A 72,089-nucleotide genomic window follows, 5' to 3' on the forward strand; every position below is an offset into this window, starting at 1 on the left:
TCATGGCAATGGTTGTGCAGTTTTACTGTTGATAGATCGCCTTTTTTTTTTCGCCGCCAAAATTACAACTGTCGTTTAGTCAACTACAGCAACCTTTTACTGTCCATGTTTCAGTTGCTTCTTGTTAAGACAATGAATTCAATGATTTTTTTTTTTAATCGTTTATTTGATTAGTAGCCAATAAATTGAATGTAAATCAATTTACTATTTTTTTCATATATATTTCAATGTATATATTTATTATTGTCTTAAGATAATCAAAATGAAAATTGATGAAAAAATTTGGTAATTTGAAAAGTGTTTAGAAGTTCGTTGAAGAAAATTAAAGTTAGACGAAAATGACGTGTTTATTTGTTTATCTGCTTATGGCAATAGCAATCTTTCCTTTGGAAAGTAGCCATGCTGGTAAGTTTTAGATTACTTTGTATTTATCCTCATGTCTGTTAACAGCGTTTCCTTAGCTTTACATATTTATAATTAATTTAACTTCATGTTAAAAAAAAATTTCAATAAAATAAATTTATTTTACACATTTTAAAATATTTAAAATTTTTAACGGGTTTGTTAAAATTATGTAAGTATATTTAAAATATTTCTTAAATATGCTTACTAAATTGATTTAAAACAAACCTATGTTTTTGATAAAGAGGTTTTGTACAAAAAAAAGTATTGTGAAAAATCTATTGCAAAATTTCCATTAAATAAACACCCTACGTCTACATTTCAAAGGCAAGTGTTGAAACTTATTTTTTTGGGGGGAGGGTGGTTATCTTACCTCCTTTCAAGAAAAAAAATCATTTTGAATTTAAACAACCTTTATCAGAAATATGACTTTTGTCAGCATTTGTTACGATTTTAATATGGAAATTAAAATTATTTTAAAAGTTAATTTAAAAAGTAAAAATCTAAACATTACAATTTTTTGAAGGATGTTTTAAGTTAAAAAAATCTTGCCTTTTTAAAAAAGTTTTAATAACAAGTTTGAATCTTATTTTTTGTTATGAAAAAGTTTAAAAATCCAAATCTAAGTTCAGATTCTTATTTAAATTTTTTTTTTTTAAATCAAAACTTAGTGGATTTTAATCTAAATTTAGTTATTGTAAATTTACCTAAGTTTCCATAAATTTCTCTAGGAAATATTAATTACTACAAAATATCGTGAAAATATATAGAAATTTTGGTTTTAACCTCTTCTAACTCAAATCCCAAGTTTAGAGCTTCAAATTACGTTGGTTGAAAACCAACGCTTAATTGTAGTTTTAATATAATGATATCCAAATAATCAAATCAAATTTTTATTTTCGTTTTTTTTTTTTTAAATATTTATCTTGTGGATTGATGAATATAAATATTTTATATAATGTAATCGTTTAATAATTCTTAAAAATTGAAATTAATGAAGTATCTTGCTAGTTGTCTATCTACAAATTCGTGAAATAGCGTCTTATCAGAATATCGTGTTAATTCATATATAAATTAGCTCATCGATCACGTAGTGATAATAAAACGAAAAGTACGAGAAAGCTGAACAAGACGTAATGAATTTTATTTAAATACCAGCTGGAATACCCGTTGAAATGCGCCGGGTCTTCCAGCTATTAGATATAAAACTTTACTGCATTAATCAGAAATGCAGTCATGTTTTTGGTAACTAAACCACACTGAAGTATAGGTGAGGATTAAACGTCTGCGTATCGTTTCATTTCCATATCGTTATCATTCCGGTATGATAATAGAAAAAAAAATCGGAATGATTACGACAAATTATCGGTAAAAAAATTTTAACCGGTATTAAGTTAGTTTAAATCTCGGTGTATTTCGGAACTCTCGTCGTTCCTATGAAACTTTTTTTCCAGACGCATAGTGAGGATCGGATCAAAGTTGTGGATTTGTATAAAGAACACACCCACATACACATACAAACCTTGGGCCTAATATACTAGATAACTTGCGTTTTTAGTCTTTAAATAAAACCCGAAACTGATGACCGTTAATAACAGTAACTAACCGACAACTCTGTACCAACAAACCAAAAACTTTATAAAACAAAGTTGTGAAAAAACACGAATAAGCATCTCCTTCTAAAACTTCCCAAGATTTTATTAGCTTTAACTTTAAGGCATTTAAGGTGTTTCTTAACTAAGGCCTGTTTTAAATACCATTGTAATTAACTTTATTTGAAGTTTCTGTAATATTCTAAATGTTTCTGAAAAGTTCTCACAATTCTAGAAAAATTAAGAACATTTATTAGCGATGCATGTAAATCACAAACATTGTAGAAAACAGCTAAATTTCAAAATATTTGAAAGACTCAAAAAACCAAAAATTTATTTTCAAATTTTCAAAATTTTTTCAAATTTCAAACTTTTTCAAATAGTAAGCATTTTCTATCTGCTTCTGGTATAAGTAAGTAACAAGGTATAAATGATAAGGAAATAATAATAATTATAATAAGTAAATTATATAGAAAATACTTTTAAACCCGAATAAAAGGTTGTTTTTTTTTTTGACAAAGTGTAAGATTTAATAACAAATTTCATAGTAAACAAATTATATATATATATATATATATATATATATATATATATATATATATATATATATATATATATATATATATATATATAAACTAGTTTTTTAATAATTACAAAAAACTTGGATTAAAACTTGAATAAAAAGTGAGAAAAGGTATGAAAAAAAGTTTAAGAAAAGGCATTTGATAATTAAACAACTAAGATGAGTATAATTAGATGGTTTTTTAATTGTGCATGTGAAAAACTTCTGTATTTTGAACCAGTCTGGTTTTTTGTTTTGGAAGCTCATTTATATTAACTAGCATATTGAAAATCTCTGAAAAAACTAAAATCTATTAATTAGGATAAGGTCAGTCCTGTTCAAAGGTTTCAAGCAAATAATATTTCATGGGAAACTAAAAAACAAAAATAGTAATTGCAACATACTGACCTTTTCTAAGAAAACTAAAAAAAATCTTCCAAAATATTTGAACTTTAGAATTAGTTGTCAAAAACTGTTTTAGTCAGTAATATAAGCTTATCTTGGTGTTGTGATAGATGAGAAACTTTTGTTAACTCACATAATTACTCTCAAATTAAGCTGTTCCATTGGCATGTTAGCAAAAGTTTGACATTAAGTTAACTTTGAATTGTTACTATTTATGTATCATTCATATTTCCAGTATGCATGCAAAGTTTTAAAACAATGCAAAATTGTTTGTCTTTGTAAAGTTGTTTTATAATAGAGCAATATAAATAATTCATTTTTTCCCATGTAATTTGCGACATCTTGTATCTTACATCCAAGTATCTTTGTTTCTATGACTTACTTTAGTACATAAGTTGTTCATTTGTCTGGAATCAGGAGCACACTCTCCTTCCAGTCATATTTTGTAACTACTTTAATAATAGGACAATATGTGGGGATATCCTAAGATCACTCTCTTGTAACAGCTTAATTATCCCAAAAAATAGACAATTAAACACAATTAATTCCATTAAAAACCAGTGTATCCTTTTTTGGAGCACCCTTCCAATTACCATAAAAATAGATTATATTTTTAAGTTGAAGAATCTGTTCTTTAAGTCTTTTCATTATTTCTACCTAAGTAGTTACACTTAACCTCATTCTTCACCTCTATAAATTTTTTCTTTTGTATATGTATTTTTTAAAGTTATTTATATGTGTATATGAGATATAATATATGAACAAATTATCTTATTTCTAATACACACACACACACACACACACATACACACACACACACACACACACACACACACACACACACACACACACACACACACAGACAAATATATATATATATATATATATATATATATATATATATATATATATATATATATATATATATATATATATATATATATATATATATATATATATATACATACATACATACATACATACATATTTGTAATATCTATGTCAAAACAAATATACATACATATTTAAAGTAAAATACTTAAAAGTTGTTACAACTGGTTTTAACTTTTATTTTTTAGCAAAACTTCCAGATGAATACTGTAGTGATATCATTGCTGATATTGGTTTTATCCTTGATTCCTCTGGTAGTTTGCGCAGAGATTACAAAAATGAAAAAGATTTTTTAAAAGCATTAGCTGCTATTTTTGACATAAAGCCTAATGGCTCTAGATTGTCAGTCATTACATTTAGTTATTATTCTGAGCATAGTATTAAACTTAATGATTTTACAGATATGATTTCCTTTAATAATGCAGTAGACAAAATACCATTGATGGGTTCTTTAACAAGAATAGACAAAGCTCTACGTCTTTCAAAAAATGAAATGTTTACAATTAAAAATGGAGGAAGACCAGGAGTAACTAAACTACTCATTTTGTTAACAGATGGGTCACAAACCCCAGGTGCAGGAGTAGAAGACCCTCTAGTTATTAGTGATGAGTTGCGTAAAGATGGTATCACAATTATTGCTGTTGGTATTGGTGCTGGAATTAATCAAACTGAACTGACTAGAATTGCTGGCGGAGAAGCCAATACATTCAGTGCAAATACATTTAACATACTTAAAGATGAAAAATTTCTCAAAAGCATCAAAACAGATGTCTGTAAACTAGGTATGTTATTTGTAATTGTAATTAATGTTGCTGTAAAACCTTGTGTGTGTGTTTGTGTATGTGTGTGTATATGTGTGTGTGTGTGTGTGTGTGTGTGTGTGTGTGTGTGTGTGTGTGTGTGTGTGTGTGTGTGTGTGTGTGTGTGTGTGTGTGTGTGTGTGTGAAGATATTGCTGGGAATTTTTTCAATGTGTATTAGAAAAATTCTTTTTTTAAACGAATTGTTTAGTTTACAGATTTTGTATTTAAAATTTTTTTTTTTTAAGTGTCTGAAAAGTTTCTTTTTTAAATATATTATTCAGTTAACAGATTTTCTACAAAGTTCTATTTAACAAAAAAAATGATGCTGTAAACAAAACAATAAAAGAATTGTAGTTTAAATAATATTGAATCATTCATGAACAAAGAAAAATTGATTGCTTTGCATTGCAGTATAAAATAAACAAACTTCCTAATGTCACAGTGTAAATTATTATATCAAGTTTTAACAATTAAATCCAAGAATTTTACTCATTTTTTTTACATGAAAGGTTCCCTAGTATGTTTTCTAATATCACAATAATTCTAAGATAAAAGATCCTTCTATAAGATGGAAGTTGCAACCACTCTATGTTTTGCATGTCATACTTATTTATTTAAAACAATTTAAATTCTGAATCCACCAAAGATGCTGAGCAAGATCTCTGTTTATTATCCAAAGTTAGTTTCAATATATTCAGTAAATCATACTCACTGCTAAATGTATCACATTCATTCACATCTGGAGGAGCATCAGCTATTTCATTCTTCCCCTGCTTTGGAAAGTCATAAAGAAGGCTGAACAAAATATCTTTTAAATTAATCATTAAGTCCGTTGCAAACTTACTTTATTATAACAACTATGTGAAGTTGTAGTATCAATCACCACAATTACAACAATCATTTTTAGTTTGCATTATTTCAAATATCTGTTACTGCTATATTCTGCCATTCTCCTTTAACCTAACAGAATATTAGTTCCTACATCATCAACAGGTATTCCTCACAGAGTTTTGTTTCCCACAAATATATTGGAATTTACAAAAAGATTTAACATTAAAAAGGACCAATAAAAAAGCCTTCTTTTACTTAATTCAAATATCAACTATCATTAAATGGGAAAAAATTTAAACAGGATGTCTCTTGTTTAAATTTTTCTTTTTACTGTAAGATGGGACATCAGTAATATAAGCAGTTAATAACACAGAATAAACATCGATGTCTGTTCTGAAATAAAATTCTTTATTCATGAATTACATGCTACAATATTAAAAATAAATAATTAAACAATGCCTTTATTTCTCGGAAGCTGACTTATTATATATATATATATATATATATATATATATATATATATATATATATATATATATATATATATATATATATATATATAAATAAATAAATTTCAGAGAGAGGAATGGAGAGATTCAGTGAGCCTTATACATAATTTTAAATGCATCACTATCTTTAAGGCCAAAATATTCTATGTACTCACCATTTGAAATGGTGGAATAGGTGAAACAATACTTCTTCTTTATTTTCCCTAAAATTTGAAAACCTTAGAATCTCAGATTTATTTATTTCTAAGCCATGTGATCTAGTTACTTTCTCAGTATATATATATATATATATATAATAAATACAAAAAATATATATAATATATATATATATACAACATATATATATAATATATTGTATTTATATAAATAAGAAAGAGATATATTTATAAGAAAAAGAGTATATATATACATATATAGATATATATACATAGTAATAAACAGATTAACAAAAATACATACATATATTCGCACATACATACATACATACATACATAAATACATACATACATACATACATACATACATACATACATACATACATACATACGTACATACATACATACATACATAAATACAAACATACATACATACATACATATATACATACATACATACATACATACATACATATATACATACATACATACATACATACATACATACATACTTCATACATACATACATACATACATACATACATACATACATACATACATACATACATACATACATACATACATACAAACAAACATACATACATACATACATACAAACATACATACATATATACATACATACATACATACATACATACATACATACATACATACATACATACATACATACATACATACTTAATACATACATACATACATACATACATACATACATACATACATACATACATACATACATACATACATACATACATACATACATACATACATACATACATACATACATACATACATACATACATACATACACACATACATACATACATACATACATACATACATACATACATACATACAATACATACAATATATACATGCATATATACATAAAAACTAATCTATTTAAACAACTAGGTAGATATCTATATTGAAACACAAAACATATAAACACGCATTCGCATATAGACTTCCGTCTTTCAAATAAATATATTTAACAAAGAAAACCAATACGCTAATTATAATGTAAACCTTTCTTGAAATTCCAAAATTTTATATTCCAGCAACAGAAAAAAATGAATTGAACAGGATAAACAATCCATATAGAGAGCAAAATGAAGTAACAGGTATGAATTTTATAAAGATTACATAATCTTCTAAATTAAAATACGAATTTATCATTTCATTCCGTGATCAATTTAATAGCTATGTGATGATGGCATTCTCTTAAGGAGTCGTAAAGAGAGCCACGTCTTTCTGCTTCACGGGCGCGAATGACGAAAGTCGTGGTTGAGTCTTTGCCGCTCTTGCTTTTCTTCTGACGCGCTCTGTTGACTAGCGATGTGTTTTTTCTTTTTGATTTCAGCGGAAGGCAGATCTTTTGGGCTGGACGTTGTTTTCGCGATGGACTTGTCGTCGTCATCGTCGAAAGAGTCTCTTCAGCAGCAAAAGAGTGTAGTTAAGTCAGTTGCGCAATATCTTTTGCCTTCCCTATCAAACGAGTTGGGACTGGTGACATACTCTAGCAACGGCTTAGTGAAATCGGGCCTGAGTTCGGCGTTCAACAGCGACATTTTAGATGGGATTGACAACGCTGGCGGCACGCAAAGGGTGGACTCAGCTGTTCAAGTGGCCTCAGAAAAGCTCTTCAGACCCAGAAACGAAGACGAAAAGCTTAGGGCTAGGGGTAAAGTGTTCGTACTGTTTGTAACTGGCAAGCAGTCCTCGGCCAACCCGCCATCGCTATCAGCGGAAAGCGCAAAGCTGTTGCGCGACGGTAATGTGCGAACAGTCATCATAGCGCTCGATGAAATCGGTCAAGATTTTGCAAGAAACGCTCCTGGAGCCTACCTCTTGCAATACTCCGTCGACAAAACAGACAAGGCAGTGAAGAGCTATTTGCAGGACATGCATCGAAGCGGTAAGTTTCAGTGTCGCGTTTGGATGCGGCGTTGCGGTTTTGTGACGGCATTTGCTAGGCGTTTTAATAACGGCATTCTCTGAAGGAGTCGTAAAGAGAGCCACGTCTTTCTGCTTCACGGGCGCGAATGACGAAAGTCGTGGTTGAGTCTTTGCCGCTCTTGCTTTTCTTCTGACGCGCTCTGTTGACTAGCGATGTGTTTTTTCTTTTTGATTTCAGCGGAAGGCAGATCTTTTGGGCTGGACGTTGTTTTCGCGATGGACTTGTCGTCGTCATCGTCGAAAGAGTCTCTTCAGCAGCAAAAGAGTGTAGTTAAGTCAGTTGCGCAATATCTTTTGCCTTCCCTATCAAACGAGTTGGGACTGGTGACATACTCTAGCAACGGCTTAGTGAAATCGGGCCTGAGTTCGGCGTTCAACAGCGACATTTTAGATGGGATTGACAACGCTGGCGGCACGCAAAGGGTGGACTCAGCTGTTCAAGTGGCCTCAGAAAAGCTCTTCAGACCCAGAAACGAAGACGAAAAGCTTAGGGCTAGGGGTAAAGTGTTCGTACTGTTTGTAACTGGCAAGCAGTCCTCGGCCAACCCGCCATCGCTATCAGCGGAAAGCGCAAAGCTGTTGCGCGACGGTAATGTGCGAACAGTCATCATAGCGCTCGATGAAATCGGTCAAGATTTTGCAAGAAACGCTCCTGGAGCCTACCTCTTGCAATACTCCGTCGACAAAACAGACAAGGCAGTGAAGAGCTATTTGCAGGACATGCATCGAAGCGGTAAGTTTCAGTGTCGCGTTTGGATGCGGCGTTGCGGTTTTGTGACGGCATTTGCTAGGCGTTTTAATAACGGCATTCTCTGAAGGAGTCGTAAAGAGAGCCACGTCTTTCTGCTTCACGGGCGCGAATGACGAAAGTCGTGGTTGAGTCTTTGCCGCTCTTGCTTTTCTTCTGACGCGCTCTGTTGACTAGCGATGTGTTTTTTCTTTTTGATTTCAGCGGAAGGCAGATCTTTTGGGCTGGACGTTGTTTTCGCGATGGACTTGTCGTCGTCATCGTCGAAAGAGTCTCTTCAGCAGCAAAAGAGTGTAGTTAAGTCAGTTGCGCAATATCTTTTGCCTTCCCTATCAAACGAGTTGGGACTGGTGACATACTCTAGCAACGGCTTAGTGAAATCGGGCCTGAGTTCGGCGTTCAACAGCGACATTTTAGATGGGATTGACAACGCTGGCGGCACGCAAAGGGTGGACTCAGCTGTTCAAGTGGCCTCAGAAAAGCTCTTCAGACCCAGAAACGAAGACGAAAAGCTTAGGGCTAGGGGTAAAGTGTTCGTACTGTTTGTAACTGGCAAGCAGTCCTCGGCCAACCCGCCATCGCTATCAGCGGAAAGCGCAAAGCTGTTGCGCGACGGTAATGTGCGAACAGTCATCATAGCGCTCGATGAAATCGGTCAAGATTTTGCAAGAAACGCTCCTGGAGCCTACCTCTTGCAATACTCCGTCGACAAAACAGACAAGGCAGTGAAGAGCTATTTGCAGGACATGCATCGAAGCGGTAAGTTTCAGTGTCGCGTTTGGATGCGGCGTTGCGGTTTTGTGACGGCATTTGCTAGGCGTTTTAATAACGGCATTCTCTGAAGGAGTCGTAAAGAGAGCCACGTCTTTCTGCTTTACGGGCGCGAATGACGAAAGTCGTGGTTGAGTCTTTGCCGCTCTTGCTTTTCTTCTGACGCGCTCTGTTGACTAGCGATGTGTTTTTTCTTTTTGATTTCAGCGGAAGGCAGATCTTTTGGGCTGGACGTTGTTTTCGCGATGGACTTGTCGTCGTCATCGTCGAAAGAGTCTCTTCAGCAGCAAAAGAGTGTAGTTAAGTCAGTTGCGCAATATCTTTTGCCTTCCCTATCAAACGAGTTGGGACTGGTGACATACTCTAGCAACGGCTTAGTGAAATCGGGCCTGAGTTCGGCGTTCAACAGCGACATTTTAGATGGGATTGACAACGCTGGCGGCACGCAAAGGGTGGACTCAGCTGTTCAAGTGGCCTCAGAAAAGCTCTTCAGACCCAGAAACGAAGACGAAAAGCTTAGGGCTAGGGGTAAAGTGTTCGTACTGTTTGTAACTGGCAAGCAGTCCTCGGCCAACCCGCCATCGCTATCAGCGGAAAGCGCAAAGCTGTTGCGCGACGGTAATGTGCGAACAGTCATCATAGCGCTCGATGAAATCGGTCAAGATTTTGCAAGAAACGCTCCTGGAGCCTACCTCTTGCAATACTCCGTCGACAAAACAGACAAGGCAGTGAAGAGCTATTTGCAGGACATGCATCGAAGCGGTAAGTTTCAGTGTCGCGTTTGGATGCGGCGTTGCGGTTTTGTGACGGCATTTGCTAGGCGTTTTAATAACGGCATTCTCTGAAGGAGTCGTAAAGAGAGCCACGTCTTTCTGCTTTACGGGCGCGAATGACGAAAGTCGTGGTTGAGTCTTTGCCGCTCTTGCTTTTCTTCTGACGCGCTCTGTTGACTAGCGATGTGTTTTTTCTTTTTGATTTCAGCGGAAGGCAGATCTTTTGGGCTGGACGTTGTTTTCGCGATGGACTTGTCGTCGTCATCGTCGAAAGAGTCTCTTCAGCAGCAAAAGAGTGTAGTTAAGTCAGTTGCGCAATATCTTTTGCCTTCCCTATCAAACGAGTTGGGACTGGTGACATACTCTAGCAACGGCTTAGTGAAATCGGGCCTGAGTTCGGCGTTCAACAGCGACATTTTAGATGGGATTGACAACGCTGGCGGCACGCAAAGGGTGGACTCAGCTGTTCAAGTGGCCTCAGAAAAGCTCTTCAGACCCAGAAACGAAGACGAAAAGCTTAGGGCTAGGGGTAAAGTGTTCGTACTGTTTGTAACTGGCAAGCAGTCCTCGGCCAACCCGCCATCGCTATCAGCGGAAAGCGCAAAGCTGTTGCGCGACGGTAATGTGCGAACAGTCATCATAGCGCTCGATGAAATCGGTCAAGATTTTGCAAGAAACGCTCCTGGAGCCTACCTCTTGCAATACTCCGTCGACAAAACAGACAAGGCAGTGAAGAGCTATTTGCAGGACATGCATCGAAGCGGTAAGTTTCAGTGTCGCGTTTGGATGCGGCGTTGCGGTTTTGTGACGGCATTTGCTAGGCGTTTTAATAACGGCATTCTCTGAAGGAGTCGTAAAGAGAGCCACGTCTTTCTGCTTCACGGGCGCGAATGACGAAAGTCGTGGTTGAGTCTTTGCCGCTCTTGCTTTTCTTCTGACGCGCTCTGTTGACTAGCGATGTGTTTTTTCTTTTTGATTTCAGCGGAAGGCAGATCTTTTGGGCTGGACGTTGTTTTCGCGATGGACTTGTCGTCGTCATCGTCGAAAGAGTCTCTTCAGCAGCAAAAGAGTGTAGTTAAGTCAGTTGCGCAATATCTTTTGCCTTCCCTATCAAACGAGTTGGGACTGGTGACATACTCTAGCAACGGCTTAGTGAAATCGGGCCTGAGTTCGGCGTTCAACAGCGACATTTTAGATGGGATTGACAACGCTGGCGGCACGCAAAGGGTGGACTCAGCTGTTCAAGTGGCCTCAGAAAAGCTCTTCAGACCCAGAAACGAAGACGAAAAGCTTAGGGCTAGGGGTAAAGTGTTCGTACTGTTTGTAACTGGCAAGCAGTCCTCGGCCAACCCGCCATCGCTATCAGCGGAAAGCGCAAAGCTGTTGCGCGACGGTAATGTGCGAACAGTCATCATAGCGCTCGATGAAATCGGTCAAGATTTTGCAAGAAACGCTCCTGGAGCCTACCTCTTGCAATACTCCGTCGACAAAACAGACAAGGCAGTGAAGAGCTATTTGCAGGACATGCATCGAAGCGGTAAGTTTCAGTGTCGCGTTTGGATGCGGCGTTGCGGTTTTGTGACGGCATTTGCTAGGCGTTTTAATAACGGCATTCTCTGAAGGAGTCGTAAAGAGAGCCACGTCTTTCTGCTTCACGGGCGCGAATGACGAAAGTCGTGGTTGAGTCTTTGCCGCTCTTGCTTTTCTTCTGACGCGCTCTGTTGACTAGCGATGTGTTTTTTCTTTTTGATTTCAGCGGAAGGCAGATCTTTTGGGCTGGACGTTGTTTTCGCGATGGACTTGTCGTCGTCATCGTCGAAAGAGTCTCTTCAGCAGCAAAAGAGTGTAGTTAAGTCAGTTGCGCAATATCTTTTGCCTTCCCTATCAAACGAGTTGGGACTGGTGACATACTCTAGCAACGGCTTAGTGAAATCGGGCCTGAGTTCGGCGTTCAACAGCGACATTTTAGATGGGATTGACAACGCTGGCGGCACGCAAAGGGTGGACTCAGCTGTTCAAGTGGCCTCAGAAAAGCTCTTCAGACCCAGAAACGAAGACGAAAAGCTTAGGGCTAGGGGTAAAGTGTTCGTACTGTTTGTAACTGGCAAGCAGTCCTCGGCCAACCCGCCATCGCTATCAGCGGAAAGCGCAAAGCTGTTGCGCGACGGTAATGTGCGAACAGTCATCATAGCGCTCGATGAAATCGGTCAAGATTTTGCAAGAAACGCTCCTGGAGCCTACCTCTTGCAATACTCCGTCGACAAAACAGACAAGGCAGTGAAGAGCTATTTGCAGGACATGCATCGAAGCGGTAAGTTTCAGTGTCGCGTTTGGATGCGGCGTTGCGGTTTTGTGACGGCATTTGCTAGGCGTTTTAATAACGGCATTCTCTGAAGGAGTCGTAAAGAGAGCCACGTCTTTCTGCTTCACGGGCGCGAATGACGAAAGTCGTGGTTGAGTCTTTGCCGCTCTTGCTTTTCTTCTGACGCGCTCTGTTGACTAGCGATGTGTTTTTTCTTTTTGATTTCAGCGGAAGGCAGATCTTTTGGGCTGGACGTTGTTTTCGCGATGGACTTGTCGTCGTCATCGTCGAAAGAGTCTCTTCAGCAGCAAAAGAGTGTAGTTAAGTCAGTTGCGCAATATCTTTTGCCTTCCCTATCAAACGAGTTGGGACTGGTGACATACTCTAGCAACGGCTTAGTGAAATCGGGCCTGAGTTCGGCGTTCAACAGCGACATTTTAGATGGGATTGACAACGCTGGCGGCACGCAAAGGGTGGACTCAGCTGTTCAAGTGGCCTCAGAAAAGCTCTTCAGACCCAGAAACGAAGACGAAAAGCTTAGGGCTAGGGGTAAAGTGTTCGTACTGTTTGTAACTGGCAAGCAGTCCTCGGCCAACCCGCCATCGCTATCAGCGGAAAGCGCAAAGCTGTTGCGCGACGGTAATGTGCGAACAGTCATCATAGCGCTCGATGAAATCGGTCAAGATTTTGCAAGAAACGCTCCTGGAGCCTACCTCTTGCAATACTCCGTCGACAAAACAGACAAGGCAGTGAAGAGCTATTTGCAGGACATGCATCGAAGCGGTAAGTTTCAGTGTCGCGTTTGGATGCGGCGTTGCGGTTTTGTGACGGCATTTGCTAGGCGTTTTAATAACGGCATTCTCTGAAGGAGTCGTAAAGAGAGCCACGTCTTTCTGCTTCACGGGCGCGAATGACGAAAGTCGTGGTTGAGTCTTTGCCGCTCTTGCTTTTCTTCTGACGCGCTCTGTTGACTAGCGATGTGTTTTTTCTTTTTGATTTCAGCGGAAGGCAGATCTTTTGGGCTGGACGTTGTTTTCGCGATGGACTTGTCGTCGTCATCGTCGAAAGAGTCTCTTCAGCAGCAAAAGAGTGTAGTTAAGTCAGTTGCGCAATATCTTTTGCCTTCCCTATCAAACGAGTTGGGACTGGTGACATACTCTAGCAACGGCTTAGTGAAATCGGGCCTGAGTTCGGCGTTCAACAGCGACATTTTAGATGGGATTGACAACGCTGGCGGCACGCAAAGGGTGGACTCAGCTGTTCAAGTGGCCTCAGAAAAGCTCTTCAGACCCAGAAACGAAGACGAAAAGCTTAGGGCTAGGGGTAAAGTGTTCGTACTGTTTGTAACTGGCAAGCAGTCCTCGGCCAACCCGCCATCGCTATCAGCGGAAAGCGCAAAGCTGTTGCGCGACGGTAATGTGCGAACAGTCATCATAGCGCTCGATGAAATCGGTCAAGATTTTGTAAGAAACGCTCCTGGAGCCTACCTCTTGCAATACTCCGTCGACAAAACAGACAAGGCAGTGAAGAGCTATTTGCAGGACATGCATCGAAGCGGTAAGTTTCGCAGTCGCGTGTTTTTTGTATCCTGTTATTTAATTAATTGTAGTTGTGTTTTTGGAGTTATTTTGCTGATAATTTACGATATTTTTTCCTAGAAGGTAGGAATTTACCTTTCATCTCTCTAATAAACGTTTTTTTTTTAAGATATTCTAGAAGAATCTCAACTACAAGTTATTGTAATTTTTCTTTCTGCATTAAAATTATATTTCATTATATATGAGATAATAAAAGTACATAAATGTTGCTCATGAATATATAGTTAGTGATTGCAAATTTAAATGATATGAATCACTTTTTCAAAATAAAACATTTTCATGTTATTTAGAATTATTCTATATAAAAAGTAGATTTTCAAATCTTTTTACAATAACAAGAATAAGAAAATATAACCTCATCTATTTTTTAGTATTTGCCACCATATCCAACGTAAGAATGTCTATGCTTGTTGAGGATAAAGTACACAAATCGACCCAACCTCCATCTGTTACCGGTATTATTTTGCGTTTTGTTAGTTGTGCTCAACTCATGCCACTTCAGCTGGTGTTTTTAGTATTTTTTTTTTAAAAGAAAGTAAACAACTGCTATGTCCATTGTAGTCTGCGTTTTTAGCGCAATGATCTTTTTGTTTTATGAGTTCTTTTTCACTAATAGCTTTCACGTATCCCTCGTCTCCATCTTCTACTTCCAAAGCTACGGAATCAACGCATGCACCAAGTAAAATCTTTCCTTTTTGAGTTTTTGTTGTTGTTGTTGTTGTTGTTTTTGTTGTTGCTGTTGTTGTTGTTGTTCATGTACCGGAAGGCTCATATGCACGTGTACAAAACGGGCAGATGAACTTGAGATGTAACGATAGTGCTTTTTTAAGCAATTGCATAGAACGGCTTCAACCAAGTTAAATCTATCTTCGTTAAACTCTTGTAAAATTTCTCATTTAGCCACTGCTCAACCTAGTTGCGAAGCTATAGTTGATGTGGCATACATCCTGGACTCTTCTGGCAGTTTGCGAACTGAATACCAAAAGGAGAAGAACTTCTTAAAGACTTTGGCTGCCGTGTTTGGAATCAGCGAAAACGGTTCAAGAGCAGGAGTCATTACGTTCAGTTATCATGCAGTGCACAGCATCAAGCTCAACAACTTTACTGACTTAAATAGCTTTAACCAAGCTGTTGACAACATCCCACTGATGGGTTCCACAACAAGAATTGACAAAGCGCTTCGTCTTGCACAAAGGGAAATGTTCAGTACTAGGAATGGAGGTAGGCTCGGAGTTACAAAGTTAATCATCTTGTTGACGGACGGCTCCCAAACTCCCGGCGTCGATGTCGAAGAGCCAGGCGACATAGGAGAGGAGCTACGTAAGCAGGGCATTTCTATCATTGGTATCGGCATTGGCCCAGGCGTAAATGAAACTGAATTGGCCCACATTTCTGGGGGTGTAGCCAACACGTACAGTGCTGCTACATTCGACAAACTAATAGACAGCGATTTCCTACATCGAATCAAAAGCGGCTCCTGTGAGATAGGTAGTTAAATTTATTTTAATTGGCCGCTTAGTTTGCTGTAAAGAGGTTTGTGTCTCTTTTTTGTGCCGTTGTTTCTGGTGTTGTGTAGGCCGTTTTGCCGTCTCGACTCTATCATTGGCTTGGAATCGGTATTGTTCTGAGAACAAGATTTGATTTTTCACATTTTTGCAAGTGTTTGTTTTCCGTTTAGCAAAGTCTCAGCCGAGCTGTCAAGCCGTTGTTGATATTGGCTTTGTACTAGATTCCTCGGGTAGCTTGAGAAAAGACTACCACAAAGAGAAAAACTTCCTGAAGACTTTGGCTGCTGTCTTTGGAATCGCTGAGAACGGGTCAAGAGCGGGAGTGATTACATTCAGTTATTTTGCAGAGCACAGCATCAAGCTACACAACTTTACTGACTTAAACAGCTTTAGTAAGGCTGTGGACGATATTCCGCTGATGGGTTCCACAACAAGAATCGACAGAGCGCTTCGTCTTGCACAAAAGGAAATGTTCAGTACTAGGAATGGAGGTAGGCGCGGAGTTGCAAAGTTGCTCTTTTTATTGACAGACGGCTCCCAAACTCCAGGTGCTGACGCGGAAGAACCGGGTGAAATCGGAGCAGAGTTGCGCAAGAAGGGCGTTTCCATTATTGGTATAGGTATTGGTGACGGTGTGAATGAAACCGAACTGGCTCACATTGCTGGCGGTGAAAACTTTACCTACAGTGCCAGCACATTCGACAAGCTTAAGGACAGTGCCTTCTTGCATGACATCAAGATGAGTTCATGTGAAATAGGTGGGTTGGTGAGCCTTTCTTTATGTTTCTAAAAGCCTTCTTTCTCACTCCTGGTCTTGTTTTTAGTGTGTTTACGTTTGTCCTCAAAACGCAGTCGGCTTGTTTCTGTTTTGTTTTTCTTTTTGTTTGTTTGTTTTTGTTTTTTTTTTCTCTTAACGATCACTGTTCTGAAGTTACAATCATATTTTACACCTACGGTTTGCGATAGAAAGTGCAATTTTTCCTTGTATATTTAGCATCTGCTGCCACATCAAACGCTAGTGCGGCTCTGTTGGCTGACGACGAAGTACACAGTTCGACCCAACCTCCATCTGTTACCGGTATTATTTTGCGTTTTGTTAGTTGTGCTCAACTCATGCCACTTCAGCTGGTGTTTTTAGTATTTTTTTTTTAAAAGAAAGTAAACAACTGCTATGTCCATTGTAGTCTGCGTTTTTAGCGCAATGATCTTTTTGTTTTATGAGTTCTTTTTCACTAATAGCTTTCACGTATCCCTCGTCTCCATCTTCTACTTCCAAAGCTACGGAATCAACGCATGCACCAAGTAAAATCTTTCCTTTTTGAGTTTTTGTTGTTGTTGTTGTTGTTGTTTTTGTTGTTGCTGTTGTTGTTGTTGTTCATGTACCGGAAGGCTCATATGCACGTGTACAAAACGGGCAGATGAACTTGAGATGTAACGATAGTGCTTTTTTAAGCAATTGCATAGAACGGCTTCAACCAAGTTAAATCTATCTTCGTTAAACTCTTGTAAAATTTCTCATTTAGCCACTGCTCAACCTAGTTGCGAAGCTATAGTTGATGTGGCATACATCCTGGACTCTTCTGGCAGTTTGCGAACTGAATACCAAAAGGAGAAGAACTTCTTAAAGACTTTGGCTGCCGTGTTTGGAATCAGCGAAAACGGTTCAAGAGCAGGAGTCATTACGTTCAGTTATCATGCAGTGCACAGCATCAAGCTCAACAACTTTACTGACTTAAATAGCTTTAACCAAGCTGTTGACAACATCCCACTGATGGGTTCCACAACAAGAATTGACAAAGCGCTTCGTCTTGCACAAAGGGAAATGTTCAGTACTAGGAATGGAGGTAGGCTCGGAGTTACAAAGTTAATCATCTTGTTGACGGACGGCTCCCAAACTCCCGGCGTCGATGTCGAAGAGCCAGGCGACATAGGAGAGGAGCTACGTAAGCAGGGCATTTCTATCATTGGTATCGGCATTGGCCCAGGCGTAAATGAAACTGAATTGGCCCACATTTCTGGGGGTGTAGCCAACACGTACAGTGCTGCTACATTCGACAAACTAATAGACAGCGATTTCCTACATCGAATCAAAAGCGGCTCCTGTGAGATAGGTAGTTAAATTTATTTTAATTGGCCGCTTAGTTTGCTGTAAAGAGGTTTGTGTCTCTTTTTTGTGCCGTTGTTTCTGGTGTTGTGTAGGCCGTTTTGCCGTCTCGACTCTATCATTGGCTTGGAATCGGTATTGTTCTGAGAACAAGATTTGATTTTTCACATTTTTGCAAGTGTTTGTTTTCCGTTTAGCAAAGTCTCAGCCGAGCTGTCAAGCCGTTGTTGATATTGGCTTTGTACTAGATTCCTCGGGTAGCTTGAGAAAAGACTACCACAAAGAGAAAAACTTCCTGAAGACTTTGGCTGCTGTCTTTGGAATCGCTGAGAACGGGTCAAGAGCGGGAGTGATTACATTCAGTTATTTTGCAGAGCACAGCATCAAGCTACACAACTTTACTGACTTAAACAGCTTTAGTAAGGCTGTGGACGATATTCCGCTGATGGGTTCCACAACAAGAATCGACAGAGCGCTTCGTCTTGCACAAAAGGAAATGTTCAGTACTAGGAATGGAGGTAGGCGCGGAGTTGCAAAGTTGCTCTTTTTATTGACAGACGGCTCCCAAACTCCAGGTGCTGACGCGGAAGAACCGGGTGAAATCGGAGCAGAGTTGCGCAAGAAGGGCGTTTCCATTATTGGTATAGGTATTGGTGACGGTGTGAATGAAACCGAACTGGCTCACATTGCTGGCGGTGAAAACTTTACCTACAGTGCCAGCACATTCGACAAGCTTAAGGACAGTGCCTTCTTGCATGACATCAAGATGAGTTCATGTGAAATAGGTGGGTTGGTGAGCCTTTCTTTATGTTTCTAAAAGCCTTCTTTCTCACTCCTGGTCTTGTTTTTAGTGTGTTTACGTTTGTCCTCAAAACGCAGTCGGCTTGTTTCTGTTTTGTTTTTCTTTTTGTTTGTTTGTTTTTGTTTTTTTTTTCTCTTAACGATCACTGTTCTGAAGTTACAATCATATTTTACACCTACGGTTTGCGATAGAAAGTGCAATTTTTCCTTGTATATTTAGCATCTGCTGCCACATCAAACGCTAGTGCGGCTCTGTTGGCTGACGACGAAGTACACAGTTCGACCCAACCTCCATCTGTTACCGGTATTATTTTGCGTTTTGTTAGTTGTGCTCAACTCATGCCACTTCAGCTGGTGTTTTTAGTATTTTTTTTTTAAAAGAAAGTAAACAACTGCTATGTCCATTGTAGTCTGCGTTTTTAGCGCAATGATCTTTTAGTTTTATGAGTTCTTCTTCACTAATAGCTTTCACGTATCCCTCGTCTCCATCTTCTACTTCCAAAGCCATAGAGCCAACTCATGGACAAGGTAAAGTTCTCTTATATGTTTACTTTTTTCCTTTTTTTTTTCAATATTCTTAAGTTGCGTTTTTGCTTTAGCTTCAGGTATTTTTCGTATTGGTTTTTATAAGTTAATTGATTTTTTTTTCTTCCTTTTTTTATTTGATTTTGATTATTAATATGTTGTTAGTTTAAGTGTAATGCTTATAATTGTTTTTTAAGGAGAATGCAATTGTAGCAACTCCTCTTTTAATTATTATTTTTTTTTTTTTTTACTTTACTCCAAGTTTCCTGTTTTTTCTTCTTTGGGCTATGCTAACTATTTGTAGAAAAATGAGCTGTGAGATTATTAAATGTTAATTTTCCTTTTGGGAAAGTTTTTCTTCGAATAGACTTTTTCAAAAAATTCATCATTTAGGTATTTTTCTATTTTTTCGTTGTAAGTAAAATACTAAATCTAAATGATAATTCATGTTAAAAATTTGATTATAGCTTATAATTATAAACTTTTTTTTTTATTTTCTTAAATTAGTGCCTCAATTTTGTTTAATATGGTAATGCAAGTCTATTGAATAGCGTTTTCTAAAACATCTGCTCTGTATATTTTGTGAAAATAACATCTCCTTGAGATTGATATAGAAGTTAGATGTTTTGTTTTGTAAAGTTTGTTAGTTAAAAGCAATTTTTAGTAAAATCTGTGTGAAAAGTAGGTTCTTACGTAAGGTTTACAACTAGATCAGCTCATAAATCTTTTAAATGACATCTTAAACAGTTGTATGGAGAATATGTTGGAGGGGTATTGGGACTGGATAAAATTCCAGAACATTGCATTTGAATGCTGCTATAAACACCTTAATTGTTTTAACGACTGAATGCAAGCAGTCATTTTCTACAGAAAATATTATTTCTGAATATTATCTGTTGGTTGATTGTTTTACATGGTGTATACAAATCTTTACTTAGGGAAAGTGGGGGCATAACAGCCCCTGTAACATTTAGATTAATGGAGTATGAAAATAAAAACGGCATGCGTTTTTTTAACAGTGTATTTGATAAACACATCATTAAGCTTTAAATTGCTGCAATTAAGAAAAAAATAAAGCAGTTTTGAAAATGTTTTAACAAAAAATTTAAACTTAGTGAAAAAAATGGTTGTGCCCCTATAGTGAGGCACAACCGCACCCTAAAATATATATATATATATAATATACTATATATATATACAATATGCATATATATTATACATACATAAATATATATATATATATATATATATATATATATATATATATATATATATATATATAATATAGTTTTTATATATATAATATAATATATATATACATATACATTTGTATATATATACATTTATATATATATATACATATATACATATACATATATAATATAATGTGTGTGTGTATATATATATATATATATATATATATATATATATATATATATATATATATATATATATATATATATATATATATATATATATATATATATATGTAGGTATATATATTCAAATTAGGAAATGCATAATTATATACCTACAATATATGATAATCAACAGATATACATAAATATTACATTTATGTATATCTGGTGATTTTTATATATTGTGTAATGTAATATATGTTATTATATATTGCTAAGAGTTTAAATCGATATCTTGCTATATTTAATATAAAAAGATATTGATTTATACTCTTAGCTTTAAATTTTAATCAAAAACTCATTTATAAAGATTAAATAAAAAAATACAAAATCTTATTTCCGACATTTCAAAATAATACTATTTCTATTTATGTTTTTACATGAAGAATTCAAGTGTGATGATTGTGATTATTGTCATTCATAATTATCTAACGATGATAAATATCAAAAGTAAGCGGTTGTGCCTCCTGTACGTCTATGCGGTTCTGCCCCAGAGGACAGTTTTTAGAAAGAATGCAGTTTCATAGGTTGCTCATTAAGTTATGCCGATGTTAAAAACAGTTTTTACTAGATGAAATAATGCTGATAATAAATATGTTTAACACTAAAATCAAATATTGCTTAATCCTCAAAAAAAAAAGGTCTGGAAAAATATGATGTAAATATAATATTTTATTCAAAATAGACATTATTATGTACAACTTCCCAGAAACGCAACAGGCGTTCTTTTTGACATAATCGAAATGAAGGAAACTGATTTTCCGACGCATGGTATGCTTTTTGCCATATTAGGTGACATTTTTCAGAGGGAAATGTTGAAAAACGGTTATGCCTCCATATGCAGTTATGCCCCCATTTCCCCTACCTATTTTTCTGTATAAGATCGTCTTTCAAATACGTAAATCTAAAGCTATTTAGACAGTTTCTCATCTTTTAATGGCAAAGGGCAAGCTATTTGAAAATGTTTTTATAATTATTTTTTGGGAAAAAATGTAGAGAAGTAAACAAAATAGAAAAAGTATGAGCTAAACAATTAAAAGTTTAGGTTTAAAGAAAATGGTATATTGACAAATAAATAAGCAAAGAACGAGAGCACATGTTATTTCTTCATAATAATTATCTTTTAAAAACATTTTTGCTCAAGTGATCATACTTGAGCGGTATAAAGATATGTTTACCTATTGATTTAGTTTATATATTTTTCCAGCCTCATCTAGCTTTTTTTTTGATTTATGTTTCTTTTGACATTAATTATTTTCAATAGTATTAATCTTATTTTTATCTTTATATGTTCTTTATTTTTCCTACCTATTCCATTTAACAATTCTTCTATATTATCCTTAATCAATTTATCATTATTAGTTTGCATTAAGTAAAGGTACATATATTCATATAGTATTAGAGTATATATATATATATATATACATATATCTGTGTGTTTGTTTTTGAGTGTGTTTGTGTGTGTGTGAGTATATTCTAAGGATAAGCTTTTTTGCATAAGTTGCATTAACATCTTTAAGTGGTGCTTTTAATATGTAAAGACAATGCAAAATAAACAAAACGTAAAGAAAATGTTAAAATACTAAATTTTTTTTTCAGTAAAGTTATTGCAGATCATTTTTTAATTTGGCAATTATTATAGGCATGTTGTATAAGGGTGTTTGAGTTTCTTCATATTTAAGAGTTGAATCGTTCTAAAATGAATATATTCAGCTCCATGTTAATTCTCTCATGAATAGTTTTTTCAAACTTCTAAATATGCATAAAACAAAAATTCAAGAATTGATAAACATAAATCTTGTCATCTTAGTGTGTCTATAGTATGTCATGTTTTGTGCAAAATGTGTCAATTATGTTTGTCAATACTTTAAATGAATTTGTTATCATTATCTTGTCTCAAGATCAGATAAATAAAGTCTGCATAATTTCATAATTTTGCCTAATTATCTTAGCGTCTTCTTCTTGCTGTTTTACCTTTTCAAAACCGATTTTTCTCAATTAGTTCAGTGTCAATGTCTCAATCCAATTCAGTTTTGTTTCAGGTTGAATAACTGATCTGTTAATTTCCAAGAAAAACAATTTGTCTTTTTACATTTATCAGAATATAACTTTTACACATATTTTTGACCTTTTAAAATTTTCATTTCAGTGTTCCAGTCAAGTTCAACTCCAACTCCAACTGGACATTGTGTTAATGTAGTAAGTTAAAAAAAAACATTTTGCAAAAGAAATCTTGAAATCTTGAATATCTTTCTAGAGTTTTAATTTTTCGTAACTTTATATAAAATTTTTTTAGTTGAGATTTTGTTGTTACCCTTAGTTACCCTAGTTCTTTAATTTAGGATATGCATCCACTAGATAAAGATATCAATATTGCTCAGAATTTATTACAAGCTGGAATGGATAAAGATTGGATTGTCAAGTTTTTACAGAATACTGACTCCTTAAAGGTTCAGTGTTTATAATAAAGTTATGTTTAATCGTTTTAGAAATGGGAGTGCGATAGCATAATTTGTATTTTTGCTTATGGCTTTTATCTTTTATTTTTATGCTCTTCTAAGTTTTTGATTTTAGCAAATTTGCTCTACAACTTTGATCAATGTAATATATGATTGTTGTTGTTATAATTTTCATATATATTATTACAATCATAAATATTATTGTCACATTGCGGTAGCAAACAATTTTAATATGATTTTATAAGACTTTTCTCGGATATTTTTTAGATGATTTTAAAATATGACGAAAAACTTCGCTACATTCTTTCTGAGTTTAACCCATCACTTCAGAGATTGTTTCCCGAGTTTAATTGCAAATCTGGTGCCGTAGAAAAAACATTATCTTTTATTATCTCTTCTGATGGTTTGTTTTTTAATCTATTTTGCTTTTTTTTTGTCCATATTTTGTCAGAAACATTTTTCTATTTAGTTTTTTCATTTAAAAAGTCTTCTAATTAACTTAGATCTAATTATATAATATATAATTATATATAATAATCTAACAATAATCTAATAAATCAATTAGGACAAACTTTTTTACTGATTCTTTACAAAGTTCAGAAAAAATATTTTTAGAAAAAATGTTGCACATTTTTTAACTTTTTTTTTTTTTTTCCTCTTAAAGAGCAAACTGATGTTCTTTTGAAAGCAAGAAAAATAGGAGGCGGACAGTTTGTAGATATGTTATGGGCAACTGGTTTGGCTAATGAAATTTTAAGTTCCGACGAGGATGTAACAATAATAGTTCCTTTGTCAATAAAGAACGTTTTAGGTTCCATCCAATCAAAAATCAATGATTCTTGCTCACTTATTGAAATGCTTAAGTATCATATTATCAAAGGAAAGAACTTGTTAACGGGTCTAACAAACAACAACATGTTAAAATCAAAGTATGAAGCAAAGCCAATCTATTTTAACAAGTTTAATGAGGTATTAAGAAATTTAATAAACTTTGTAAAAATATTCTTCTAAAAATATTACATCTGTACTGCAAATGTCTACAGAGTTATTAAGTTATATATTTATTACATTATTTATTCTGTATACTTCTCTTATTAACAATACTTTATTTGCAGCTGAATACATTAAGTGGTTCTGTAGTTAGTAATTGGAATATAGAAGCGCGTGGTGGAATCATACACGTTATTGAAAAATTCATGTTACCTCCAGCCACGGATGCAGTATCTTTACTTGAAGGACTTAAACTCTATTCAATCTTTACAGAGGCTTTAAAAGATTCCAGGTTGCCATCAGAACTAAAAGTTGCTCCCCATACTTATTTTGTAGTCACCGACTCGAACTTGAATAAAACTTTCGTTTCGAACTTTTCCAGCTCTGACAAAAGTCTTAACTATCTAAAGCGCCATATTACTCCGGGACTTCATTTTTTCAGTGCGTTAAGCAAAATGAATACCACTACATTGACTGCGATCGACGGTTCTTCTTTTAGAGTAGTCAATCATGGAAATAAGATTACAGTCAATGGAAGCGTTATATCTACTTTTGACTTGTTTTCGCGCAATGGAGTAATTCACGTGATAGACGCCCCTTTATAGACGATTTCAGAAGAAAACTTTATCTCAATTTAAATAAATAATTTTTTAATAAAGCTAGTTATAGGTTTTATAGATTTTATGAAAATATATAGTTATGTATATGCCTAAATTATTTGAGTTGATTTTCGGTGTTGCAATTTACCCAAAATATTTGCGCAGTTTAAAGCGGCTTATTACACTTTAACAACTGCTCATATTCGGCAGGTAATTCGATATTCGTTGTCATTTATCAAGTCGGTAATAGAGTCATATTCTCATTCCGTCAACTCCTTTACTGAAATTTTGTCTTACAGCTATAAAAGCGCATTTCTTGTACAAGTAACATAAAAAAAAGCATTGTGGGTAATAATAATTATCGTTAATATAAACTAACATTTTATCGGATATTTCCAACTAAAATTTAAAATTTTGTGTGCACAATTGTTAATCAAAAATGTCCACTCCGTAGATGTCCTGTATTTAGGACTATATTGTTATACTCAATAATTTTTTTTCTTTTGTATTAAGGCTAATCGGGGACATAATTGGGTGCTTTAGACATACTAATATATGGTATTTTAATACATGTATTAATTTACACCTTATCCTGTTGTAGCTCTTGTCAAAAACTTGCTGTCCCCACATTTTTTGTCCACTCCGTTATTACATTCTAAAATAGTCACAGGTTTGTAGTTTTTACTTATTTACTAATTAAAATAATGAAAAAAAGTCCAGTTCTATTGAATTTATTAACATTTAAAGTTATATCGTGCCGCAAGCATTATTTATATAAAAATGAGAGCCTAATTACCTCATTTTGAAAATGATATTCTTATTCGAAGTCTACTCCGTTACGCTTTTTTATTCCGTAAAATTACAAATTTTTATATGGCGTGTTTTAGTACTCTTTAAATCTTTTGGACAATGTAGCAATAAAAGATTTTAAAGATGTTTTCCAATGAGTAATAATGAGATATTATTGATTATGTATAATTATGTCTACTCCGTTACTGTCAACTCCGTGATTTCCTCTTAATAACGGAGTTGACAACAACATAACGGAGCTGACATCACGAATATAAAAAAAATCAAGAGCTTTTAACTAAGCTATTTTCTGCATTAAATAAACACGTCAACCATTAGGGACTTACTGCAGCGATAAAATATGATTACCTTGCAGCGTCAAATATGATTTCCATGTATACGCTGCGTTCTTTTACTTTCAAGTTATTGTAGGAGTAATTTGTAAGTATTTTAGTATTAGGATTTCATTTACTGTTTGGTTTTTATTTACATTTGACTCTAATACGTTTGGCTTTTAAAATAAATGTAAATCTTGAAATATATTTTAATAATAATAAATAAATAATAAATAAACTTTTGGTGTATAACAATTACAGTTATTATACTATCTTTCCAAAAGAAATACAACTAGGCATATACAGTGTCCGACAAAAAAAAAGCTTAGATAGACATGCAAGAGAACTCAACTAAATTTCTACAACTGGTATAGAAAAAAATAAACAAAAATTTTTATTTGGTGCATTGATTCTTAGATAGAAAAAAGAACAAGAAAAAAATGACGAAAATTTGAGAATTTTTATTGAAATAACAAAATAGACCAAACTAATACTTTGTGGTGAAGCCACGGTTTTTGATCACTGTCTTGCACCGACGAGGCATACTCTCAACAAGTGATTGTAAGAGTTCCCCAGAAATGTTCTTCCATTGATTTTGAAGAATTTGAAACAACTCTTCTTCATTTTTTGGAGCACTTGTCTTGATTCCATGATCCAATATAGTCCAGAGATTCTCGATAGGGTTCAGATCAGTACTTTGAGCTGGCCAAGAATAAACCACTAATTCTTTGTTCTTCAAATAATTTTTCACATTATTTGCCGTATGTTTCGGTTCATTATCTTGCTGAAAGACCCAACTTTTATCTTTAAAGAGCTCATTTGCACTAGGTATCAGTTGATGAATTAAGGTTTGTTTGTACATTTTACTGTCCATAATACCAGGAATTTTATACAAACGACCAACACCCGATGAAGTAAAACATACCCATACATTCACTTTTTTATCGTGCTTTACTGTTGGCTGTATTACTAATGGATCGTAACGTTCATTATGTATCCGCCAAACACGCGACTGTCCACTGAAGCGCAAAGAAAATGGTGACTCATCACTCCATAAAACATTTTTCAATTGTTCGATTGTCCAATTCTGATATTGCTTTGCTCATTAAAGTCTTTTTTTCCGGTTACTTTCAGAAATAAATGGTTTTTTAACGCTCCAGTAAGATTTAAATTTCCCAATAGAATGGATCCTTCGAAGAACCGTCCGTTCGTCAACATCCAGTTTAAAATTTCTCTTTATTTCAGCCGCTGTTATCTTTCTATTCTTTCGAACCTCTCTTATAACTAATCTGTCCTCTCTGGCAGTTGTTTTACGCCTTCTTCCGCTCCCTTCTTTGCGTTTAAAACTTCTCGTCAAATAATACTTGAACAAAAATCTTCGAATTGTAGTGCACCATCGATTCAACTTTTTTCCAATTTTTTGGTCAGTGTATCCACTTTCATGCCATGCCACAATTTGGCCCTTTTCAAACTCAGTGAGTTGTTTTCTTATCTTTTTTTGAGTTCTCTGGCGCATTGTTCAACTTGGGTGCTTTGATAGAAAAAGTGAGAATTAAAGCAAGAAAAATAATTTAGGATTACGTTTTCGCTCACAATAAATATTTTTTTCACAACTTGCCAAAAATTTGTCCGGAATTCGACATGTCAAGCTCTAATTGACAAATAATAAAATGACGTAAACATGTGGTTGTAGTTTGCCCAAAGATATTTCTAGAATATTAAAGATACACTATTGAAATGAATTATTTCTTCCTGAAATAGTATTAAAAAATATATATATTGTAAAGAATATTTGATTGTCATTCTTTTTTGTTGTAATTTTTGAGAGTTTACCTAAGCTTTTTTTTTGTCGGACACTATAACATGAAAACGTCAAAGAAATCTCGTGCTGAAATTCAGAAAGAGTTTCGGGACAGACAATTAGAAAAAAATGCAGACATATTTCGTGAAAAAGAACGCAAACGTTGGCATATGCGGCATGAGAAGAAGGTTAAAGTGATATCAGAATTATCAGAAAGAAAAAAACGAATTGTTCGTCGTTGTTGGCGCTCCCAGGAAGCAAAATTTAGAGTTGAATTTGCTTACCGAAAAACAAAGGCTTATAGAAAAATACAAACATTAACGGACGAGTTGGAAACGGCTAATTGTGCAGCCCAAAAATACAAAAAACGTTGGTTAAGGCTTAAAAGTTTCCTGCCTGGTTTACAAGCAAATTCACCTACAACCACTGATAGATCATCTACTTCTTCTGAAGAAAACGGTTTTTATTACAAATGAAACAAGCAGGATGTCAAATTTATTAGCAGGTAATAAAACCCCAAACTCTTCTTTTTCATCAAAAAGTACAACTCCAAACAGCGAATGTCATCGTGGTAATGCATCGCTTCAGGCTGAAACACAGGGTTTGATCAGAGAGTTTCTTACACGTGATGACAATTCTAGAATAACAACTGGAAAGAAACAGACTGTAACAAAAAATAAAGATAAAAAACAAAAGCGGCTACTACTCGATTCATTAATAAACCTTTATGAAAAATTTAGCGCAGAATATACGAGAAACAACATTTCATATACAACGTTTACACGCTATCGCCCATTTTTTGTCCGCAAACCGTCGGCTAAAGATAGAGATACATGTCTGTGCAAAAAACACGAGAACATACAATTACTTTGTGATAAACTTGTTAACCTGCGTGTTTTGAAAGAAAAAAATATTGAAGAAGTGTGAAACAAGTTTGTTGTAATACTGATAGAAGAGAATGCATGTTCAGAGAATGTAACATTTGTTTTAAGTCTCGTGTTCAATATCAAGCAAAAGGATTGCTAAAAGATGAAAGTATTATAGCTTGGTTCCAGTGGGAAAAAGAAAAACAGGAATATGAAAAGATGGGAGAAAAGAAAACAACAAATGTTATCAGGAAAAGTGTGAAGCGTGGAACACTTAAAGATCTGAAATTAAAATTCTGTAAATCAATTCGAAACGAGCTATGCAAGCATGTTTTTATAATAAGACAGTTCAGTGTGTACAAACAATTAAAAGAAACAGTAAATGTGAACGAAGCTGTTATACATATAGATTTTTCTGAGAACTATGCGAGAAAGAATTTTGCTGCAATTCAACCTTCACATTTTGGAGCAAGTAACAAACAAGCTACATTGCTTACAGGAGTAATTTATAAAATGGATGGACATCAGTCATTTACAACTATATCCGACTCTTTGAGGCACGATCCTCCTTCTATATGGGCACATCTGGAACCCGTGCTAATTGAACTCAAGATAGATAATCCACAAATTACAGATCTTCATTTTTTTCTGATGGACCAACCACACAATATAGGAATAAGCAAAACTTCTTATTATTCTCTACATTTAAATACGAATTAAAATTTAATTTAGCCAGTTGGAATTTTTTTGAAAGTGGGCATGTCAAGGGAGCACCAGATGCGATAGGAGGATCTGTGAAACGTCAGGCAGATCAATTGCTTAATATGGGTTGTGACCTTCCAGATGCAGAAAGTTTATATAATTTTCTTAACAATGGACATTCATTAATAAAGTTTTACTATATTGAGGGATCCAAAATTACTTCTTTTTACTCAAAATGTTCCAAAACATTAAAGGCTATTACAGGCACTATGAAATTGCATCAGCTGCACACAGACAGAAAATTTAATGTTTTGTATCGAGATTTAAGTTGCTTCTGTAAGTTGATGAAAGTATTACTTCGGCCAATACAATGGATGTCAATGATTACCAATTTTAACATTTATGCAACAATATCATTGATCTGGTTAATTTCGATGAAAATTTGAATATCTTGTTGATTGAAGCAAATGATGTTGTGAGCGACTACAACTTTCTTCACATTAATGATGTATGGTAATGATCCAGTAATGGAGCGGACAGTATTTGTACAATTTAAATCCAAAAAAGATTTTTGTCGAGTTAGTTTTTTTTTTTAAGGACGCTTTACCTTTTTTAAAAAGACAATGTACTGAATTTATTTGTATACTAAGATTTTCCCTTTAATTTAAAACGTAACTTACACTGTTTTGCTTTTAAATAATAAATAATTAGCAAATGTCAGTAACGGAGCAGACATTGTCACATAAACTAAACTTTTTATGTCATTAAATTTGGCTAATATACTTAACATGTAGGCTGTAGTTATAGTACGCAGTATATTTCTTTACAAAAATAGAATTTGTTACAAAAATAATAATAATTCACAGATGTAGTTACATTTATGTTACGGTAACGGAGTGGAAAAAATTATTGGGCCTCATTACTTGATGATATCCAAAAACATTTAAAAAGCAGATTCGTGCAAAACCAAATCTATTTTGTACATCCCTAATGATAAAATTTAACATACTTGTTAAAATTTTATAGATAGTCCAAACTTTATTTTCATGCAACTTTAGTTGCGACAAAACCGTCTTATGAGAAATTGACTCAATAATGCCTTTTAAAATTATCAGCTTACCTGCGTAATTTGAAATAGTAGCTTCAATGTTCTAAGTTTAATTCCTTTTTGATCTTCATTAGCCTACTAAATTTATCGTCTGTGAAAAGGTTTTTCTTGTACCACCCCCACCCACCTCCCATTCCTCTTGTATTTGAAGAGAGATGATATCACTTTTTTACTTGAGTTCCAATAGAAAAATAGCCGCACAATTTTGACTGACAAAGACAAACTTCCATATGGTCTAAGAGGTGAAACAGTTGTAAAAAACTCTAATATCTCATCATTATTTACAGATCCCACAACTACAAACGAGCCTATAGAATTTGCAATGATTAAGGAAACTGACATTATAAAAGACTGTAGTACAGTTGTCCCATTAAATTATAAGCTTGAAAAGGGCTCACACGTGTTTATAGCTGCAATGATTCCAAAAGCTGTTAATAAAATCTACTAATTGATGCAAAATGATAAAGATGGAATGAAATTCAGTATTTTTTTAGTTGTAGGGCTATTTAAAGAACTCAAAATGGATAAATTTATATTGGAAGTCTTGTATATCAAACAATTTATCTGAGAACTAAAACCATCCATGTATTAAATTTCTAAAAGTGAGATAGAAGAGATGTTGCATGATGGTAGAGAACATAATATGTTCTCTACCACCATATACAATAGTGTCATTACATGTACAATATACAATAGTACAATAGTGTACAGTAGTACAATAGTGTACAACATACAATAGTGTCATTACATATGAGCTTCCTTGGAAGAGCTCATATTTCCCGGTTGATAGATCAAGCGATATACATCGATTAAGATTCCATCCTGACTGATATATAAACTCATTTAACAATTTTAATATACTACATTAAACTTGTTAGATGAGTTTATATATCAGTCAGGATGGAATCTTAATCGATGTATATCGCTTGATCTATCAACCGGGAAATATGAGCTCTTCCAAGGAGGCTCACATGTAATGACACTATTGTATATCATCATATTGTGAGGCAAGTTCGACAACTGTTAGTGGGTATTTATAAGTTATCCAACCTGTCTTGTAATGTGGCAAGTACTGTAGGTGCAGTCTGAACACTACATTTGGTCCGATTTAATTAAACATAGGTCGTGGAATATATCGTAGAGCAGTTAAGTATATCTGCCAGACTGCTTGTTGCTTTAAACATGCATGTACAACCTCATCACTAACCTAAACCTTAAATGCTAATCTCTTGACAGTTGTAATACCTCGCCATTAACCTTGGGAGTGATAAACTATCAAAAATGTATCATAGTACATTTTTAATACTTTATCACTCATACTCCGTTAAGGCTAGGCAAAGTTTTCAAGAACTGAAATATAACAAAACGTGGATACTTGCACAAATGCTTACATAGTCAACCCTAATTTAGGGTAAGATAATCAGGTTTTTAAATAATATATTTAAATAAATAATAATAAGGGTTGATGTCAATAATCAAAAGTAGTGGCAAAATTCACTGGCCTCGAAAAAAATTGGCGAATCAAAAGCAGTCATAAAAAGACTGTCTCTAAACACATGTAAAATTTGGTATTTCCTAATTAGTTCAGACCCTTAAAACACCCAATTCCATACTACTGGACAGTGATGTACACCAAGATTGATGGTTTGGTGGTAGTACTTTGGCGAGATGGTAGAATTGTGAGATGGAGAATCTTTTGATTAAATTTGCAATTGTTATTAGACGGGGATCGTTTATTATTGTTTTCATCACTAATCAAGTGTAGAGAGAACCAAGAAGAATGTGATTTGAATGTGATGAATGTATGAAGTGATTCTCAATAAGAAAACGAAAGATTTAATATACAAATATCAACTGTCGTTTACAATTTGAAATTTTATTCTAGGAATACCAGAAAATTATGAAAACATTCTGAGAATTTGGTTAAGTTGAAGTTGAATTAGTGCTCATTCAATTAGAAAATTGCAGCAGACTTAAAATACTTTAATACCGTTGTTTATGGTGTAACATACACTCATGGTGTACCCATGCTGATCGTATGAAGCTCCTAGCAATAATTAGTGTAAAAACTTTGAACCTCGGGAGATTTGGTAACTATACATGATATTGATGATTCAAGCAGAAGCCTCATTGAACTCATAATGGATTTTAATCTATGATGCCAGGAAAAGGTAAGTTGTCAAATTTTGATTGCCTTTTAAAACTAGCAAAACTATATTTGTGATCTTTTCTTTAGGGTTGTAAAATTGCTATCTTGTAGCAGCCTTGTCGCCAGATTTTTTCCTTCAGCATTTCCTGCCCTTACTTTTTCTTATGTTAATCAAGAGTTTAAACTTTAGGACCTAATCTGATAATCTGATTAAACTTATTCTTCAGAGCAGCAGCAAAATGGTCGACTCATATTCGTTATAGGAGAATTAACTTCAAGGCATCACACACAGGGAATTGTGTTTGGTAATGAAGGACAGCAATTTTGCTTTTATTGACTTGAAACACACAAGAAACTAGTGCTTTGGCAGTATATTCTCACCAAGCTGAATTTGATTGAAGAAATTGCAGATGATACCGAGGCTTTAAACGAACTTGCTGAAAAAACTGCCGTTTTTAGTTTATGTAACCAAGAGATAGAAAAAAGAGTGCTGCAAACTTGATTAGTTCTTTACTCGCAAGAAACATTTGAGATTCTTGGATCATACCTTTCCAGTGATTCAGATTCTTCAGAGCTTCTACCAGCTTGCAAAGGACTCTCCTGTCAAAGTTGCATTTCCAAAGCGTCCAAAAATGGGCCGAAATCTTCACCATTTGCTAAGAAGTCAGTTTGAGCTCAGCAGCCGGCCAGTTTACAAGTCCATCAGGTTCATTGAGGTAAGAGCAATAATACTTGTGGCTTTATGATATTTTTAACAGATCAACGGACATTAGTGATCCTATCATTCAGGATACAAACTATAGTTAGACTGCTGAACAGAAAGTAATATTATAAAACACGAAACTTTTTCGAACTTTATGAACGCTGCATCAAAGTAACAATCTTTTACTTTTTGAAGCTCACTCTCACTCACACACGCACGCACGCATACGCACACACACACGCATTCGTATAATAGTACTAAAAACCATACAACTAAAGCCTTGCTAATAACCACTCAAAAGATAAGTAAACCTTCTTAGTGTTTGTTTTACATCATCAAAGGTGAGTTTGTGTGAAAGATATTATCTGCTTTTCAACAACAGCCATCACTCGATTGAATGAAGAGTTTATTCTTTCTGAGTGTTCTATCAAATGATTCACGGTAGCTCTTTTCTTTTGCGTTAAAAAGTCGGGAAAGTAGTCATCTCCACCAGTTTGACTTTTGCAATTGAGCCTTAAAAAAAAGGTTCATTTAGAAATAAACATCTTTAGTAAAAAACATGAATGATTAAAGGTTAAGCATGTTTCGCACATGCTTAAAGATGCATTAACTATTAATCTTAATTTATGTTTTTAAAGATACAATATGCTAACAAATTACTTGTCTTTAACAAATCAAATTAGTAAACTATTTGTTCTTTAAGGATACATCAATTGTGCTCTTTAAACACGTGTGAATTTAATAAAATTAGCATAATTTAATAAAATTCGCATAACTGTGATAAATTTCGCACGTCGTGAAATAAATTTCATTTTTGTTTACACAGGGAAAAATACAACTAAATGATTTAAATATTCTTGAATAAAGAGGGAAAAAATCCACACAATATGTTGATGACGTCATTATTTAATCAAGCGATGATTTGATGTGTGATTTCTAACACTAACTTTGAGCAGGACACATTTTTTAAACAAAAACATATTTTACCTTTGCAGAATTTTATTCGGCAAAGACCAGGCTCCTTGAGAAGGAGCTCCATTTATTATATGGTTGGCAATAACACGAATATCTGGATGGTAGTGAAGACGTGCCAGGTTTAATTCCCATAAACACGAACTGTCAGCATTGCTGTGTTCTGGATCAGAAATATCTGGTTGGAATGAACCACTACCAAATGCTTCGTTATCCAAAAGAAAATCGCACTTCGTGTGTAACTGAGATTAAAAAATAACTGAGATAAAACTAACTGAGATGGATTTCTTTATTATTTAGGTTCATTTTGAAATCTTAAAAGAATCATCTTTTACCTGTAACATATTTCGAACCAGAATCAAATAATCAAACATTTGTTCTGCGTTTAACTGAAGCAGCATTGTGGAAATGCGTTTAAAAAAACCATGAACTTGTGGCAGCGACACCTGGAGAAGATAAAAAAATAAATTTACAGCAACAACAAAGTTTCTAAGCTTCTTCAATGTTTTGTCAAAAAAAAAAAAAAAAAAACAACAACAAAAAAACAAAAAGCAGAAAGCGGTTGAAGCCTTGAGTGAAATCCTCTTTTAAAAAAGGTCTCTTTGAAGCAGGCTCTTTAATCAGTCTGATTTGATTGCTAACTCTAAATGAAATTTAAGTCTAGTTACAAAGCAAATTAATAATAATTACTTGTTTTCTTCTTTTAAGAAACATCATGTCTAGACACTCTCTCGTTAACTGTACATTTCTTTCATCGCTATCTAAGCATGAAGAATACATAAGGCTGCAAATTTATATTTACATAATATTAGGGTGCTGCAACCCCCTTCTTCTTTTTTACCAGTGAATTTTCAGCTGAGTGTTTGAATCACATTAAGTTAGAACGAATAAAACTTGGGGAAAACATCATTTTGATTTTAGGCTTTTCGTTAGGTAAAATTGTTTATTGCAATTTTACCTCATTTTCAATTGAAAAAAAATTAAGGGGCATCAGTTAGATACAACACCTTTTCTCCTTGCGAATGATGATTGACAATAGATTTAATGACAATAGATTACTAAAAATAAAATGAAATTATGTTGAGTGTTTTGTTTCAGATAAAATTGAATCCCGGATCAAGCCTTATTGTAATTGTGATGTGATCTAAATGATGATCCTAATGCTTTTGTTCTACATGCCATAAATCTATACCTACCAAATCATTAAAAGAGAAACATCTCAAGAACTGTGCTATTATAAGTACATTCATTTAGTTAACAATACCAGACAGGAAAATGAATACAGCTGTTGTACTTGTTGTTTGTATTGCAAACAAAATTGGTAGGCCTAAGATTGAAGAGGAAGGAAAAGAATCCATTAAAAAGAGATCCAGATTACAGCTGAAAATGGACTATTTCCAAGAAAATGATCAAAGAAAGCAATAATTAATGAGTAGATGTATTCCGAAAAGTAAATATGTCAAACATGTAAAGCAGAATGTGAGTCCAAAAAAGCACATAATTGTAAAGTATCACCTGCCAGATATATAGAATTCACCAATACTTTCATGCTTCACTCGATGAAAAAAAATCATTTTTGGAGAATTTTAGGATGGTTTGATGTATTTCACCTAACCACATCTACATTTTTCATAGTAAAATATAAACATTTTTATGCAAATCGATGTTGCATTCCAAACGTTTCCAAGAAAACGTACCACATAAAAATTATATTTGATTTGACCAGAATCAACAGCATTCAAATTAAGTATGAATCAGACTTGAAATCCATAATTATATTAACTGGAATGCACTCATAGTAAACCATTATTGTCAAAAATAAATAACCTATGGAGATCTTAGGTCTGATTTTCAAATACTTATTGCGAAGCAACATTTGCGAAGATGTGTAACAACGCAGTGAATCTACCTACCCCTTTCCAATGAACCAGATGAAAAACTGTTTTGGAACTTTATCCCCTGCCAGAGTTACACCTTATGTAGGTGTTTTGATCATTGGTTTTGGGGTGCTCTTTTTATAGATGTCAGAGATATAGGATTGCAGTTTAGCTTGAAAGATGTTTAATCTCTTTTTCTAGTGTCAAATGTGAATGGCTTCTAAGGCTATGAACATAGTTGTCCTAAAAGATTTCTCCAATAAAAAGATAAAATTAAAAACAACTCAGCATTTTGATTCATAGCTTAAAACTGAAACATATTTTATAATTTTCTATTGCTTATGATGTCTTTGTATTTTGTTTATGATTGTCTATTGGTTATGATGCCTTTGTATTTTTTTTTTGCCAATTCCTCTACGTACACGACATCATGTTTGAGTTCAAATACAAATAAAATAAAAAATGTATCGATGTAATTTTTAAACAGAACTCAACAAAATTTTTTATCCAAAAAAGAGAAGTTAAAAACTTTTACTTTCCAAGTTTAAATTTCTTCAAGAAGAAAAAACAACATAAATTTCGTTTTTTATGCTGATTTTTTAAAAATTCATTATTTCTCACAACCAATCGATGTATTTAATATTATTATTTTAATGCGTCAACTTTATTTGTAATAAATCTTTTTTAAAAAACAAGATTCGTTATAGAGATTTAACTCAATACCAGATAAAAAAAAAATAGCTAAATGATGTGAGAAAAATCATGTATTACTTGTTGTGTTACCAAAACAAAATGTCTACCAAAACAGATAAAAATTTAAAGAATGCCAAAAAAAATTCTTTTTACAATTTGACAAAAGAATTTTACTTAGCAAGTTATTTTTTGTTAATTTTTATAAAAGTTTGTTTTGAGAAGAAGAATTTTTTTTTTTCTTTTGAAATAATGATTTAAGGAATTTAACATGTGTTTTCATTGGGAAAATTAGAGAAAAAATGTTTTCTTTAAAGTTTAATAGCTCAAAAATTTATGATTTTTTATTGACACATTTTGACTGCCCTATATATACCCTACAATAAAGTCATTTAGTACAGTGACAGCTTGGCTGCACTTTGTGTTGAATAATAATTTGGTTTGAAACTGTTGTGCCAAATGGCAAAATGATATTGATTTGTTCAGGTGCCATTTAATATATTAAGTGGATGGAAAAAATGATTTAACCTAAAGCATGCTTTTCAGTAACCACAACTCTCCAAATTACCAAATGGGACTATGTTCACTAATGGAAACCAGTTCACAAAATTTAAAAGTGATAAATCTTTTTTTCTTTATGTTTGATATTGATTAATGCTCTGAATTTTTCCAAAGAGCTTTGCAAAATTTTTATGATATAAATGAATGAGATCAAGTCAGATGTTAGATAAATACAGATTTTCAGGACCAGAACAGAATAACAATATCAAAATTGCAGGGGGCTGTGTGCACTCTAATTGTACATGTGTGCATGTGTGTGTGTGTGTGTGTGTGTGTGTGTGTGTGTGTGTGTGTGTGTGTGTGTGTGTGTGTGTGTGTGTGTGTGTGTGTTAGTGTAGGTTGTTGTGTGTGCATATTTTATTGACAGAAATACCTGCCCCAATAAAAGGTAACAGATTATATAGCTCTGTGTAGAAGTTACGAGGATCAATCACTAGAACTTCCCCTAAACAGACATATATAAAAGCAATTGTTTATTCAAAAAATAAAAAAATCAATTTTTTTTCATACTTTTCAACTTATCAATGGGGAGGGGCAGCAAAACTTAGATTATCTTGAACAATTTTGTTAAACTTTTGTTCTTGAAATAACAATGATTTTTTTTTGTGAAAGATTGAAAAATTAGTTTTAAAAGAACTTTTGATGTTAGTATCAATCATGTTAAGTCAGGAAGCTAAAAGACAATTGAATAGTAGACTTGCTTTTTGCCGGAGTCAAAATAAGGTATTGTGCAGACTGTGTCTTTGAGCACCATCTATATTATTAAAGTCCAAATTTTAGTTGGAGAAGACATTAAAAGAAAGGATGTGGGGGTATAAATAAAAAACAGAATTTTGTAAAACCAAAATATTGAAACAGAATCCAAGAGAATGCTATTCAAGGACATGAAAGTTAGCCATAAGAAAAGATGCCCATACTGGCTTTCATATAGCTCTTATTTTGATATGCAAGGAAAACAAAACAATTTTTTAGCAAAAAAAAAAAAAAGAAATCTAGACATTATGAAAGAACCAAAAAAGTATTGCGTTACCTGAAGCTCGATTGATCAACCAATAAAATCTTTTCAGATGAAAAATTATTTACTACTGGTGTAGTTTTAAACGGTTGATATGATTGGTATATTGCTAAGTCACCTTAGCAATCTATCAATCATATCAACAGTTTAAAACTACATCAATATGTATCAATAAGTTATGAGAAAACAATCTTTAGAACCAAGCACCCTGCATGTCTTGGTGCTGGGTGTTCTGGCGCCTGATGGAAAAAAGATGCCTCTCTATTCATTTAAAGTTTTTGAAAAAATGGGAGCAGAAATTTATTATCCAACAACTTAATATCCAATTGTACAAAGTTTTGTTATGGCTAAAGATAAACTTCCCTAATCTATATTATGTATAAATGCAGGATTGTGCTCCACATCATACTACAAAAAAAGTGCAGAAATTCTGCAAAGAAAATTTTGCTGATTTTCCACCAGCCATCTGGCCTTCTTCCAGCTCTGACTTAAACTATCTGGACAATTTGGGACAAATTTTTGCACTCAACCAACAGAACTTTACATCCTAAGTGCTAGCATGTCTTGAGATTTGAGTAGGACAAATTATCTAGAGATTTCATTTTGATTAGTGGCAACACTTTTAGACACTGCATGCAGACTGTTACAGACAATAAAGGCAGCGATATTGAATAAAACATTTCTTAATGCCCTACAAACCAATGTTAAAGTTATATTGATGTTAGTTGGTTGATTAATGAAAAATAAATGATGATGTATACTCTCTTTGACCTTCTAAGTTATGCTGCCCCACCTTGAATTTTTTATTTTTACGAGCCACTTGCGTAAAATTCTTTTTTTTTAGTTGCTATTTTAAATAAATTAAACAAAAAAAGGAACAAAAAGCAAAAAATAGAACACAAACCTTGGCCAGATAATATTTTAAAAGCAGTTGAAATGCAATTCAAACGTTCATTTGTTCCTAAATTCTGAACACAGTGAAAAGAGAAGCAAAGATAGATTTTTAAAAAGTGCTTAAAAAATTAGTAAATATTTTTATCAAAGATTGTAAATGATTAATTGTACATAAATAGATGTAAAAAAAAAACAACCTCTTTTAATAGTAAATTTCCTAAGCAATTCATCAGATCATCAAAAAACTCAATATTAATGATGTGAGCAAATTTTGACAAGCCTTGTAGTACAACACTCAGAAGATTTGTATTGGTCCCATTCTTCAGTATTCGAAAATATGTTACAAAAACAAACTTGACAAGTTCTGTTTGCTGAAAAATAATATTTCAACAACTTACTCAACTATAAGCATCACATTTGTATTTTAAAATGATGATTGTTTATCTTCACATACCGCCTTTTGTATTTTTTCTTGGCTCTCTACTGCCTCAGTTTCTTGTAATTCTTTGTCTAACTTATCTTCAACTTTTTTTCTCTAGAAAATGTTTTTCAAACTTGTTACCAAAGTTAGTACAAAACCTTTAATATTTGTAATTGCTAAATAATTATTTAAACTAAATATATAAGTTATTTGAAACATCTTTTGTTGTTCCAAATGTTATAGAAAGTTGCTTTAAAATTTTTATTGAAAGTCTATGACAAAAAATAATCGCAAATTTATTTAATGTAAGAATTTAATTTAAAATAATTTTTTGTTGTTATTTTATTACTGATCTATTGTAATAAACCTATTTAATTATATTTTAACTTTTAACCTTCTTCTCCTTTCGAGACATTTTCTTCATTGCTTCATGCTTTTGTTTTAATCTTTCCATCTTGTTGCCTTTCAAAGCTGCCAATTTAAGTGCGTCTGCATTAATACGCAAACAAAGAAAAGTTTCTAAAACCTTAAAAAAAAAAGGAAAAAAAAAAGTGCTTTATAAAGATAAAAATCTTTTACAGTTAAAATTCCATTTAAAAATAGTAATAGGCTATTGAAATTTGTTATAGATTAAATACCTGGGGTTTTACATTAGGTTTACATTTGACGAGCTTGTTAATGAACTTTACAACCTGCAAGATAATCTCAATCTTTACAATAAATGCACATATCTCTTTTTCAAACTTATTTTAGGAATTTAGAGTTTGCTCAATCACTCATCTCACTCAACTATTTAGTTAATTTAAAAAGGAAAGATTATTTACTTTAGAAGGTAAACATATGAAAATTAGTTACTGATTATTTAAACTATAAGGCTTACTTCAAGTGAAATGTCACCAACTGAATCATTGCGAAAGACATTTTTTATTGTATTTAAACAAATCATTCCAGCCTTGATAATAAAACGCCATAATTACAATAGAATAAGAAATGATAAAATAATAAAACTACAATTATTATAGTTATTATATTTATTACAATTATAAAATATGGAACATAAAAAACAAAATACTTTATTATTAAAAGTAAAAACCATAACCAACTTCTGAAAGATCTCCAGACAACTCCATTTTAGGTACAATTATAGCAATGATATTAGTTCGAAAGTTGAAATGTGAAGCATTCTCAAGAAGTTCACAAAAGCATTTTATACACAAAGCAACAAACTTTGACTGCTTTTTCTTGAAAGATGCTTGATTATTCTTTTTGAACATTCTCAAGCAATCTGAATGTTAAAAAATCACATTAATCAATCCAAACAAACTGTAAATGAAAACAGAAGTAAAAACTTCATTCAATAAAAAAAGTTGAAACCTTTTAATGTATCTTCCAGTGTTTGCAAGTAAAGCTTGTAAATCGAAATAAAATTTTCTTCAAAATCACGAACTTTTTTTACATCACAACTAATCTAAACAAATAATGTAATTCTAAAAAAGGAAAAAGAGTAAAAAGTGAAAATATTTTTCAAGTTAGCTAAAATTTTCAATTAAGAATTTTGTTTAATTTTATCTACAAAATCTTAACTGTATACTATTTTCAAAAAACTATTATTGCATTTATGAGCACATAGTTTGTGCAAAATGTTATCAAATTCTTCTTTTAAGATATATATTTTTTCAATTTTGTAGCAGTCATTTTAGCTATTTAAAGCAATTCAGAAACAACAGAAAAAAACTTTAACTTATTAAAAAATTTAAATACCTTTGCTGCTTTTTCTTCTTCACTTAATTCTCGAATGCGATAACTGCATTAAAAAAAAACTTTACAGCAAAACTTTCTACCACGTTAATAATCAAGTAAACAAAATGTAAAAAAACTTTAATCTAGAAAAAAAAACACTGATAACATGTTTTCATTTATTGTTTTACGACATTTCGTTGTGTTTTAAAACATATACACATGAAAAAGTTTCTGCCCATATAATATGTATTGATACAGTAGGACATTCAATGACACATCATGGCCTACTTTATACACGGCCAGATATGTTGCATAAATAAGCCGAAAATTAGAAGGCCAGTTTTTTTTGCCATGGAGGTTGTTTTGATCAAGCTGACAAATTTGTCGTGAGAACCATAGTAAATAAATGCGCAGTAGTTGATTGTCGAACTGGTTATAAATTAAAAAAAAAATGAATCTAGTTCTCTTTTTGCAAGTAAAGCTGTTTTTAGTTTCTCCAAAGATACTAATTTAGAGGAAAAATGGATTAGATTTGTAAACAGAAAAGATTGGAAACCAAGCAAACACTCAGTTATATGCATGGATCATTTTGAAGCAAAGCATTTAAAATATGGAAAACGATTTACTTTAAAACATGAGTTAAAATCTGTTCCTACAATTTATTCTGAAGAAACATGCATTCCATCTTCTGTAATTCCTAATGTTACTAACTTTCATAAACCACCAACTAAGCAAGATTCTACTATCCCAGTTTAAATTCATTCTTTTCAAGAAATGGATAAAATAAAAAACATTGATATGTTTTATGAATTTAACTCTCTAAATGGATTTAGTTTCCAAAGATATGAAAGTTTTGTTTTATATTATCGTTTGTTTTTTGTAGGCTTCACTCCTTTTATCGAATCAATTTTGTTATCAATATTATATTATATTAATGTTATATTATCACTTCCGTCACACAAACTGTTGGTAACAATTTCCATGTAAAGCTACATTAAAAAAGTTGCCCAATTCCTTGTTGGTTTAAAGCTATCAACAATTGTAAACTCACAAGTTTATCTATTTAAAATAATTTGGTGTGTTATATGCATAACCTTGTTGAAGGGAATTATTTAGTTAATGAACTTTCAAAACTAATCTGTTTCAAACCTAAAGGTCATCCTCAATATTCTTCAAAAGTGTTACATTTTGCACTAATGCAAAGGTTTCATCATCTCGGGCTTATTCTCACATCTTTTGAGCAACTTCCTTTACCGTCAAAGTCACTATTAAAGAAGTTAGTATCAGGTGGAATTGATTAAGTAAAATCATTAAAGCTATTGTTAAATGAGGACAAAATAAGCAATCATTGTGTTATTTTTTTTTTTGATGAAAAGTATCTACAGCATTCTTGTGAATACCACAGTGGTAGATTTTACCTTAGTGGTAGGATTTTGCAAATGAGATCATTAGTAAAAAGAATTTTAACTTTTGAAACCTGGATTTAAAACCTTTTCATTCAGATGTGAATCTGAACTCAATTTTAGAGCTATTTAATAATGAAATTCAGGAATGGGAGTTAGATAAAGACAGTTGAGGTTGCTAATTTAATTGTTGGATATATATGCAGAAAATTACTCAGAAAATTACTTAAAAAGTGATGTCATTGACATAAATACAGAATATATTGACCTACTATCCAGAGGAGGTCTCTTAACTCCCTCAAAGTTAATTGCAAGTCATGTTATTAGTTGCTTTGCTATGCTTGATGCAGTGAAACAAAGTCTACTTACATTGGAAACTCTTGACATCAGATAAGTTAGCGAAAATATTGTATATGGATATAATTTGAACCAAAAATTTATTTGTGGTTCTCATTTTGAGTGGGAATTTTCTTTTATCAATCAAACAGTAATTAACATTTTTTATAATAATGAACAAAAGATTGTAAGTGGTAGTAAATACAAAGATACTGTATTATCTTTCAAAAGAAGACAAAGAGAAAAAAGAAGAAAAAAACAAAATGTAGTGAATTTGTGTAATAAATATATATATATATATATATATATATATATATATATATATATATATATATATATATATATATATATATATTTATTACACAAATAAATTGTTTTAACTAAAAATTTGTTTATTATAATTTAAATATCATTAATACCTCAACTTCAAATGCTATCTTATAAATGCATCTGTTATATTTCAAATGTTAAAAATTATTTATTTGAAATGAACTGTGAAATACGGTTTTACTAATTTAACATTTGATAATTTAATTACTTATTTAATATTTAATATTTCAAATCACAGATGAGTTAACCTAAAAAATTTTAATTAACAAATACTTAATAAACTTTAAACTTAAAGAAACTGAGGAAACATTAAGTGTTACTTTTAAAACTATTTTACATTTTAAAACACCGAAACTTAAAATACTGAAAAATCGGCCTTCTGATTTTCGGCCTATTTATGCAACATATCCGGCTGTGTATAAAGTAGGCCTTGGACACATCTACAAATAATACCGCATTGAAAGTTTATATTATTTTCATAGAAGGTTGAGAGAGCATAAACATCACTCCATATACACAAAATCACAAAAAAACACAAATCCAAATTCATGAGAGAGTAATAAAATTTTCAATGGAAGGAAAATTGTCTCAAAAAAGTTGCTTCATTACTATCAATTGGTAAATCCACCTAATATAACTCATTGATATTATCAATTGGTAATATCAATTGGTAAATCCACCTAAAGTTTTGCTAGAGATTTTAAACTTTTGTAAAAAATTGTAAAATTTGTAAGTTTTATTTCTTATTTTTTTACAAAATGCATTAAAAAAAAAAAGCAAAAACGCAGGTTTATTAACATATTACTATAAAAAACTTATTTTTATAAACACAAGCAAGGGGATTAGGGACTCTAGAACCCTCTACTTTTTCACCAGAGGATCATAACAGTGTTAGAGCCTCCAGGTTTACTGCAGGTTTACTACTTTTCTAAAGTAAGATGTTTTTTGTTTTTTTTTGCATCAATTTAAAATCTTAAATGTTGTTTAAATTCAACATGAAAAACAAACCAAAATGAAAAAAATTTTAACTAAAAATTTTTTACAAAGTGACTTTTAAAAATTGTTCACTTGAATAAGATTGAATCAAAAACGGCAGCTGCTCACATGAAACAAATGAACAGCAAAGAGTAAAAGCCTTTTATGGCTTCAAAACTTATTGCATACTTACTTTTCGCTTAAGTCAAGGCAATCAATGTCAGACACAAAATTGCTTACTATGGTCTCATGATTGCCAAGAAAACGTTTTAGTGATTAATTTAAAAAAAAAAATTAATATTCTTAGTGATAAAAATACCTGGGAATGATATCTTTGAACACCTCAAGCAATGACAGAAAAGAGAGTTTTCGAACCACAGTAGGATTATCTTGATTGCAGAACTTAGTTAAAGTTTTTAACTTGCTAATCTAAAAGCATACAAATTTATAAATCATCAATAAAATTATGCATTACATTTTTGTATTAAGTTATGCAAACTTACATTTTGCTCAGGATTTTCTATGACACTTTGTGAGATTTCAGCTATCTCTATCTTTGCATTATTAATATCTGCTTGATGTTTTGCCATTAACTCTATTGCACTGAGTTCTTTGACCTCTTCAGAAGATGCTTTGACCTCTTCAGAAGATCCTTTAGGCACCATTGAGTCTAGAGAAACTTCCTCCACTAAAAATAGAAAAAAAAATTTAGATATTAACCTATGTTTTAATCTAATAATAGATAAATAGTTAATAATTTTGCTGCTATTTATCTCCTTTCAACTAGATATTGATTAAGTTTTGTGATAAATATAAAGAACTACATTTTACATTATGCCTATGATTATATATTTAAATTCCTGAAGACAACTATTGAACTGACCTGGCTTTACTTTATCAATCTGTCGTAAAATTATTCCTTTATCTCCTTTAAAAGGTAATAAATCAACTTTATTTGTATTATTTTCATGTGATATGTTTGCAGTTGATAATCGAGGCTTTTTTTCAAAATCAGGCACAGAACTGTCTTCATTTTTTCTTCGCCTTCCTTGTTTATCACTTAAACCAAAAAGAAATTTTTCCAATAAGATCAATACTTCACAAAAAATAAGATTGCTCACTTTAGTTCATGTCCATCGGACTATTTACAAAATAATGAATTTAAAATAATTCATTATACGGTGAAGTAAGCTAGAGCTTTGCAGGATGTTAAAAGAATCCTTGGTGTGAGATAAACAATCATAAGAAATCCTAAAAATTGACTAATAAAGTTGTAAATCAAATTGTCAACTTTTATGTAACAGCAGGTTATTGCTGGGAGCAAAGGATTATATTAGCATTAAGACAGTTGATGGTAGACTAGAAAAGAGAGAATTAAAAAAAGTTAAATGACCTGGTAGGGGATTTAGCAAATGAAATAACTTATAAGCAATACTTGAAGACTGATAGGTGCTCCTAAGATACAATAGTTAAAAGTCTTGATAAGTTTCTAGAAGAGTTAACAGACAAATTGTAAAAACTGACAAAACATTATGTCAGCAAATCCCAGACATGCTTTTTAAAGCAGCTCAAAGAAAACTCGAAGCTAAACTAGTGTATTATGCTTAAATTTTTTTATTTATTATACAAGTTGATGTTCAATCATCATATTTTTTCAAAAATCGAGCAACTCTCCACCCATTAGCCATATATGTGCAATCTTTAAATGGAATTCAATTGCCAGAAAGCAAATGTTATTGTGCTATATCTGATAATCTGCTTCACAATACTGAGGCAGTCTTCAGTTATGTTTCCAAAATCATACTAATTCTGAAAGAAGAATATTCACAAGTTCAGAAGATCACTGACAGTGATTCACTGACATTGATTCACTGACGGTGATTCACTGACGGTGATTCACTGACGGTGATTCACTGACAGTGATTCACTGACAGTGATTCACTGACAGTGATTTACTGACAGTGATTCACTGACAGTGATCACTGAAAGTGCAAGCAGCCAGTATAAAAATAAGTAAGTTAATTTTTATACCACAATATTTTGAAAAAATTTTGATCAACAATTACCTATTCTATCCAACCTATTTTCAGCCCTTAAAATGTTTTTTAAAATTGTGGCAAAATTGATAACCATTAACTGAATAGGTTTTTTTTATAATCAATAACTTGCTTTTTCTTATTTTAGTTTAGGTTTATTTTGATAAATCTGTGTTTTCATGAAAAGGACTATGGACTAAAAGTAGATTGGAATTTTTTGGTACTGCACACAGAAAAAGTGCATGTGATGGAATAGGTGGTAGAGTGAAAAGAGTTACTTATAACCTATCCTTTCAAAGGCCAATTTGCAATCAAATTTTGACACTGAGGGACATATTAGTTGCTAAGAAAAATTTAAAAACAACAGGTATATAGCATTTTATTATCAAAGTGTATGTACATTTGGGTTATGATTTTTTTTTCTTTATGAGGTCTTGTATCCTATATCATAATGGACTTTTACTCAAAAATAATTAAAATGAGTTATTTATTATGTTTAATTTTTATGTTTATTTATTATGTTTATTTATTATGTTTATTTATTGTATTTATCTTTTATATTTAGTTATTATTATGTTTATTTATTATGTTTATTTATTATGTTTATTTTATGTTTATTTATTAAAAAGTCAATCCCAATTAAAAAATGATAATTTTATGTTTTGCTATAAAAAATATTTTAAAGTAAATTGTATGAATAGAAATTTGAAAAAATGATACAGAAAAGGATTTGTTATAACAAGACCTTACGCTAAATACATTTTTGGAAAAAGAGTTATCATTATTTCTCACCTCAATCATGCTGTTTTAAAACTTATGTAACATCTATGAGCAGTACATTTGACATTTTTCACATGCTGGAAGATACTAGCATTAATTCACAAAAATCAATGAATACTAATATCAATATTAATGATTGGATATTAGTGAATTATTTTGGTGAATTCTTTCCTGGAAATATAACTGATCTTAAAGGAAACATGGTTTGTGTTAGCTGTTCACAAAAAGCTGGCAATTATTTCAAGTATCCAATAACAACAGATATGGATTGGTATCAATAAAAAGCGTTAGAAAAATTTACAAGCTATCCCATAATAGCTGAATATGGGACTTTTTAGACAAGTGTACTAGATATATTTGATTTCTAAAATGTAACAAGTTGATTATACTTTTTCCATTTCTTGCAGACAAGAGTAGCTATTCAGAAAACTACCATGTAAGGAGTTGTTGATGAATAGGAAAATACTACAGTTAACTTTCTTTTATCATTTTTTAACATTTTTCAGAACTTTTCAAAAGTTGAGGAGGTTATAATTAACAAATATTACTACTTTAAAGACAGAAATAACCAGAAAGTGAGATGAAAAAAAAAACAGGAAAATCAGAGATGCTGTCCCAAAGGCCATTGGTTGTAATATAATGATCTGACCCTGATACTTTTTTAAATTACAAATACCAACTACAACATAAAAAGTTGGTAAAAATATAAGAAAAAGGAAGTTCAATTAAAAACTTGTTTGATTTCAAGTTTAACAGCCGAACATAAAAAACTTTCAAGAAACTTCGATCTTCCTTAACTATACCAACTACAAACAGTTTAACTGTTGTCTGTCATTGCAATAACTGTTACATTTTGCAGACAAAATGAACTTTGAAAACAAATGAAAAAAATTATAGACTTGACACAGATTTCCAAAAGCAAGTCTCATCAAACAAGCAAAAATAATGATATGCTTTATAATATTTTATTTACAATTAAATTGAACACTGGTCACCACGGTTTTCAGAAACCATTGGTGAAACTTCCCAGTTCTATTTTTCTTGGAATCATTTTTTAAATAGAGAATAAATAAATAAAATAAACTAAAACCAAACAAATTCAATTTGTTGCTTTTTTAATTTTATCACATAATACCTTGACAAATTTGTTGACAAGAAAGATAATTGAGCCGAGTTTTCATTGATAAACTCTGCCATTTCTTCATCTGAAAACTCTAATTCTTCATATGGATCAAAGAAATCGTTTTTAATTGAAACATTGTCAACTTTTTTGGCAATTATTTGCTGTTTTGGTATGTTAATTGTCTTTTTTGTTCCCACTTTTTTATTTAACTTGTATAATCTGCTGGATTTCATCTGCTTGTTGGCAAATTTATTGTTAAGTTTCAACTTGGATGTAGACTTTGTTTTTGCTTTAGCCATAACTAGGAACTATTTACTGAAAAAAAAATCTACAGAAAATACATTTTATTTTTTTATAAAGCATTTATATAAATATAATTTATTAAAATTTTTAGAATGATGAATGGATAAATGGAAGTTTATCAACATTCTACTGTCTATGTATGTATGCAGTGCCTATGTATGTACATAGTGCCTATGTATGTATATAGTGCCTATCTATGTATGTATATTGCCAATTGGCAATTAAGTAGAATGAAACTTTATTGTGTAAATCTTGCAGTCAATACAGTTTATAATAACTATAATGCAATAAAATAATGTAATAAAATAGTATAATGAAATAAAACAGAATTATTGCTAGGTATGCTTTTTGATTACAATAAATATTAAGAATGAAAACTGTAGCAAAAAACAAAGTATAAAACTTGTTTGTGTTGTTTTTTCTAAGAAGTAGAATGATAAAAGATTTCAATAAACCAATTTAATGTGCAGCCTACATGCATAATCAAATTAACATAATCACATGAATTATTGCTATAAAGTTGTTTAGACTATAACTTTAAACAAACACCAAAATTTTACTTTTTTGCACAACCCAATGTACCTGGCCATAAAAGAGATAACTTGTGCACATCTCACCATAATGATAATAATGACAAAGAACTGGGAACGATAGTAATGTCAAAGAACTGGGAACAATAGTAATGACAAAGTAATGACCTTAGTATTCTATTCAATACCAAAGTGCAATAAAATATAAAAAAGGTTTCATTAAGCCATTTACAGCTACTATTTTAGATTACTGCAAACATTTGAAGCTATTTTTTGAATAAAACATAAGATTTGTTATTACAGAGTTCCTACAGGATTATTGGTAAAAAACAGGAATATTTTCCAAAGGGCTGTGAAGACCTAAAAAACAGGACTTTTCTGAAAAATAAGCTAATTTATCACAATATCTTAAAATTATATTTCTAAAAATCATATAAAAAGACAAAAAAAACTTTATACAAACAATAAACACTCTGTATATATATAATATATACCATAAAAACACCCATAAAAATACTACTTCATGGTAAGGGCAGGAGGAACTTACATGTAGTACAGAAGTTAAGCAGCTGTAGCTTACATTGTTATACTGAAAAACTTTACATTGGTAAAGAATAATATGAAAAGAAAACGAGAAGCACAAACAACATAAATTCTCTAAAATTAATAAAACAAAAGAATATCTTCTTTAAGAATGACAGTATTAAACTTTAAAATCTCATGTGAATAAAAAAGAAATTTAATAATTAACAAAAACGTAACTCAATGAAATTAACTTGAAGTTTTGAATATTCTTTCATTATGTTTCCTCAAGCTTATTCTTTTCCGTTTCGCCATATCCAACTCTATGCTTAGTTCCCTTTTCAGTTTCTATCCCAATTCAACTTTTTGTTGGCTTTCTAAGAACACAGGCTTTGATATTTTTAGCGAGCATATTTTTAATTGTTTGTTTCTAATTTTCAAAATTTTGTTTGCCGCATATATTTGAATTTGAAAGTTGCTTTATGGAATCCTCAACATCTTCAAGTTTCATTTTTTGATTTTTTGATTTTTGATTTTTGCCTGAGGGTAAATAAAGAAAACTAAATCAATAAAGCAAAAAAGAACTTTATTTTCTTTGATATAGAAGTTTAATTAAAATTTATTTCAAAAAAATATTTACAAAATTTACCTCCTCATATTTTCTTTCTTGAAGGTTTGCTTAATTTTAATTTTTCTAACAAAGCGTTTCTCATGGCATGAATGCAGCTTTCTGCACCCATCAATCATTGCATGTTATCTAAGCAGCTCCTGGACCAGCATTTAAAATAAGGAAGTCTTTAAAGATTTATCTTAAAACTACTTAGTAATCACTAACCTGAGCTTAAAGGTAAACAGATGTTCTGGTAAAAGACCTTATACTAAACCTAATTAAAAAAAAAATTTGTAAAATTCATTTAAAAAATTCATAAACAAAACTTTTTGGCCAAATAAATTTATCATAAACACAAGAGGAACTGTCTTTCTACATGTTTTATCACTATTGGCTCCTAAATCCATAAAACACTTCAGATGTTTGAAAACAGGGGATTGCCTTAAAGACAGGATAAAAAATAGAAAACAGGAAAAAATTTAAAAACAAGAAAATAGAGGAAAAAATAGTTCTGTAGGAACCTTGCTTAATTCTTCTCAAAGAAAATCTTAAAACACTTTTGGTTTTTTAATAAATCTTCAATATTATTATGTACAATGGTTGACAGTAATACCTCATAAATATTACAAAAATTTATCTTAATTGCTACAGTCTTAAAAATTAACTTTTCAATAATCAAGAAGAATCAAGAAAAAATTTATAGTAAAAAAAGCAACAACATTTTAACAAGATTTTAACAGCTCAACTAATAAGCAAATTTTATACAGGTAATGAGATTTGAAATCATATACAAATGTAAGAAATAAAATAAGCAAGCACATCATAAAAGCATAAGATTATGTGTTGCTAGTTTTTCTTATGCGAGCGAGCGAGTTGATAACTCTTGCTGATATTATGCGAGCGAGAGATGATAACTCTTGCTGATATTATGCGAGCGAACGAGATGATAACTCTTGCTGATATTTTACTGACTAAGGTCAACGTGGAATTATCAACAAAGACACCATGGAAAAAAATCAAAACATAGATCCTCGATATCGATTGCTAGGTGCAACATTTTTTTTCTTGAGAATACGAGAAGCTTCACGTAAATGCTTAGGCTTAATTGGACCTGTTTCACCCCATTTTTCCATCACATCTAAAGCTGTTTAGAAAAGAAATTTCTTAATAAGTTTATGCCAGCTAATCTTTTACTTTTTTTATGCTTTTAAATATAAACCAGATGGCCAATTTAAAATCTTTTTTTCATCACCAAAAGAAATGCATAAAAATAAAAATCCTGTTTATGATAAAAAAAACTAACCTTCCTCAACTATTTCACCAACAAACACTTTAGCTATGCCTGCCATTGCAATAACAACATTTGGTGGAACAGAAGTGCCTCCTGTTACATTCTGCATAAACTTTGAAAGTAAAAACAAATACTATAAATAAATAAATAAAAAGATATTTAAAATAATGTCAACTTTTATAGCTAAAGATGCAAGTTTAACAATGAGAAAAAGAATTTCCGAGTTATAGATAACAAACTTTAGATAACAAAGGAAAATAGTTCAAACTTAACCATGATTATACAAGTAAAAAAAATAATTTTCAGAAAAACCTAAAAAAAAAATTATATTAGGTTACTTTATAGATAACATTTTTAATTATATTTTTCTCAAAACTATTTATTTTTACTTAATCATGATTATGCATCATTAAGCATAGTAAAAAAATATTTTTAACTGTAGTTCAAATTAGTAAAATCCAAAAATTTAATTTAAAAAAAAAAATAAAAAATAGCACCATAAAAAAAAATCATTTTTATGCTCCTAATAACAAAATTTTTTAAAAAATTCTTACTCTTTTAATTGCTGCTTTTGGAAAGGAAGCTCTCCTGTACATCTCATACCGATTAAGTTGCTCTTCACTGAATGCAGACACTAACATACTAAAAATTTAAAAGAACTACATTAAAAGAATTTGTATTAATGTAGTAAATATTGTTCTGCAATAAAACTAATGTTTCATAATATAGCTCAAACTTAATCTTTGAAATTATGGTTAAATCAAGAGTTGACAAGAATCTCATCAAAAAATTTAAACTAAGAAAGTTTATAAAGCAATAACAAGTTATAGATCTCTTAGGCAAATCTTGGGGCACCTAACTCAACAGGCCACAATGAAATTTAAAGTTTTTACTATATAAAAAAGCATTTTGTGTGTTTTTGAACAAAACCAGCACTGAAAAATTAATTTATTTTTATCAAAATAAAAATTAAAAAAATAAAAAGTACGTTAGTTTTCTTCTTTCAACTTCTTGCTCTTCTGTTAAGGTTTCTTCTTCAATTGTTTTTTTATGATTTGAAGGTGGTTTTACAGGTTCTGCAGCACGTGAAGATACAGGGACAACATCAAATGGTTTTTTGAAAACTTCTTCATCGTTAGACATTATATATTATATAGGATGGTTAGCAAATAAGCTAATTTAGCAGAATACTAAATTAGGCTAATTGCTTTAAAAAAAAAAAAAAGAAACATTAAATATATATTGAAAAATACAAATTAAGCAGAAATATATAAATAGAAAAATATTGTAAATATAATAATAAACATTAACAAAATTTTTCAGTTTCAGTTTTTTTAAACAGGTTTGTTTTAAGGTCAAAAACAGTATTATTGAAAAAATATGTAACAAAATTATTTGTCAATAACACACAAATTATAAATATTTATAAATACTTATGAAAAATATTGTAAATATAAACATAAAGATTAATTTTTTTAAATTCATTTATTTTTTTAAATTTAATCAACTTAGTAATTCTTTTTTTTTTCTTTAAAAAATTAACAATAAAAATAAAAAACAACTAAAAAAAAAATTGAAAAAACCAAAGTAGCTTTTTGTAGATTTGTGAACATATCTGTTTTAAAAATGATATCTGGAAATTTAATCAGATATATGGTAACCTAAATATATAGCATCCCCCTTTTTATTTCAAATTAAGGAAGATAATTGTGTAAATTGAACCAACCCAAAGAACTCCAATTCAAAGTTGAATTAAATTCTCACTAAAATCCTAATATATGCATTTCTTATTGTAGTCCAGCCTTTTCTAAGTAAAAGCTTTAATTGAGACATGAGACTTTGTGGCTTGTGCCAAAGAGAAATTCTTCACAAATACAAAAGCATTTAGTAAAATGTAATTAATTAAAAATGAGTTTGTTGCAATATGCGTCCAAAAACAAAATGTAATCTTGTAACCGCATAAACTAAGACAACTAAGACCCTAAATCATTTCACAGTTAAAGTTATTATTACTTTTAGTTTAGATTTCACTCAACACTACATGTTACTATATGGTTTGCAATAATTCCTGTCTGAAAGTTAAAAAGATTCTATGGCTGATCAACCTATGCACATATGCTAAGTTGTATGCAGTACACATGTCACTTCTTACAATTAAAACATTCTTATGTAGGCAGAAAATTTTTACTCACCAGTAGAGGGGTGTTTGTGATTTTTATTTTACATTTAGTTTTAGGACTTCAATACATAACAAATCCACAGAGTTGTTAACAACAAATTACAAAATATATTGTAGTTTTAGTTCTTACTCAACTATCTTTTATCACAAAAGGATGCATCAGTATACTTCAAATTTGATTATTAAGACAAGTTTGATTTTGTTAATAATCAAAGCTGTCTTAATAATCAAATTTAGAATCTGTATATTTTGAATAGGTTATTAGAATGTTTTTTCAATGAACTACCATTGTAAAGTAGCCAAGTGGGGGAAAGGAGACAATACTGTTGTTTTTTTTTTTGTTTGTTTTTTAATATTTTATAAAAAGTGTTCTAAATAATATTTATTAGATTAGAAATTAGAGTTAGCATCACACATAGTTATAAGGCATGAACATAGTGTGAAACGCAATTATTTTCCTCAATTTCCACAATATACCTTGGTCCACAAACATGTGTTGGATTATTAATGAAAATGTCTCAAAAACTATAAAACTGATTATAGTCAATAACTGGACGACCACTGCCTATTTTTAGCATAAGTTTATCTTTTTCTATAGACTTCTTCACTATAGACTTATCAGCTTGAACCAACACTATGTATAATTTATGGATACATTTTTAAAAAGCTTCTATTTCTTATACTAAGTTTTTTGCCAACATTTAATAAGATAAAATATTGCTACCAAGCAGCTATAACTGTTTGGACTGAAATATTGTAGACCCCAAGCTTTTCATAAATCTTGTTTCTATCTGGATAAGATGTTAATAGATGGTATTTAAGGAGCCATACTATTAAGAAAAAAGTATTTTAAAATGTTGTTAAATATTCGTTCAACAGTTCAGTGTGGGAAATAAAGAAGAACAAGAAGTTGAACTTGTTGCATAATTCACTTTTATTATGGGTTTAGCACACAACTTGTTGATTTGTAAATCGCTATTATCCGCTAACTATTATTTCATAGATACTTTTTAAAAATAGAAACATACCATTTTCCCACGATATTGAAAACCTCTTTTTCTTAGCCTGATAAATAGGTTTTTCTTAGCCTGATAGAATATTTTAATTCCAAGGATGCAGTGATGTTACTGCTGAAAATGCGGACGCTGTAGAAAACATTATTTCTTTACATTTTTTAAGATGTAAAGAAATAATGTTTTCTAGGAAAAAATGTTTTCTGATGTGTTCTTAAAAGAACAATTAGGAATGAAAATTTTAGAAAAGAAAATTAAAAATATTTTCTTCTTCTAAGCTGTTGATGCTGCACATTAGTACTTATTTAAGCTGAAATTAATCGGTTAAAAAATGGGTAAAACATGCCACTTGTGACACTAATTATGTACATTACGATATTAACTCAAAAAAAATACGTATGTTCAGAGAGGTTTTAGCTCACGGTTTTTAAATGGCATCGCTGTATATGTACAAACTTTTACTTGTTCTGTATTTGTTATTCTACGTTATAATAAAATGTTACACAGAAAAGGATCACAGCTAGTATAGTCCGTGTCTTAAAGTAATTGATTGTAAATTGCAAATCTTATCAATAGAGTAACTCCTTATAACTCAGCAAACTTTTAGCCATACCATTTTGATTCTATTAAAGTTTGGATCAGTTAAGAAATTCAATGAAAAAATCTCTGATGTTAAGTCATTTTTAAATATCCTGTTTCAGGCCGATTCATATTAAATTTATAATTAAAAAATCGAATAAAAATTATAATCAAAAATATAATCCATAAAGTCTGCAGATATAATTATCCAAAAGTAATAAAATTATGCATTTAGAATCAGTTTTTCAAAGTGAATCTGTTTTTAGTAGTAAAGAAATGAGGTCCAGAGTTTTCACTGTGATAACCTTCAGCGCATTTTTGCATTCAGCTGTACTTTACTATAACATGAATGTTTTTGACTCACAAGCTACTTCGTTCTAACTCTTTGACATAATGATGTTGTAATGGTACTTAAAGTACAGAATGTTAATAATAAAATAATAAATAAAATAATAATAAAATAATACTACAATTTTTACTCGAGCAAAAATACTTTTGTAAAAGTAAACATTATTTTAGTAAAAATAAGTTTTTACTTAAGTAAAAATATCACAGAAAAAGAAAATTTAGCATCAATATAAATACCTTAGATGTGCAGATTTTGGAGTCTTTGCAAATATTTTAATTTTTTATGTCGCGTTTTAAACTATTGTTTGTTTCAAAAGAATAAATGCAAGATGTTAGGAATACTTTAGTAAATCGGTATGAAAATCCCAACAACCTGACCTTTCATTAGTTTGCACCACTATCTACATGTATTTTGAGAATTAAAAGATTATGTAAAGCTGAAACAGACTGGTATTTGAGTTCAATTTGAGAAAATATTTTGGTGAATTTAAAAATAAGAATGATGAATAACATTCAAATCATATTTCAGCATCCAAATGGCCCTACACAGCCTTTCAATCAACCACAGTTAGGTAAAATATTTGTTAAAAATATAAATCCCGTTCTAGTCATCATACTACCTACAGGCACCACTATAGCATAAAAATATTTTGCAGTATGAGCAACAACTTGTGAATAAGTTGCAAAGTTTAAATACTTTTGGGTTTGAAATTAAAAATTTTCAAGTATGATTTTTTTGATTTAAAAAAACTTATTTAATCAAATTTCTCCAGGAAATAATTTTTGTTTAGTCCTTCAACTTTACCAAGTTCCAACACAACTTAAAAAGTATGATTAAACAGTTTTATTAACCCGACTTGAAGTTCCTCAATAATTGGAAAAGTCATTAATGCATTGCACAATGGTCCAGGATCATGACAAAAATACAAAAACTAACTTCGTTTTTAAAATTTAGCCAAAAAAAAAATTATATGTTAAAGGATAAAAATGATAAAGATTTTTAAAAATATGGTTTTGAGGGATTTTCAGTTTCAAAAAGTGGGAAAACACTGATTTTTGAGGCCAAAAATGAATCTGAATATATTTAAACTTACTAAATATTCTTATGAAAGAAAAGGATTAAGATAGATAAAAGGACACTAAGAACTTCAAAAAGAACTTCAAAAATAAACAGTTTACAGATTGTTAAAAATAACTTTTTAGATACATTTTGTAAAATAGTTGCCTAGTTTTGCCCACTTTGAGACCTTTTGCATTTGAACAACTAAAATGTATAGAAAAGCTCTGTGAAGAATTTCGAATCATTTATAGTTTTTGGGTCATTCTAAACCTGATGCATTAAGTTAAAATAGTTGTGTTATTTCATGATTCCCATAATTCTTAACTGTTTATGTTCTTTGTGATTGGTTTAAACAATTTAAACACCTGTAGCGTTTTAACATCCTTTATTTAACCTGTTTTTTTCCCTCCCTTTCATTCCTCTCCCTCTCCCCTCCATTTCCATTGAACTTTTGTTATTGATTGACTGTGAAATCAATACGGAATCACAGTTGATATTTTTGGGGATAGTGTCCTTCTAGCTAACCCGAAAAAACCACCAATATGGGGTGATAGTGGACACATGTAGGTGTCCAGAAATGGGAGTTTTGAAATCCATCTATTACGTCCGAGAAAAAAAAATCAATTTTAAGTTGAAAATTTCCCAATTTTTTTACTGTTTCGATTATTTACTAAACAAGCTATAAAATTGAAATGGGTCATTGGAACTTCATGAAATTTTATCGTGTTGTACCTATATAGTATGGCTATCAATGTATAAAATTTTATGCAGATATCTTGCTTGGTTACAAAGTTATAGGCCAAAACGTTTTGCAAAATCATACATTTTGACAGTGTTGGTACCAAAAGTTTTTAGTTTTGGTAAAAGTATTTTGACTGATTGCCCTGATTTTTTGTATGTATTCTCTATAGGCAATAGGCAACAACTTTTGTTATTAGAGTTTTGGAATTAGACCATTTGCTAAAAAACTGTGGCCACAAAATCATTTCGAGCCCCAAAATTTCCTTATAAAATTGGCAAATCAATTTCAATGAAAATGATCAACTGAGGGATCCATTTTGCATTTTTTGCTACCCTGAGTACCAATCAACATAAAAAATTATAGAGCCTATTGAAAAATATCAAAAAATTGCAACTTTTAGGCCAGATTTTAGATTTTCATAAAATAGGCCTTTTTCGTGTACATTTTCTATGCATTAGTATAGGTTCGAAATGGAAAAGCAATTAGTAACCATGGCTTTTTTTGCATGAAAAACTAAAAAATAAAATTAGATTGTAAAATATAATGGGATGCATGTACACATAACACAAATTGGGGGGTTTTGCCCAATAAGTTAATTTTAAGGCTTCCTCTTCATGCACCTTGGGGCTTTAGTAAAGGTTCAAAGCTGAAAAAATTTTTTAGATGCAATAAAACTTGAATTTTAATTAGTTAAGTCACCTGAAATAGTTGAAATGAAGAGTTGAAGAAAACTCAAATATTAGAGGTCAAAGCTTTTAACTCAAAAATTTTATTTTCTTCTTAAATTGATAACTTAATAACTTACTCTCAATCACAATTTAGGTTTGTTTTCTTGATTCAAGAAACACCTACTTTCTAATTTAATTAAGCAGTTCTAAAATAAGCTGCACAATATTAGAATTATAAAATGTGGCATTTTTGGCAGAGTAAGACTATTAAAGGTGCTTGCTGTTGTAGTCCACAAGGCAGTTTTTAAGTCTAAGAGCGTATTCTGGATGAGATGGGAGTCGTTTGTATTGTTCCCAATGATGAGAAAAGTCTTGATGAGCTGCTTCAACTACCTGTTCGCTGTAAATTCCAAGTGGTGACATGTGGCGGTTCACAAAGTCTTTGATGTGGTGAAATACCATATGGATCTTGGGTGTAACATTAGCATTCGGGATGGCAAGGTATGAGTCTTGAAATTGTTGGATTTTGTCCAAAAAGCCATCCTCAAGGTCTGATCCAAAGCAGCTTTTCACTACAGCATCAAATATCCTGAGCGCTTCGATGAATCCAAAAACTTGGAAAGCCAACTCAGCTTCTGCCAACTGTTGAAGCCTATCCACATTCCGAATAAGTTTGCGACAATCGTTTTCTTCAAACATGCCTCCATGATAGGGGCTCAGTTTCATGTTAAGAGAAGTTGGCCATTTTTCGGCATTGGGCTATACACTTTTCATCTTCTGAAAAATGTGGTTAACAACTCCAAGCAAAAGATGGAATTCCGGTGGAGGCAAAACGTCCAGAATGAGAGTATCATCAGCTCCACTGAGGATAGGTGGATAGACAACATTTGTGGGAGTGTTTTGCCTTTGCAAGATTGCTCCCTGCACTCAAGAAGCTTTTATAGCCCTTTCTGAGTGATCCAAGTGTTCTCAAGGCTCCAGCCTTCGTTAGATTTGTGAAATCAATGCTACACCAAGAGCAAGGGTGAGAGCTTGAGTGAGCTTGAAGCCCACAGAGAATGTTGGCCAGTTTCAAGTCACAAGCAACAATGGCCTTCACTCTATCGATTTGAATGAGGGACCAAATTTGGCGGACATTCTCATAAGTCTCGGGAAGCTCTTCTGCAACTGTCACAAGTATCTGGCGCTTTACACCCGTATCTTTTGCAAGCCTGTCAGTCAAGAGACGCTTTTGAGGTGGGGACTCTTTTGTGGCTCAGTCGATGATTCCCAAACAAAACTTCAGAAATCCCTTGCCATCATTGATTCCGATTTTTATAACTCGCTCAGTTGAAACATTTCGAGATGTGCTGATTGTGCCGATAAGGTCAGTGATGTTTTTACAGTGGGCAACAGTGTGATCTGAACCAGTTTCATCTTTTGCATTAGAAACCTTTATATTTGAGTGGGTAAAAAAATCACTCAGTTTTCGACCAGCAGCCAGAAAATGTTTGTTGAAATTCGGCTCAACAAGCTTTGTGCCTGAAGTCTGATTTACTATTCTTGCCAATTTCATCATTCCCACATTAGATAAACATTAGATACCTGTGTTGAGCTGAACATTGACCATGTCTTGTGTCTTCAAAGCAGGAGAGATGGTTTTTGGTATAGCTCCACTTGGCCCTGTAATTACAAATTGGCTTATGAAACATTTTTCTAATTACTAAATTATTGAAGAGAAAAGTACTTCTTGAATAAAAATATTTGTCGTGTCAATGTAACATTACTTGAGGTATTCATTATTAAATGAAGCACCTGGAGTCACAGGAAGAGGTGGTCCTCCAGATGGTTTTGATAGCCTTACAGTGCCTTTCGGTGAAGCTGTTTTGCTTGCAATCACCTTTGCAGCAATCTGTTCTGCAACTTTCTCATCTTGAGCAGCTAGCCCTTTGAGGTTTTCACGAAATGTGGATTGGTTACAATTGTGTGGAAAGCCTTTCCCGATGGGACTCAGACAATCGTTGCAGCGCACAGTGGGCCCTTTCTCATCAGCTCGAGAAACATATAGCGGATGTTTCTCATTCAGCTTTAGACGCCCAATCCTGCAGATGAGACAGTCACAGTTTTCGCCACGAGTTTCCAATCTGACACGGATAGACTTGAAGTCATACAGTGATGGAAGAACAACTTCTTTGCCTTCATCTCGCTTCTTCATGGTTGTCCAGCATGTATCACATATTCCTTGAGGCACTCTTGCATCATCCAAGTCAAAGTTGATGCCATAGATTTTTGACAAACGCTCCGCTTGGAATGAAGTTATTTGCCTAGTGCACTTTTTAAGGCAAACTAGACAGACAATTTTTCTGTTCACCTCGTGACCTCTTGCATGATTTGGCATTGTGAGAAATTGCTTAGTCTCCTGTAAATGCAACAGTTTTCAAATAGTTTTATCACTCTTGAAATTTAAACTATCTCTCAGTTGTGCAAATGGAAAGAATTAAAAAAAAAAAAACAGGCAAAAGTTTGTAGACTTATAAGCCGAAATATAATTGATGTTATTGACAATATATGTAATTGAAACGAATCGAAACTTTACCTGTATGCAGAAATATGGACGGTCACAAAAGTGAGGGTGAACCTTTTATTTGGAGATTGGTCTAAAATTTAAGCAATGCTTTGTCACAAAATTTAAAATAATTTAATTTCAGAGCTTTAAGATATATTTAATGAGGATTAAAATAGTTTTGATATAAAAGCATACTATTTTCATATCAACTCTCCCTTTAGTTCATATACCCACTTGTCATCTTACAGTATTTTATATAGTATAGTTTGCATATGAGTATAGTGCACACTCAACTTTTTTAACAATAAACATGGAATACGTCTATTACATAAATATCATTTTTAAAGTGTGTACCTTTTTCTTGGATATCATTTTTTTGTAATAAAAGTGCACACTATACTAAATAAAATAGAATACCTTTTTACCACTTCCTACTTTTTTCCGCTGAAAAACATTTCCATCTTAAACATCATAGACCAAAAACTTTCCTCAGAAGTTGAAAATGTAAAAAAAGAATCTTACCTTGATAGTTAAAGTTTTGTTGAAGAAAGAAATTAATTCCAAATGCAATAAAATGCAAGTTTTGAAAACAATAACAAGTGATTTTTTATGGATTAACTTGTAAAATTTGCTTAAACAAAAAAATAGGGAATGCCGTATATTTCTTTTTTCGCTAAAAGTTGTCTCTGTCCAATACTACCCGTCAGATTTCAACCAAAATTTACATGAAAGTTCCTTAGTCTATTGCTCAATTTTTTGCTCGATAACTCAATTTTTACGGCCTCTGTAATGCTTTTTCTGAATGAAATTCATACGGACATAATGAAAAGAGCAAATTACTTAAAAAATCTACTATTTTAAAATCTACTTATTTTGCTAAACCCCTCAAATTGTGTTATGCGTACATGCATTTCATTATATTTTACATAGATAACTGCTCAGGGAAGCAAATACTTCAAAAATTGAATAATCCATATTATGAGGAGATTTTGGGGCTCGAAATGATTTTGTGGCCACAGTTTTTTAGCAAATGGTCTAATTCCAAAACTCTAATAACAAAAGTTGTTGCCTATTGCCTATAGAGAATACATACAAAAAATCAGGGCAATCAGACAAAATATTTTTACCAAAACTAAAAACTTTTGGTACCAACACTGTCAAAATGTATGATTTTGCAAAACGTTTTGGCCTATAACTTTGTAACCAAGCAAGATATCTGCATGAAATTTTATACATTGAAAGCCATACTATATAGGTACAACACGATAAAATTTCATGAAGTTCCAATGACCCATTTCAATTTTATAACTTGTTTAGTAAATAATCGAAACAGTAAAAAAATTGGGAAATTTTCAACTTAAAATTGATTTTTTTTCCTCGGACGTAATAGATGGATTTCAAAACTCCCATTTCTGGACACCTACATGTGTCCACTATCACCCCATATAGGTGGTTTTTTCGGGTTAGCTAGAAGGGCACTATCCCCAAAAATATCAACTGTGGAATGTTTAATAAGATTTTTCTTCCACATTTCTGAAATTTTTAGAACAAAAAATACTTTAAGGGGGTTTAGAGAAAGTTTGCTGATTATTTTCTGCCTACAACTATTTAGTTAAGGCAAAGAGCAAACACATTTCAGAGTCTGGAATTGAAACATCTAACTGCAGTGCTTCTATTAACATTCAGAAAATAATAGACCACACTGTAAACTGGATTTAGAAAAAATGGATAAAGTAAAACTACCTGAGCCTAAATAATCCTTCTTCCCAGCAAACATCGAGTCTAAAAAAGACGTCTTTCAGATGTATAAAAAACGTCTAATACGTCTAATACGTATTTAAGACATCTTTTTTAGACTAAATGTTTGCTGGGTTCTTATTAGCAAAGTCATATTCGATGGTTCAACTGAACAGTCTGTTTAAAAACAGACTACTAAATGCAGGGAGATGAGATTGCTAGTTTTAGTTGAGGAATCCCAGTTTCTTTCATATACAGTGCCTATGTAACTTAAAGTATAAGAAGCAGAAGAAATTCTAGGACCCAAAAACATCCTCAACTGTCACTCCATTCGAATAGAATACATAAAGGAAAATCAGGATATCGTTCAAGCAGCGTATGGTTTTTCATGTTAACTGATCTTAGCCCAACAACCATAATGTCATTTCTAGTTAAGTATAAATTTGAACTTACAATGATCTATAGAAAAGTTTCCGCTCTCCTCTCTTATGTCCCAAATTTTCATCGAGAAACATAATCGTTAAAAACTATAGGAAACAGTTTATAAAAAATTTTTAAGGAAGTAGGCAATTGAAGGTGGAAAGAGAAAATTGCTCTGCTCCTAAGACCCATTCATCACTTCTATGAAAAGAAGTTCTGGGGATTAAAGAAGGAACTGGACCTACATGAAGAATGTCTGGATCTTCTTTTTTAACTTTTAAAATAAACTTTTATCGTTATTCATACCTAAATGATTTTGATAGCATTCTTAATACTATTATACATTCTAAATGTTATTTATGCTGTCCAACCGGAGGTTCTCCATCTACCATATGCCTTAAAGACTATTTTAAATGAAAAGGTCCTCACTTGTTCAGAATAATTTCCTATATATCCAAAAGTAAAAAGATGATATAAAAGGAAATTGAACTCCTTGGTTGCTCAGAATAAATTTTAAGAGAAGAGAAGTAGAGCTGAATAAATAACGGTACGTATAAGAGATGAACGTGCAATGTTATTGTTTTTTTTTTTTTTGCGAATCATGCTCGTTGCGCACTTTTACAAATCAATTGTTTTAAAAAATAGAAATTTTTTTCTCTTAAAGTCTGTTGGATTTGTTGAGAATTTTTGGTCTTGTGTTATCAGCGTGTTTGTTATCGTGTTAACACTCAACCTGAACTGAAAAGTCATTCCAACTTTTCATAATTTTTTTTTTCTGAAATGCCGACACCTTCTTTTAAATCAGAATAAAAAATTTTTGGAGTAACTTTAATTAGTTTTTGCTTAACTTATTCAGGAAAGTTATAATTACCAGAGCGAATTCTTGCACTCTTAAAAATTGAGAAGATTTTAATGGCAGTGGTTTCATTAACAAATTTTGGCATATGGTTAAAAACTTTATTTTCCTATGAAATCTTTTTTGTTAAAAATATGCAAACTCCTTAAACTACTATCTATTAGCGTAGTGGTTTTGTAAATTATAACATAGTCTAGCATATCTATTGAAACAAACATGTAATTAAAACACTTTATCTGAAACTGCTCAGCTACTTTTTTCAAATTCAAAGTTATCTGGCAGAACAAAGTGCTCTAAAGTTTTGCAGCTTTAGAAGATTTTTGTTCTGCCAGATAACTTTGTTTTACAAACACTAGATTAGTCATTATGATTTCAACTGATATGGCAAAGTAGACTTGTAGTCTTTTTTTTGTTTTTTGTTTTCCAATATGATATTGTTTCATGTCACATAATGTTCATGGATGTATACTTGCTTTATTGAAATCAACATCAATACCATGAGTGAACTTTCAAATCTCTCTTAAATTTCTCACTGTTTATGGCTCAAGGTAGTCTTTAAAGAGTTTAATTTGTTTACAGTAAAACAGTTTAAAAGGATTTTTAAATGGTCTTCCGTTTACAATTAAATGTACAGAGCTGCAAAGTATACGATAATATATATATATATATATATATATATATATATATATGTATATATATATATATATATATACACTACCGTTCAAAAATTTGGGGTCACCAAACAGTTTTGTGTTTCCATGAAAAGTCACACTTTTTCACCACTATACATTGTGAAATGAATAGAAAATAGAGTCAAGACATTGACAAGTTTAGAAATAATGACTTTTATTTGATATAACATTGTTTTTAAATCAAACTTTGCTTTCGTCAAAGAATCCATCATTTGCATCAATTACAGCATTGCACACCTTTGGCATTCTAGCCGTTAATTTGTTGAGGTAAGCTGCAGAAATTGCATCCCACGCTTCTAGAAGCAGCTCCCACAAGTTGGATTGGTTGGATGGGCTTTTCTGGCGTACCATACGGTCAAGCTGCTCCCACAACAGCTCAATGGGGTTCAGATCTGGTGACTGCGCTGGCCACTTCATTACCGATAGAATACCAGCTGCCTGCTTCTGCTGTAAATAGTTATTGCACATGATGGAGGTTTGTTTGGTGTCATTGTCCTGATGTAGGATGAAATTGGCTCCAATCAAGCGCTGTCCACTGGGTATGGCATTGCGTTGCAAAATGGAGTGATAGCCGCCTCTTCACTGTAGATGTTGGCACTGGTATTTTGCGGGTACTTTTTAATGTAAATGCTAATTGGGGACCTGTGAGGTGTCTGTTTCTCAAACTAGAGACTCTAATGTGCTTATCTTCTTGCTTAGTTGTGCAACGCGGCCTCCCACTTCTTTTTCTACTCTGGTTAGAGCCTGTTTGTGCTGTCCTCTGAAAGGAGTAATGCACACCGTTGTAGGAAATCTTCAATTTCTAGCAATTTCTTGCATGGAATAGCCTTCATTTCTAAGAACAAGAATAGACTGTCGAGTTTCGGATGAAAGTTCTCTTTATCTGGCCATTTTGAGCGTTTAATTGACAAATGTGATGCTCCAGAAACTCAATCTGCTCAAAGGAAGGTCAGTTTTGTAGCTTCTGTAATGAACTAGACTGTTTTCAGATGTGTGAACATGATTGCACAAGGGTTTTCTAATCATCAATTAGCCTTCTGAGCCAATGAGCAAACACATTATACCATTAGAACACTGGAGTGATAGTTGCTGGAAATGGGCCTCTATAAAACTATGTAGATATTGCACTAAAAACCAGATATTTGCAGCTAGAATAGTCATTTACTACATTAGCAATGTATAGAGTGTTTAAAGTTAGGACTAGTTTAAAGTTATTTTCATTGAAAAGTACAGTGCTTTTTCTTCAAAAAAAAAGATATTTCAATGTGACCCCAAACTTTTGAACGGTAGTGTGTGTGTGTGTGTGTCTATATATATATATATATATATATATATATATATATATATATATATATATATATATTCTTCACGACAGAATTATAAAGTTAAGGATAAACAACTTATATATAAAGTAAATATAAATACAATAAAGAAAAATATAATTTGTCACAGTTTTCAAGAATTTAGCAAACTGTAAGAATAACTACTAAGTATTTAACATTAATATGATATGATTTACCACCTATATGTAAACTAAATTTTTTTTGACAAAAACTAATGGTTTATTATGTGCTTTTAATGACAAATGAAATATAAAAAAAAAAGAAATATGAAAAACGAAAACATGAAATATCCGGCTGCATTTTGCAAGATAACTTAAAATTTTTTAAAAAGTTTTACTTTATCTGATGAATAAAAAAAAAGCTCATTAAAAGATACACCTACTAAAAAAATAATCCATAGTTGAATATATATTTAATTTCTAGAATAGTCGAGGCAAAAAAAATTTTTTTAAATTATTTAAAAAATACACAAAATTAGGGCTAGTGAATGAAGGACGAAGGAATTGAATAAACCATATCATGACAAAAAAAAAATTTTTACGCTTTTTAATATTTTGCTATACTCTTTTTAGTCATTTTAAAACCATCCTTACAGTTCTATTTTACAATTGACAGACTTTGTTTATATGAAAAAAGTTTCCAAATTTACAAATGTTCATCATGGAAAAATGATAAAATCTGTTCGTGCCGACAACTAATTTCCTTTACTTTGATGTAATTCATTTAGTAATTTGTCAACACGTTAAGTAGTTACTTTAGCCTGAACAGTCTTATTAAACAAAACCATAGAAGTTTAAGTTAAATCCATGTGATGAGAGTTTTTATATCTGTCGGCAGCCATTTTAATGGATTTTTTTGTTGACGGGTGAAATTTAGAGTTAGTCCGAAACTCGCATGGTTCGCTAAAATCTGCGGCCTCTGTGATGTTAAGCAATAAGTTGCACGTCCATCTCTTATTAAGTCAATGGTTGGATTTTGGAGACTTCTAACTATTTTTTTTTTCCGCTTAACTATCATCAAACTTTATCAATTTGTTAACGAATGGGGACAATAGGGACAGCAGGAATTAACAAGTTGTTCTTTCGAGTCAAAAGATAACGAGGAAAAAATGGTCCGGGGACCAAAAATATTGTTCGAGATACCAAAGAGTTCGAAACTGAGGTTCGATATATATCGAGAGGATTTTGGCTAAAACGACTGCGTAATGCTCAAGGGACTGGAAAAAAAGTTTGAGATGTCAAGTATTCGATAAAACGAAAGTCAACTGATATTTAGACCGTAAATAAACAACTTTTAAAAAAAGGCTTTTCCTTGTCTGCAATACAAAGCTTTCGCTGTAAAGTTTAATAATTGATTATGTCAACAAAAGAAAAAGAATATCCTGAAAATGATCAACTGGCGAAGAAAAGTTTTGAAATTGACGATGGGGAAAAAGTATTACTCATACCATCCCTTGAATGTAGAAAGGGTTTATCATGGCAATTGGCAATTTTATTTATTGTTGGAGAAGTTCTAGGTGGAGGTGTTGTTGCTATGGGTGATGCTACAGTAAATACAGGTTTATAAATTATCATTACTACAACACTGTAACACATAATGCATAAATGTATGCATTAATTATGTATGTATGTATGTATGTATGTATGTATGTATGTATGTATGTATGTATGTATGTATGTATGTATGTATGTATAAATGCATGCATGCATGCATGCATGTATGTATGTATGTATGTATGTATGTATGTATGTATGTATGTATGTATAAATGCATGCATGCATGCATGCATGCATGCATGCATGCATGCATGCATGTATGTATGTATGTATGTATGTATGTATGTATGTATGTATGTATGTATGCATGCAATGTTCAATCATATTCTACAAATGTTGCTTCTTCAGGTGTATTTAGCATTCATAATCTGGATTGAATAGTAACAAATATGCTTGAGCATTAATTTTCCCCAATACCATCACATATTTATTTAGCATAACATTGGATGATGATTTAGCATACCAATAGCAATCAATTACTGTATACAGTTTATCTCAATTTCTGATTAATAATAGCAAATATTTAATCAGTTCTTTCAGATGGCCTAAAAACCAATAATTTATAACCTAACTCAAAAATCATATTTAAATCATGCAGAAGTTATTTGGAATCTGACAGCAACTTTTCTAACTGCTTGTCATGATTTTAGATTGTAGTATTAGCCCAGCTTTGTTTAATGGTTGTTCCTTATTTTATAACTTAACATTCATTATTATTTTTCTTTTGATATTTAGTAGCTTTTTTTTTTTTTTATTAGTGCACAAAGTTTTGGCACATGCTGTTCACACTTTATCATAGATTCTCTTCAAGATAACATACTGTTAGTTGAGTTAGTTTTTCTATGTTTTTTCCAGTTTTAGAGCATCAATCCTAAGAGCAAGGTTTGGATGAGCTGTGCATGTGCAAACATTGTGCTCTTGAAGATCAAGTTATTATGAAACAATTTGGGTGCAGTTTTCAAAAAATAGAAACCTAGTTTTCAAAGTAGGGTATAATTCTTTAAATTGGGCATAGACTTGAGAGGTTGCAAAAAGTAGACATTTCTGAAAATAAATCTTGGTATGCTGATAAAGTCCTTTTTATTCTTTAATTGTCTGCTAAATTGCACTTTTTAACTAATTTTGATTTAAACTCATAAAGTTTTTCTTCTGGTCAACTGTACCTTTTTTTTATATTAAGTCTAATATTAATATTATCTGGAAGTATCCCTTTTATATCATGTTGACTATATGGTCCATGACTTCTACTTTCTGTTTCACCTTTTTATCAAAAGTTCTTCAGAATTGCTAATAATGAAGAAATTGCAACTTGGCATACTGTTGCCAATTTTTGGTTGAAATACTTTCAGTTTGTACTTCACCCACTTCTGTCTTGATTTTGGCTCAAGATTATGAATGACATTTCTCATGGCTTGATTTTTATTGCATAAATAAAATACTTTTTGGAATCTTTGTATTGAACCATATAAAAAATTAAAATTTAAAGCTATAAAAACTTTACAATGAACTTCTATAAAATGAATTATTCTTTAAGTTAATTTAGCAAAAGTTGTTGTTTAAACAAGTTTTTTAAAATCATGTGGCTACAATTTAATGTTTTTGTTATTTAGCAAATTTAATGTAATACTGAAAAATATAACAAACAGCAGCAAACAAAACAAAAAAGGTGAAACATTGATAAATTTTCAAAATTCAAACTCCATTACTGTTTGGCCATACCCATTTTTTGTCCTTTGCATACACAATTATATCCTATCCCAAATTACACTTAAATTGGGATAGGTATAATATGTACACAAATGATGTTGTAGTAGTTTTACTTAATGTTGTTTTTTATGTCTGTTTTTTCTTGTATAAAACTTTTAAAATGATGATGATGGTGATGATGGTGATGATGGTGATGATGATGATGATGATGATGATGATGATGATGATGATGATGATGATGATGATGATGATGATGATGATGATGATGATGATGATGATGATGATGATGATGATGATGATGATGATGATGATGATGATGATGATGATGATGATGATGATGATGATGATGATGATGATGATGATGATGATGATGATGATGATGATGATGATGATGATGATGATGATGATGATGAGAGGAGGAGGAGGATATGTCGCATGCTCTAACTTTACATGCAACATTACATTATATCACCATTGAATTATCATCATCATTACCTCATTATTACCATTACATTAAATCAGGTTCATCATCACATTACTTCATTATCATCATCATAACATCACTTTAAAAATTTTTATTATATATATAAAAAAGATATTATGTAAAACTACTCTGCAACATTATCACACCAATGACATAAAATTAAACTAATAAAATTTTTTTTAAGCATCTTCTGTTTCAGCTTGTATTTTTGATTTTTAATTAATTATAAAGCTTATAAAAAATGTAAAATAGGTTATTATGTAAGATGAAAGAATGAGTTGCTACTGGTCTTTTTTTATATTTCACCTGATATAATAAATTTATTAGCATAGGGTTTAACAATATAGGACTGTTAAATTGTTACTCTTTGATTTAAATTTTACATGTTGCTAACTTTTCTAAAAGTGAAGCTAATCATTTCTTTTTTAATTTAAGTTAAAAAAAAAGAAATTCTCATCCAAAAATGTGCTCTTAACTTTTCTAAATCAACATAATTTTATTTAATCTTCTTACATTTTTATTCAGCATGTTTTTTTTTCTTGTTTATTCCAATCTTGCACTCATCACTCACTAAAAGAACAGCTTTCTAGTGGGAACTGCTTACTATATTTTAAGTGATAAAAACAGATGAGACAATATTTGACTGACAATTAATAGCTTCTTAAAGTACTTTCTGTTAAGATATGGTGCTTAAATTTCCCTTTTGCTTTTTTCTTTCATGATGTTAAAATCATGTTCAGTTCAGAGCTTTTAAACATTTACTTTTTTAGGTTCATCCTTTTCCCCTGTAATAATTGTAAAATTATTCTTGTTAATGAACATTATCTTAAAACTCTAGAATCTAAATTTTGGGACAGTGAGACAGGTTTTAAAAAAAAGTACAGGATAGACAACCAGCATTTAGAGAATGTCAAACATAAATATTAAACTTAATTGAAAAAAGTTATTTTGATGTTGGTATTAGATTTCGCACTAATGAAAGAATTCATAACAATGTTTCTGTCAGATGTTCATTTGGTTTTTCTTTGGTATGTATACTAATTCCCTTCTTTTAGGGTCAATGCATTTAATTATTGTTGAAGTTGCCAAAATAACAGTGCTTATGATTGGTTACATAAATTTATTCCTGAAAGTTCAACCTCCTGCCACTCTATTTCAAGTTCCATTTGATTAAACATTTAAAACTGTTTATACATATACCTGTATGTTATTCAGATAAAAATTGCCAAAATTGCTAGGAAAAGCATTAAGTGTGATCATTGTATCATGCTGTAAAGGCTCGTTTATTTATCAATTGTTTGCACATTCTCATAAAACCACTTTAAGTTTTCTCTTGATTAATCATTATGTGTTAACATAATGATCAAGAACAAACGTAAAGTGGTTTATTTATAATACATGTGTGCATATGTGTTTGTATATTTGTGTATGCATATATATGCTAATGTATGTTTATAGGCATGTAAGTAGATATGTGTGAACATCTTTGAATTGATTTTATGTATGAACATATGTTTAGGATGGTGGAGTATTATTCTTATTGCAATCGGCTTATTTTCTAATCTGTACATGGTGAAGATTTTAGCTGAAACAATTACAATGATTGGAGAAGAAGCACATAAGACTAGAGATCCATATACACGCGCAGTTGAATATGCCTTTGGGAAAAAAGCAAAAATGTTTTCAGCATTTATGTTGCATTTATTTACTTTATGCATAACAACTGTGTATTTGTTGCTTTCTACAGAACTTTTAATTATATTTTTTGATGAATTTATTCCTAGTTTTAAAACGTCTTTTGGAATTCGATTATGGCTGTGTATAATTGCAGCTGTTTTAATTCCAGTTACTTGGTTTGGTACACCAAGTGATTACTGGGTACTTGCATTGTTTGCTGTGTTAACAACTGTTTTTGCTGCAGTGCTCTTTTCAACAAATCTATGGTTGAATCGTCCTTCTGATATTAGCAAAGTTCCTGTTCGCAAAGTTACACCAATAACGTTTTTCTTTGGAATGGGATCTATTTTATTTGCATTCTGTGGAATTCCATTTTTTCCTAATATTCAAAGCGATATGAAAGATGGTAAAATGATTTTCAAATCAGCTGTGATCTCATATATTATTATAGCAGCTGTTTACATTCCAGTTGGAATATTCGGTATTGTTTTGCTAGGTGACAATGTTAATCCAAACATAATTTTTAATGCTGCAAATCTTTCTAATTGTTCTGATAAATACATGAAGGATGTTTTAAAGAAATTAGCTTATACTGCATTGATCCTTCTAGCTGGGCATTTTTTATTTGCCTACAACCTTATTTTCAACACCTTGGCTCAAGAGTTAGAAGAATTACTTAAAATAAAACGAGGTAAACTACACAATTTAAATTTTTTTTTTTTTTCAACTTCTTTTTAATTTTTGCATTTATAAAATATTTTAATAATGTAATTTAGTTCTAAAAAGTCTCAAAATGTCTTTATTTCAGTGTTTTGTTGGCAAAGATGTGTTCTTCGAACATTACTTGTTTTAATTACATTAATACTTGCTGAAACCATTCCTAAATTTGAAATTAT

At 31.7% G+C, this 72,089-nt stretch overlaps 4 protein-coding genes and 2 pseudogenes across 6 annotated transcripts in view; 4 read left to right on the top strand and 2 right to left on the bottom strand.

Annotated features, from left to right (window-relative positions):
* The first annotated feature begins 242 nt into the window (after window positions 1-242).
* LOC145186658 (uncharacterized) lies at window positions 243-24,840 on the top strand. The gene is made up of 27 exons (XM_090096526.1): window positions 243-405; window positions 4,041-4,634; window positions 7,232-7,294; window positions 7,534-8,088; window positions 8,308-8,862; window positions 9,082-9,636; window positions 9,856-10,410; window positions 10,630-11,184; window positions 11,404-11,958; window positions 12,178-12,732; window positions 12,952-13,506; window positions 13,726-14,280; window positions 14,693-14,776; window positions 14,938-15,000; window positions 15,222-15,809; window positions 16,000-16,587; window positions 16,824-16,907; window positions 17,069-17,131; window positions 17,353-17,940; window positions 18,131-18,718; window positions 18,955-19,038; window positions 19,200-19,262; window positions 22,827-22,876; window positions 23,020-23,127; window positions 23,404-23,539; window positions 23,801-24,105; window positions 24,252-24,840. The coding sequence occupies exons 1-27, from the start codon at window positions 339-341 to the stop codon at window positions 24,729-24,731; spliced, it is 9,591 nt and encodes a 3,196-aa protein (XP_089952652.1). The 5' UTR covers window positions 243-338; the 3' UTR covers window positions 24,732-24,840.
* Window positions 24,841-27,712: 2,872 nt separating this feature from the next.
* Window positions 27,713-28,368, top strand: LOC149884461 (uncharacterized; annotated as a pseudogene).
* A 5,083-nt stretch (window positions 28,369-33,451) lies between these two features.
* Window positions 33,452-48,684, bottom strand: LOC145186710 (nucleolar complex protein 3 homolog). 2 transcript variants are annotated; one of them, XM_090094854.1, is made up of 18 exons: window positions 48,344-48,684; window positions 45,276-45,451; window positions 44,896-45,080; window positions 44,712-44,821; window positions 41,370-41,412; window positions 40,983-41,076; window positions 40,712-40,893; window positions 40,489-40,560; window positions 40,247-40,300; window positions 40,003-40,134; window positions 39,642-39,722; window positions 39,385-39,558; window positions 39,198-39,261; window positions 37,652-37,723; window positions 34,841-34,911; window positions 34,486-34,596; window positions 34,166-34,392; window positions 33,452-33,691 (listed from the first exon to the last, which is right to left on the bottom strand). In XM_090094854.1, the coding sequence occupies exons 1-18, from the start codon at window positions 48,628-48,630 to the stop codon at window positions 33,514-33,516; spliced, it is 2,313 nt and encodes a 770-aa protein (XP_089950980.1). In that variant the 5' UTR covers window positions 48,631-48,684; the 3' UTR covers window positions 33,452-33,513. The 2 variants fall into 2 exon arrangements, with proteins under 2 accessions (XP_089950980.1, XP_089950981.1); XM_090094855.1 differs by having other exon boundaries at window positions 40,681-40,893; window positions 48,344-48,661.
* On the top strand, window positions 45,599-46,750 carry LOC149884462 (uncharacterized; annotated as a pseudogene).
* A 2,175-nt stretch (window positions 48,685-50,859) lies between the features above and the next one.
* Window positions 50,860-54,926, bottom strand: LOC145186711 (transcription initiation factor TFIID subunit 11-like). Its single transcript, XM_090094856.1, has 5 exons — window positions 54,795-54,926; window positions 52,576-52,794; window positions 52,142-52,229; window positions 51,600-51,699; window positions 50,860-51,440 (listed from the first exon to the last, which is right to left on the bottom strand). Exons 2-5 carry the CDS (start codon window positions 52,728-52,730, stop codon window positions 51,313-51,315), a joined length of 471 nt encoding a protein of 156 aa, XP_089950982.1. The 5' UTR covers window positions 52,731-52,794; window positions 54,795-54,926; the 3' UTR covers window positions 50,860-51,312.
* A 12,043-nt stretch (window positions 54,927-66,969) lies between these two features.
* LOC145187138 (uncharacterized) overlaps window positions 66,970-72,089 on the top strand; it is a 5,783-nt gene continuing 663 nt past the window's right edge. The window contains exons 1-4 of one of the 2 annotated variants that reach the window (XM_090096597.1): window positions 67,210-67,327; window positions 68,181-68,310; window positions 71,036-71,884; window positions 72,002-72,089. The exon at window positions 72,002-72,089 is cut by the window's right edge and continues 663 nt beyond it. In XM_090096597.1, the coding sequence (XP_089952723.1) occupies window positions 71,086-71,884; window positions 72,002-72,089 (887 nt within the window). In that variant the 5' untranslated portion in view covers window positions 67,210-67,327; window positions 68,181-68,310; window positions 71,036-71,085. Of the gene's footprint in view, window positions 67,328-68,180; window positions 68,311-71,035; window positions 71,885-72,001 lie in introns of both variants that reach the window. The other variant, XM_090096596.1, reaches the window with a different exon arrangement.

Source organism: Hydra viridissima, unplaced genomic scaffold (genome assembly GCF_058129835.1).
Source record: "Hydra viridissima isolate aposymbiotic clone 2 unplaced genomic scaffold, HvirCarnegie_v1 scaffold_8, whole genome shotgun sequence".
Classification (NCBI taxonomy): domain Eukaryota; kingdom Metazoa; phylum Cnidaria; class Hydrozoa; order Anthoathecata; family Hydridae; genus Hydra; species Hydra viridissima.

Coding starts and splice junctions, on each gene's coding strand:
- LOC145186710 (XM_090094854.1), bottom strand. CDS start 48,630: ATGGCTAAAGCAAAAACAAAGTCTACATCCAAGTTGAAACTTAACAAT. Junction 39,559..39,641: donor AAGAAAAAATACAAAAGGCG/GTATGTGAAGAT, acceptor ATTATTTTTCAG/CAAACAGAACTTGTCAAGTT. Junction 34,597..34,840: donor TTCTTAAAAGAAGAAAACAA/GTAATTATTATT, acceptor TATCTTCTCCAG/GTGTCGCTGCCACAAGTTCA.
- LOC145186711 (XM_090094856.1), bottom strand. CDS start 52,730: ATGTCTAACGATGAAGAAGTTTTCAAAAAACCATTTGATGTTGTCCCT. Junction 52,230..52,575: donor GTTGAAAGAAGAAAACTAAC/GTACTTTTTATT, acceptor TTAAATTTTTAG/TATGTTAGTGTCTGCATTCA. Junction 51,700..52,141: donor CAAAAGCAGCAATTAAAAGA/GTAAGAATTTTT, acceptor TTACTTTCAAAG/TTTATGCAGAATGTAACAGG.
- LOC145186658 (XM_090096526.1), top strand. CDS start 339: ATGACGTGTTTATTTGTTTATCTGCTTATGGCAATAGCAATCTTTCCT. Junction 11,185..11,403: donor GCAGGACATGCATCGAAGCG/GTAAGTTTCAGT, acceptor TTTTGATTTCAG/CGGAAGGCAGATCTTTTGGG. Junction 24,106..24,251: donor ATTTTAACAAGTTTAATGAG/GTATTAAGAAAT, acceptor CTTTATTTGCAG/CTGAATACATTAAGTGGTTC.